Source organism: Camellia sinensis, chromosome 2 (assembly GCF_055761805.1).
Source record: "Camellia sinensis isolate YWXY chromosome 2, ASM5576180v1, whole genome shotgun sequence".
NCBI lineage: Eukaryota > Viridiplantae > Streptophyta > Magnoliopsida > Ericales > Theaceae > Camellia > Camellia sinensis.
In genome coordinates this window covers 21,393,908-21,465,996 of record NC_138962.1, presented here as the reverse complement: position 1 = coordinate 21,465,996, position 72,089 = coordinate 21,393,908, and the positions used below count along the sequence as shown (strand labels likewise).

The 72,089-nt window shown below is 37.1% G+C and overlaps 1 protein-coding gene and 1 long non-coding RNA gene across 3 annotated transcripts; one reads left to right on the top strand and one right to left on the bottom strand.

Annotated features, from left to right (window-relative positions):
• Nucleotides 1-39,429: 39,429 nt before the first annotated feature.
• Nucleotides 39,430-53,367, bottom strand: LOC114267371 (putative disease resistance RPP8-like protein 2). Its single transcript, XM_082907577.1, has 10 exons — nucleotides 53,332-53,367; nucleotides 52,075-52,170; nucleotides 51,857-51,966; nucleotides 51,487-51,706; nucleotides 51,135-51,294; nucleotides 48,713-48,829; nucleotides 47,793-48,639; nucleotides 42,805-45,112; nucleotides 40,678-41,612; nucleotides 39,430-40,511 (listed from the first exon to the last, which is right to left on the bottom strand). Exons 1-8 carry the CDS (start codon nucleotides 53,365-53,367, stop codon nucleotides 44,311-44,313), a joined length of 2,388 nt encoding a protein of 795 aa, XP_082763703.1. The 3' UTR covers nucleotides 39,430-40,511; nucleotides 40,678-41,612; nucleotides 42,805-44,310.
• A 214-nt stretch (nucleotides 53,368-53,581) lies between these two features.
• LOC114267372 (uncharacterized) lies at nucleotides 53,582-54,632 on the top strand. Of its 2 annotated transcripts, XR_014360255.1 has the most exons (4): nucleotides 53,582-53,676; nucleotides 53,772-53,841; nucleotides 53,979-54,043; nucleotides 54,500-54,632. It is a non-coding gene; the product is annotated as an uncharacterized LOC114267372 (long non-coding RNA). The 2 variants fall into 2 exon arrangements; XR_014360254.1 differs by lacking the exon at nucleotides 54,500-54,632 and having other exon boundaries at nucleotides 53,979-54,213.
• Nucleotides 54,633-72,089: the final 17,457 nt, after the last annotated feature.

The window sequence follows — 72,089 nt, the reverse complement described above, 5'->3', positions numbered from 1 at the left end:
GACGCTCCGTCAAAGTACATCGTCCAGGTCTCTTCTTCGACATGTAGAATAGCCTCGTCTGGGAACAGATACTCAACTGCTTCATCCCCTTCAACTGGGTGATCGGCTAGGAACTCCGCTATTGCTCTCCCTTTCATTGACTTACGCGTCATGTACTTCAAATCAAATTTGGAAAGCAGAAGCAACCAACGGGCTAGCCTACCCGTAAGTTTCGGTTTCTCAAAAAGATATTTGATGGGATCTAATCTTGAAACCAGTATTACAGAGTGAGCTAACAGGTAGTGCCTCAGCTTCCTAGTAGCCCACACCAAGGCCAAATAAGCCTTCTCTAGCGAAGTGTAGCGGGTCTCGTAATCCAGCATTTTCTTGCTCAGGTAGTAGATAGCCTTCTCCACTTTGTCCTCAGACTCTTGTGTAAGCATGCAGCCCATTGTAGTTTCAGTAGTTTCAGTCACTGAAAGGTACAGAATCAACGGTTTTTCCAGTTCAGGCGGTGACAACACAGGTGGGTTCTGTAAATATTGCTTGATCTATTCAAAAGCAGCTTAGCATCGGCTGTCCCATTGGAACTTCTTTCCTTTCTTTAGGAGACCAAAGAGTGGTTCACAAGTCAAGGTTAATTTTGTAATAAACCATCTTATGAACTGCACTTTACCTAGAAAGCCTTGCACCTCCTTTTCAGTCCTTAGTGGTGGCATTTCTAAGATGGCCTTGATTTTGGAAGGATCGACCTTGATACCTCTCTGTGTGATCAAGAACCCCAGCATTTTCCCTGCTGTAACACCAAATGTATATTTTTGAGAATTCAACTGCAACCGATACTCTTTGATCTGTTGAAGAATTCCTACAAGGCGGTGTAGTGGCCCTCTCTTTCCTTGGACTTGACAATCATGTCGTCCATGTACACCTCAACCTCTTTATGGATCATGTCGTGTAAAATTGTGGTTATAGCCCGTTGATATGTAGCCCCAGCATTCTTCAGTCAAAACGGCATTACCCTATAACAATAGGTTCCCCACGGGGTGGTGAAAGCAGTCTTCTTCCTGTCTTCGGGTGCCATCAAGATCTGATTGTAGCCTGAAAACCCATCCATGAATAAGAGCAGCGCATGCCCGCTAGTGAAGTCCACTAATTCGTCGATATGCGACAGAGGAAAGTCGTCCTTCGGACTGGCTTTGTTCAAATCCCTGAAGTTCACACATACTCGAATTCTACCGTCCTTATTCGGTACTGGAACTATGCTGGCCAACCAAGTTGGGTATTCAGATACCAGCAGGAACCCTGAGTCAATTTGTTTGGTGACCTCTTTTTTGATCTTAAGAGCCCAATCTGGGCAGATCCTTCTGAGCTTCTGCTTAACAGGTTGGGCCTCTGGGTCAAGAGGGATCCGGTGTTGTACAATCTCAGGATCAATTCTAGGCATGTTTTTGTAGGACTACGTGAAAACATGTGGCACCTCGGCTGGCACGTCAACGTCACCTTGGCCACGTGTTGGTACTCAAAAAATATATCCCCACAACTGCCTCCTAGGTTCTATTACCTCGGCATCCTGAGGTGATGGAACCTTTATCGTGAATGTCGGCAATCTTGCTGGACTGTACAATACATCGGCTTCACACAACCATATCCTGTCTTATCAAGGTTTTTAGAACCAATAACCTAGTTCATTTGAGTTTATTTAGCCGAGATATTCCTATAAGCCGAGGTCATTGCTTCATTTAAACCAAGAACTCCAAGAGTTTTATCACGCGTATGAGCTGTCACACAAAATAAATCAACTGTTTCTGCTACGTGACTTCTTCTCACTGGATCGTACTTGATACGCGCCTGTAAGTCGTATTGTGTTTGGGTGCACCGTTTGACAAGCACGTCACCCTAGATGTATTGATGGTATTTTGCCACCATTCTCCGCGTTTTGATCAAAATCAATTCTCTCTCTGTGTCTCTTCACTTTTTGCATTATCGTTTCTGAAGTATCCAACTTTTTCTCTCTCCCTAATCTGCCTTTGTTTAAGCTTTTCTAGCTCTGCAACTTGCTCCGTTCACCCCCTCTGGCGTGATTTTCACCGCTTCGTCGTTATCGTCTGACTTCGGTGATCCTCATACCGACCTCACTTTTTTTGGTAAGCCACTGTTCCTCCTGGTTTTAGTTCTTAATTTACCTTGAACTCTGTCATTTTTTGCGAACTTCCTCATGTCTTCGATCATTTTAATCTGTATCTTAATTTTCACCATGTGTTTGAGTATGCTTGCTTCGTGATTCTGTTTTTTCCCAATCTTTTCTTGAATATTCATACACTGCTTACAAATTTGTTCACTTTTGCCACTATTCTTAGCTTTGTACCCTTGCACACACTCTGTCACAGTGTTCTTGATGATTCACCACTATTATTGATTCTGAATCATTACTCTTGTTTGTGTTTTCTGTATTCTCTCCAGATTCTTGCCTTCAATCTCCGTTTGCTTAGACTTAGGTTTGAGATTTACCCTAGAACATACGAATCTTAGGAAAAACTAAGACAAATTCCCCTCTGATCTTCATAAATTCTTACCCCAGCGTGAACTTTAGGTTTTGCTGAGGTCTTCTGAGCCTTTACAGAACACTTTATTTCCAATTTGTACTCCTTCCCCCTAAGCCGACGTCATGGGTATATGGAAGCATAGGGTAGACACCCCGACCAAATTAGAATACTTTAGGTGGGAGTTTTCCATCCCCATCAATGTCCATTTGAGGTTGGTTGGGGAGGATGACTCTATCATGCCCACAGCTGATTCCATGCCCTTCCCCGTTGTAGCCTTTATTGAGTGCAGACTTAGGCTCCCACTCGACATCCTCTTCCATGAGATAATCCAATGCAGCTTGCCATAAATTCCTACCTAGTCATTAATGGTATAATAGCCTTAGCCAAACGAGAGAATGCTAGGGTTACCTTAGCTGACATCCAATACTGCTACACCATGTGTGGCCTAAAAAATAATAAAGGCTATATTTACTACCTCAAACCGAGGTCCACGGAGTACAAAATTGTTGCCGACCTCCCAGACTCCAATAAGGGAGCTGGGGATGATTACTTCATTATCTCGGGAAACTGGGAGTTCGCTCCAGATGAGGACCTCCACCTCTACCCTCTTCCTCGAACAGTTTTTGTAGAGGGTAATGGTAAGAGCCCAGTGTTTATCTTTATTTGTTTTTTTTTTTTTTTTTTAAAGTCTTCAATACTTCGTTTGTCCTAATGTCTATTTTTCTTGCAGTTCTTCCCCAACCAGCAAAAGACTTCCACAAGTTTTTCTTCGTCAGCAAAAACTTAAAGAGGCTATTGAATTTGCTCGTCCACAAGCGGATAGCCCCTCTGCTTCTCAATTTTATTCCTACTTACAAGTCAGTTCTTTCCGACGTTCCAAAGAAGAAGAATAATAGTTAGTCTCCTCTGTCCACCATTACTCCTTCCATTACTTCAACATCTCGGCCAGATCAAGGATCGACCTCTGATCCAGCAGAGCAGCCGTCAACCTGGGCTCCATATCTGATCCTACCATCTCAACGCCAACACTGCCGAAGAACTGCAATTTTCGCCGAGATGGGTCGCAAGAAAGCTGTCGTTGACGATCTTCTAGCTGACATCCCTGACTCAGTTGATACTCAACCAGCACAAACCCAGCCTCAACTGAAGCCAAAGCCAAAACGTCTGAAGAAGCCTCAGCCCAAGGCAACGGTGACTCAGATTGACACTGAGGACACCTTGCCAATTTCCAAATCGGCCGAGAGTGATAAGACCCCTTCTACTGCCGAAAAGAGGCCCGCCGATGCCCAACCATCCGAATTCACTAGATCAAAGAGGCCGAGGTCGTCCTCTACGACAACCTCGGGGTCGTTAAAACATGATTCCCTATGGGCCCCGCCTATTACAATCGATGACAAGCCGGTTAAGGCTGATGATAGCGCCAACAACATAAAGGTCGGCGTTGCCCTTTCCACCGCCTTGTTGTTGCCCGAAGATCTTAATCGTAATGCTCAGATGAGTGAATACGAAAATTTTGCTCTGATGCTCCAGCATTCCGTCCAAGTAAGTTCTATACACTTGACATTTTTCTTTCTTTCTCTTTTCTATACTTAGAAAATTTTCTAATAACTTCTGCTTTTTCCATTTTTCGTCAGGCGATCTAGCATGCCCACTCCTTCTCAATGCAATCTTTTGAGACAAGGAAGGCATTGGCCGACAAGACTAGGGAGGTTGCTAGTCTGCAAAAGGCCATAAAAAGGGCCGAGACAAGAAATGAAGACTTTGGCAGACCAAGCCGAGGCTGCTGTCAAAGCTAAGGATGATGTCGAAGAAAAAGCAAATGCCGCTGAGGCCATCAACAAAGTTCTTGAGGCCCAGAAGAAAGAGGCCGAGGAAAAGATGGCCGAGGCCCAAAAAGAACTCCAACATGCCTTAGCCACAAAGGAGACCATGATCAAGGCCGCCGATGAGAAGGCATACGCAGAGGGGGCGGCCAATGTCAAGAAGGATTATAAAAAACAAGTGAAGCAGGCATGCAACAAGTGTTTCACCCTTGGTTGGATGGCCGCTCTAAAAAAACTTGACGTCCCCAAGGACTCCCCCCTCAAGAAAGCCGACATCCTACCCCTACCATTCCCCCCTACTCCAAGCCAATCCGAAGACGATTCTGAGTTTGAGGAGAAAGCTTTGGTGAGGAAGTCGAAGGAAGCTGCTGGGGCCAAGTCCCCTACTCTAAATGAGCAAGTCCTGGACTTGACTCAGGATGAGGAGGGTGAGGAGGTCTCCAAGGATGCTACTCTTGAGAAGGCAACACCGAACGTGCCCATCGCCGACAAGAGCCTTGACCAAACCCTTCAAGAGATAGATGCCGAGCTCGCGGCTGAGAAGGCCGCCGAGATGTCTTCTCAGCAGTCTCTCGAGCCCCAGACCCAACCAGCCGGAGGCGCTGAAGAACCTTAGCTTGACGTTTTTTGTCCTTTGTACTTTTTTCTTTCTTTGAAACAATGTAAGCTCTTTATGTGGCCAACATTCCATCTTTTGAATGTAAATACAACTTCTTCCTTTGAATGCTTGTATGACTTTTATACTTAGAATATTTTGTATATCTTCAATGTACACCTTAACTGTGTAATCTTCTCGGGGTGAAATACCTCGGTTATACTCACCAACGGTTTACATCGGCAAGTACATAAGTACTTCTTTTGGTGCATCATTGGTTTAACTTCAACTTGTAAATTTTTCTAACAAATTTCAACAAGTATTTAACCATGACCTCAGTTTAACTTCGACTTGTAAAATCAAGTTTCAACAAGTGTTAAACATAATCTTGGTTTAACTTCAACTTGCAAATTTTCTCAAATTTCAACAAGTGTTAAACATGATCTCGGTTTAACTTCAACTTGTAAATTTTTTCAAATTTCAACAAGTGTTAAACATGATCTCGGTTTAACTTCAACTTGTAAATTTTTCTCAAATTTCAACAAGTGTTAAACATAACCTCAGTTTAACTTCAACTTGTAAATTTTTTAAAATTTCAACAAGTATTAAACATGATCTCGGTTTTAACTTCAACTTGTAAATTTTTTAAAATTTCAACAAGTGTTAAACATGATCTCGATTTAACTTCAACTTGTAAATTTTTCTCAAATTTCAACAAGTGTTAAACATGATCTCGGTTTTAACTTCAACTTGTAAATTTTCTCAAATTTCAACAAGTGCTAAACATGGTCTTGGTTTAACTTCAACTTGTAAATTTTCTCAAATTTCAACAAGTGTTAAACATGATCTCGGTTTAACTTCAACTTGTAAATTTTTCTCAAATTTCAACAAGTGTTAAACATAACCTCAGTTTAACTTAAACTTGTAAATTTTCTCAAATTTCAACAATTGTTAAACATGATCTTGGTTTAACTTCAACTTGTAAATTTTTCTCAAATTTCAACAAGTGTTAAACATGATCTCAGTTTTAACTTCAACTTGTAAATTTTCTCAAATTTCAACAAGTGTTAAACATGATCTCGGTTTAACTTCAACTTGTAAGTTATATCTTCCAGGAACCATTTTCCAACTCTCTGCCCCCTCATGTGAACTTAAGTTCCACTTGGGTTCTCATTATGCATGTATTCCAGAAACATCGTCAAGTATCTTATCAGTCACAAGTGTAAAAAAATCAAGCTAAAATTTTATTTATTACTTCGGCTAATAATAAAGAACAAGATAGTCTAATGATAAAAAAATTTCAGATTGCAAGTATTCCAGGGCCTTGGCAGCTCTTTGCCTTCATTATCTTCAAGCCAATATGCCCCATTGCCCAATACCGAGATGATTCTATAGGGTCCTTCCCAATTCGGGCCAAGCTTGCCCTCTCCGGGATCCTTCTTATTGCTGACGAATTTTCTCATGACCAGGTCACCGACTTGAAACTCCCTTGGGTTAACCTTCTTATTATAAGCCCTAGCAAGCTGCTGCTGGTATGCCACCAGCTGAATTGCAGCTCCCTCCCTTCTTTCTTCTAGCAGATCTAGATCTCGAGCTAAGAGTACATCATTAGTTCCATTCTCCACTACTTGGGTTCTGATTCCTGGGATGCCGACTTCCAGGGGAATGACTGCTTCTGTGCCATAAGCCATGGCAAATGGGAATTCCCCAGTTAATCTTCTCGGCGTAGTCCGATATGCCCAGAGTACACTTGGCAGTTCATCCACCCACTTTTCCTTTGCTGCTTGCAGCCTCTTCTTAATCCCATCCAAGATGACTTTGTTTGATGCTTCTGCTTGTCCATTGCTTTGAGGAAAACTTGGGGTGGAAAAATAATTCTTGATTTTGAACTTTGTACAGAAGCTCTTGATTAGTGTACTGTCAAACTGGGTTCCATTGTCTGCAACCAGTGCTCTTAGGATCCCAAACCTGGTGATGATATTTTTCTATATAAAGTTCTTCACATCCATGTATCGGATCTTGGCAAGGGGTTCAGCTTCTATCCACTTAGTGAAGTAATCTGTTGCTACCAGCAGGTACTTCCTTTGCCCAATTGCTTGGGGCAGTCTTCCAACAAGATCCATGCCCCATTGGGCGAACGGCCAAGGACTGGATACTGGGTTCAGGTCTGCTGCTGGTTGGTGTATCAGATGTGCAAACCTTTGGCACTTTTCACACTTCTTGACATAGGCTTCTGCATCTTTCTGCATATAGGGCCACCAATGCCCCTGGGTAATGGCCCTATGAGCAAGTGATCTGCCCCCAGCGTTGCTTCCACATATTCCTTCATGTATTTCGTATAAAAAATCTTCAACTTGTGAAGGATGTATACACCTCAAAAGGGGCCCAGTGAAGGATCTTCTGTAGAGATGTCCCTCTACTGTCAAACTGAATCTTGCCGATTTCAATCTGATCTTGTGTGCTTCTTTGCGATCATCTGGCAGTTTTCTTTCTTTCAGGAATGCTACTATTGCATTCATCCAGCTTGGTCCCATGTCCATGCACATTGCTTCTCGCTCTGTGGTCAGTGGTTCGATGTTCGGGCTCGACAAGTAGTCGACCATTATCGTCCTTGCTTTTCCAGGTTGTATTGCACTAGCCAGGTTGGCCAGGGCATCGGCATAACTGTTATCATCTCGGCTAATCTATTGTAGTTGGAATTTTTGAAATAGGGCCATTGATCTGTTGACCTCCTTCACATAGGCCGACATCCTTTCGTCGCGGGCTGCGAACTCGCCTGTTGTCTGGTTGACTATAAACTGAGAGTCACAAAAGACTATCACCTCATCTGCTTCTACTGCTACTGCCAGTTTCAGTCCTGCAATCAGTGCTTCATACTCTGCTTCATTGTTTGAGGCCTTGAACCCCAAATGAATGAACTGTTCTAATATCTATCCTTCTAGAGATATCAGTACTACTCCGGCTCCCGCTCCTTGTCGATTTAAACTCCCATCAACAAACAATCGAAAGGAGTCGCCAATGTAAATGTTGTAGGGTCTAACTTTTTCCTTCTTCCTTTGTTCTGTTGCCCTCGGCTGGGCCCCTCCTTGTTCGCTTGGACATCGTTCACCTTGGCTCAACGGAGCCCGATGTATGATGGTTTCTGAAGTGATCTCGGCCACGAAGTTGGCCAAAACTTGGCCTTTGATTGCTGTTCTAGGTTTGAATTCCAGGTCATACTAGCCCAGGGCCATTGCCCATCTGGCTATTCTGCTTGTCAGATCTCCTTGCTGCAATAGGGACTTCAAAGGGTGTTCAGTTAACACCACAATTTTGTGGGTTTAAAAGTAAGGGTTCAGCTTCTTTGAAGCCATTACTAATGCCAGCACTAACTTGTTTAGGGGTAAATACCTGGTTTCTGCATCAACTAGGGTTTTGATTACATAGTAGACTGCCCTTTGTTCCCCTTTTTCTTCTCGGATTACCACTGCACTGACCGCATGTTCCGAAACTGCTAAGTACAGGAACAGCTCCTCTCCAAGTTCTGGATTTGAGAGAACTGGAGCCGTGGTTAAACACTTCTTTAAGTCGGCCAAGGCGGCTTCGCACTCCTAGGTCCATAAGAAGTCTGTGGCTTTCTTTACTAAGCTGAAGAAAGGTTTACACTTGTCTGAGCTTCTGCTTATGAACCTATTCAGGGCTACAGCCCTTCCAGTTAGCATCTGCACCTGTTTTGCCGACGTCGGGCTTTTCAACTCTAGGATGGCCTTAATCTGATCTGGCTGGCCTCAATGCCCCTTCTGGTCACCAGGTATCCCAAGAACTTACCATATCCAACTCCAAATGCACACTTCGATGCATTGAGTCGGAGCCGATATGTTTTAAGGATATAAAAGACTGCTTTTAGGTCGGCCAGATGACCTTCAGGTTCCTTGGTCTTCACGACCATGTCATCGATGTAAACTTCCACTGTTCGGCAAATCAGGTGCCTGAACATCTTGGTTACCAATCTTTGGTAAGTGGCTCCTACGTTTTTCAACCCAAAAGGCAATACTCTATAGCAATACAGCCCTTTTAGGGTGATAAACGCAGTCTTCTTCTCATCTGTGGGGTACATGGCTATCTGATGGTACCTCCTGTAGGCATCCAGAAAGCTCATCCTTCTATGCCCTGAAATGGCATCCACCAGTTGGTCAATCTTGGGTAGAGGAAAACTGTCTTTGGAACAGGCCTTGTTTAGGCTGGTAAAGTCCATGCAGACCCTCCATTTACCATTCTTTTTCTTCACTACCACTGTGTTTGACAGCCATGTCAGGTAATTCACCTCTCGAATGGCTCTGGCCTCCAGAAGTCTGTCCACTTCTTCTTTCACTGCCTCAACATGCATCAACGTCAGTCTCCTTGCCCGTTGGATTACAAGTTTGGCCGACCGGTCTACGTTCAATTTATGGCAAGTGACCTCAGGGTCAATACTTGGCATTTCGTAAGGCGTCCAGGCAAATACTTCAATGTTTGCTCTCAAGAAAGCCTCCAGTTCTTTTTCCTCTTCTTCGGCTAAGCCCTAGCCGAGAAAGAAGAAGCGTTTTTCGTCTCCCTACTGGATGAGGATTTTCTTTAGGGCTTTTTCACTCTTCTCGGCTGGCTCCTTGCCGACGTCTTCTAGGACCTCCACGCCCTCGTCTTTGATCTCTGTCCTTTCTGGTTCTCGTATGCTGTAAGTGGATTTCATTGCTGCCATGGAGCAGTTCTTTGTCTACAGCTGATCCCCTCTGATCTCCTCTATCCCATGCTCTATTGGGAACCACAATAGCTGGTGCAATGTTGAGTGAACAGCCCCCATTGCATGCAACCATGGCCTTCCCAGGATAGCATTGTAAGGGGAGGGTGTGTCAATTATGGTGAACTCTGTCTTTATCTTCTTGGTGCCAGCCTGCACCTCCAAGCTTGCTGCTCCCAGTGGCCACGTCGGCGTTCCATTGAACCCGATCATTGGGCCATTGGATTACTTCATATCATCTGCATGAAGGCCAAGCTCCTTGTAACACCTGACATACATGATGTCACAAGAGTTTCCTTGGTCGATTAGGATGCGCTTCACTTGACACTCTCCAACCTGGAGGGATACAACCAAGGCATCGTTGTGCAGATGTTGGACCATCTCCAGGTCGGCTTCAGTAAAGGACACCATTGGTCCCTAGCACTCCTCGGCCTGAGGTCTTTTCTGCTTGAACTGGTACACATGCTGCAAGTGCTTTACCTTCTGGGTCTCCTCCCAAATTTCGTTTTCGTTAACCTTCGAGTGAATTACATTAATTACCCGAGGTCCGCCTGCCTGTAGTTGTTGTACTGGGAGAGGTGGAGCCGCTGGTGCCTGAGGCAGTCTTGCCTTCTCTTCCCTTGTCCTGGCCTCATCTACAAGGTCCCTCAAATGGCCTTGCCTTACCAGGTCTTCTAGGTGTGACTTCAGGGCTCTGCAAACCAGAGTCAGATGTCCATCTTCATTATGGTAAGCACAATGCTTTCCAAGGCTTCTTCCCATAAACTCTCCTAGTACCCTTGCTGGTGCTCTGAAATAGGGTTGGGTTCGAATTTTATCCAGGACCTTGTGAATTGGGATTCAGAATACAGTTGTGACTGCCTGCGCGGTCCTTAGTCCTATCTCTTGTTTACTGGAACCGTTGTTACCTCGGCCTCACTTCGGCGGGCCGTTTCCTTTCTCTTGCTTTGTCGCCTTAATCCTTGGCGTGTCCTCCTCGGCTCTGGCGTATTTCTCAATTTTGGCCATGAGCTCCTCCATGCTTTTTGGCAATGTCTTCGCCAATGACCTTTGTAGTGCACAATCATCTTTTAGGCCGTTCTTAAAAGACACGACTGCCACCTCTTGGTTGCATTCGGGTATTCGGTTGAACACCTCATAATACCTTTTTGTGTAGGCCCTAAGGCCTTCATCCTCACTGATTCTCAGAGCCATCAGGGTGTCCACCCTTAATGGCTGTAGTTTGTTTGTCACGAACCTGGCCACAAATATCCCGGCCAGGCCTTCCCAGGTCTTCATACTCCCCTTCGGCAATTTGTGAAACCAATCCGATGCAATCTACCCGAAGGATGAGGGGAACACCTTGCAAAGCAACAGCTCGTTCCCAGTGTACAGTGCCATCGAGTTCAGGTATAATCCGACGTGAAAGTTGGGGTCCAACTTATCATCGTATATCTAGAACCTCGGCATACTAAATCTTTTTGGCGCCTCAAATTTGTCCAATTCCACTGAGAATGGTGTTCTCGGCTTAACAGGGGAAGTTACCTCGGCATTTTGTTGCTTCCTCTTGAGGTAATCTCTCAAGTCCTCGTTGGTCCGCCCAGGGGCTCAGCTATCTCCTGATTTCAATCTTTTTGGTGCACTACTTTCAGCTTCATTGTGAGCCCTTTTCGACCTTTCTCCATTAATTGTGTCGAAGCACAGCTCCTGCCTCTGAACATGCCGATGTTCTTTGGGGTCTGCTTTCTTGGTGCGATGTGTCCTTCGGGATTCTTCCCTTCTCGACTCTCCTCGCCCGACCTCCCTTGAAGGCCGGTGAGAGTGTTTTTTGCTCCTGGTGTGCTGGGGGGCTACAGGGATTATTTTCTGCCCTCCTTTCTGGGCATTGGCCGCTGGAATCGGCGTATCCTACAGTGGGAACGGTGGTTGCATGAAGTTGTTTTGCATCATGAACTTGACAACCAATTACAGGTCCGCCAACTTGTTTGCCATCTCTTTCACCTCTTCGTCCCTCCACAGGCATCTATCTTTCCATACCTGGAGATTATTCTCGTTGTAATACCCGCTTCGATCCGACTTCTTTTGTACGTCGCCCTCCTGGCTGACGTCCTTTCCTTCATGATTCTTATCACGAGTCTCTTCATTGCAGTTGTCTCCTTCGACGTCAAGGTCAATAGGTTTTCCATTCCCAGTAGGAGTGTCGTCCCCAACCTTTTCTTTATGTCTGTTGCTGGCCATCTATTCTCCTTTCTTTCCCACAGACGGCGCCAAATTGTGTGAGCGAATTTTCTGACCACACTGGCAACTCAGTATTCAACTGGAGAATACTGGCAGAATAGATGGCGCCTGAATGACCTGTAGAAAGAAGAGATTCTGGCGGTAGTTCATCCACCCGGGGGCACTCCGACGATCAAGTTAGTTAAATATCTCCCAAAGATAATCAAAGTACTTAACTCACTATTCAAAATATAAATTGCGTACCTTTGACCCATTGGGGGTGCCTCTCTTTTATAGCCAACTCAATCCTAGTCCAAATAGAAGGCTAGCTTCAATGAACTTCTACTTAGTGCTTATCTTGTACTAGGTGAGTAGATAAAGATAAACTCCCTAAGAGTTTTATCCTTATCCAGCCTAAGGTCCTTCTTCATTCTAAGACTCTTGTCCCTTATTTGCTTATCCCAGACTCCGATATTTTCGAAGATAACCTCGGCCTAGCCGAGATAACCTCGGCGTCACGATCAGGACACGTGGCACCTCGGCTGACACGTCGGCGTCACCTTGACCACGTGTTGATACTCAGAAAATATATCCCCACACAAAGGTAACTTATTCCATAAATTATCATAACTTTATACTCATAAATTTTTTAAATTGTGATTCACCATAATTTCTCATAAAAGAAATATAAAAGAAAAACCATAAAAAAATTACTAGGAGGTGAAGGGACAACTTTTTCTCATTGCGTTAAGATTATTTCTTCCACTTAAGTAGCCATACTCTAACGTCATTATAAAAACAAAAGAAAAGCAGAAAACAAAATCTTGGTTGGTTGCAAATTGTTTATAGCACATACCGTTGTACCAAAGAAGGAAAAATGAAGGACTTACTTGCGTCACAACTTGTTAATATATATATGAGTTAATTAAAACAACACACTGAATAATTTTTTCGCTCTTTTTTATTACCTTTCAACAGGTCAATTCAAATGTTTCAAATGATTGGGCAGACTTAAACTGATCATCTAATTCATCATATTTTATCATAGGCCGGTTTTAGTAGTGTCTAGGGGAATACATAACTAGTCATAAAAAATAAAAATAAAACTCTTGAAAATCAGTGTTTCAACAAGTGGACTTGTATTGCAGAGCACTCCCAGGCCCCAGCCACTCTGTGTCTCTTCTTGGTTTTCTTAAATTTCTTATTTATTATTTTTAGCAAAAGATTAATTTAAGTTTCCTCTGTCTAATTACTTGTTTTTGAACGCAAGCATAAGAGACACTTTAACACGATGAACAAAGAGCTACTATCATCCTTGTCGTACCCACTACCATCTTTGTCAGTGTAATAAACACATTAGGCTGTGTTTGGGGATGAAGAATCATTTTTAATTTTTTTTAAGAAGAATACATAACACGGAACTGTCTCAATAATTAAAAGAGACGGAGCTATTCGGGAACGGGTGAATCAAGCAAGCAACTAAAAAAATAAATAAATAAATAAAAATTGCTACAAGCCTGCAACTGAAGCGGCAAAATTAGTAAATAAAAGAGAAAAGGTGCCTCCCATTACTTTCCTTCCTTCTCAATTCAATGGAAACATCTTCGAATAGATGATTTAAAGTTCAATTGCGACACTGCTTTTGATAGAAATCTTGACTCCTCTTAGCCTCTGTAGTTGTCATGACTATATCAATAAGCGAAAGCTGGTATACGAAAAGGTCGAAAATTGACAAAATTTGGAATGTGTATTAATTTTTGCAACTCAAAATGAGTTCACAACAAGGCATTTCTGAAGTTTTGAACATGTTTATTATCAAATGAATACTGCTATATGCATCAATTAGTAGTGTACTAATTGATGATGAGGCATAATTTAAGAGGTTTTTAGTATTTGTAATGTGATTAATGAGTGGGGTCAATAATAATGTTATAACTAGTGTTGGTACACTAGTTAGTACATTAAGGCCATGTTTGTTTGGACGGACTGGATTAGTATTCCTGTGACTAATAGTCTTAGGAATATCAATCCGTTGGATTATGTATCCTATTTTAACTAATAGTCAAGTTTAAAATAATTAATCCGTACTTTAATTGTTTAACCAAACATCGGATTAATAATTTTATTAGATTATTAGTCTAATCCCAAGCTCATGTCCACCCAAACAAACATAACCTAATTGGTCTATGTAGCACCACCGTGTGTAGCGTGCTTGGAATGTACTTACATTTTGTTTTTCAACAATGACACATCCTTCTAAAACCAGAGCTCAAGGTGAAAAGCCCCTCCCAAAAAAAAATAATAAAAAATAAGGCCAAAGCATAACATTAGATGGGCCTTACATACACATTAGAGTTATTAGAGCTCACAAATTAAAATTCTGAAATATTTTTGTTTATTTTTTCAATTAACTCGATTCGATAATCATAATAATTTTATTTTATTTTATTTATTTCTGAAAAAATAAATAATAAATATATTTGTTTATTTATAAAATAGACCGCCCTATATTTCGGCAAACCTGGTTCAGCATTTGTGGACAACGAGGTTACAGTCCGCCCATGGGGTATGCAAGATTGTTGCAGTGGGTGCAAGAGGTGCAAAATAAAAAAAATTTAAAAATTAATAAACCTTTCTTTACTGTTGTTATACTTTAATCTAAATTATTTTATTATATTTTAATAAGTTTTATAAGTGATAGAGTTACTAAAATATTCCTAATAATAATAGGGTAAATTGCAAATTAATATTTACATTGATAGTGTAAATATTTCGTAGTGTGAACATTCTATCAAATATATTTAATTTAAACATTCTCTCAATATGAATATTCACACTATTAAATTTATTTATTTATTTATATTTTATAAAATTATATATTCAAGTAAGATTTTATTTGATAGATCTCATTAATTAGATTTCAAATATATTAATTTCATTAAAAAAATTATGTATAACAAAAATTGTGAATATTTAAAGTTTAATATATAAAAAAGTACAAAATAGTCCAAAATATTGTACAACAATTTGTTAAGGATTCACAAAATAATTGTAATGGTTAAAATTATCCATAAAATACTTTAAAATAAAAATGAAGGACAACTTGTTAAGGATGCACAAAAGAATCTTGGTTGGTTGCAAATTGTTTATAGCACACATTACCATTGTACCAAAGAAACAAAAATGAAGGACAACTTGGGCTGCAACTTGTTAATACATATATACAAATGAGTTAATTAAAATAGCATTGAATAATTATTTTCTTTTTTCTTCCCTTTCGACAGGTCAATTCAAGTGACGAGCTATGAATCAAAAAAAAAAAAAAAGTGACGAGCTGAGCACTCCCAGTTGCCACCACCCACCTCTCTGTCTCTTCTTGATTTTCTTATTATTTTCTTGTTTATTATTTTCAACAAAAGATTAAATTAAGTTTCATCTATTTAATTGCTTGCTTTTGAAAGCATGCATATTTTTTTTATTATATTAATTAATTAAGGTAATAATCATTCAATTAAAAAATTAATTATAGAGCATAAGAGATATTTAACATGATAAAAAAAAGAATTAAGTCACTGTTGTACCCTCCACCATCTTTGTCTGTAATAAACATGTTAGGTTGTATTTGGGGATGAATCAATTAGCGAGAGTTGTATCTTTTGGGTTTTGCTGCATCTCTTCTTTCGCCAGTAATGTTTGTTTTTGAGAATATTTTATGCTTTTTTGAGTTGTGAGGAGAGAAGTCATTGGTCCAGCGTAATGAAGTTAATTTCCCTGCAGTTTTCAAAAGATAAATTACAAATATTAGTTATTAAAATACAGATTGTCCGTAGTTTTAAAAATTATATAAATACTCTTTATCAAAACTTTTTATTTATTAGAATTAATTAAAAAAATAAAGATTGTGTTTGATAGAGCTTTCGAAAATTAATTCCATCTTTATATTTGAATGCTATGTTTGGTTTGAGTTTTAAAATTATGATTCCAAATAAATTTCAAAATACACTTTGAAAACATGTTTGGTGAAGCAGACAATTTTTGAATTTTTGATCTATCCGGTCGTCCGCCCCGACATCCTCCCGGATGTCCAGTCTGTTAATCGGAATAGTACAAATATATATATATATTTTTACAATTGTCAATCGCCACCTGTTATTTAGGGAAAAAAAATTTATGTTTCTTTTTGATGTTTTTCAAATATACAAATTATTTTTTCAACCAAAATGACAAATTATTTTTTTGAATTGAATTTTAAAAAGAGTTTGATTATAAATTTTAAATAGAATTTTTAATAAAGTTTTGAGTTGTGTGTTTAGTTATGAGTTATTAAGTTTTTGAATTAAGTTTTAAAAATTCTTTTCAAAACTCATAACCAAACAATTTTTCTTATTTCATGTCACATCAAAAATTCAAAACTTATAACCAAACAAATTTTCTCTTTTCAAATCATAATTTTAAAACTCACAAACTCAAAATACAACTTGTACGGGGGGCAAATATTCGTCGCTCTCCATGCTCCTCGTGTCCAAGCTTCGCTTTACTCCGAATGACCTAAGAACACAATGACAGTGAGCTACCTGGCGGGTGGTGGCCGAAATACTCCTCTAATGGTCAAGTTAGCACAATTTTAGAGAGAGAGAAGACAAAAGAGAGAGAGAGCGAGAGAGAGAGAGAGCTCTGATAACCAGAAGGTCTCAGTGTGTAAGGAATCCGGGGCTGTACATAGAAACGCCGCACCGTTTATATAGTTTCTGCGTGCATCTATCTGTCCGTCCTTTCTTGGATGCGTGGATATGCTCCCCTCTTGTGTTCTTCCACGTGTAAGTATAAATATTGCCAAACACTAAATGATGAAACTACCTAATGGTATTGATGCGTACAGATGGTGGAATCTTCTTCCTACAATCCAATCATGCCATGTAGCAATTCCTATTAGGGAAAATCGATGATTTCCCACAGGTAAATTAATCAATGGGAATAAAAACTAATATGGAAAAATTAAATTAACGACACAAGAATTTTTATGTGGTTCCTTCAATGTGAGGTACATCCACGGGATCGAAATCCGATTCCACTATCAACCAAAAAATTTCCAAACAATTACAAATGAGACACGAATGGTCTCACAAAACCACCCTTAGGTGAATTCCAAATAATCACAAATAAACTAGAAGAAAGACCTCACCAAATAGATAAACAAAAATCTTCGAAACAGAGTTATAGAAAACCCAAAAACTGAATCAAAATAAAACGTTGCAAAGTACAGTCGAGATAAACCTTTTGAATTTAACCTCCACCGAAGATGAAATTAATTGAAAAGTACTCACACAACAAGCTTCTAGCCCAAGAACAAAAGCCATCGAAAAAGGATCAATTTTTGAAGCAGCTGCATAACTTTAAGAAAAGCAACAAACAATATATACACATATATATATATATATATATTGTGTTAATTCTAGGGCTTTGATTCAAACCCTAACTGCTACTAAACTAAATATTAAATACCCATTGGACTTCCAAAAATTAGATATAATATATTAAAAATATATTATCACCAACACCAAACCAAACTAAATATTTTAATAAACCAATTGAGTCCCATACTCCAATAAGGCGGTATACCCAATAATTCTCTCCCTACCGCCTTAGGTGGAGACATCAATCATACCAGCCAAAATTCAATACTTCAAATGCTTGTCCCTCGACAAAGTCTTAGTCAACATATCCGAAATATTATTATCCGTGTTGTAACAACCTCGACTTGTGATTAGCGGACTAACCATGATTAATTATGTCTAATAAGTAATTAAAGAGAAATTCTGAGGAAATTGCATGTGTGTTGCATTATTTGTGCTCATATCTGTCTAATGTAGAAATATCTGTTAGGATTTCTGTTTTGTTCTGTGAATTGAAGGCCTTATCGGCATCTGATCGCAAAATTGATTTGAATTACATGTTAGCTGGAATTTTTAGAATATTATGGTAAGTTTAATTGAAATTCGATTCAGAACGAAATAATTAGATTAATTAATGCTCATTTGCTTAGTTTAAGCCAAAATTAATTAAGTCAATGTAATGGGCCTATTTAAGGCCACTTTCTATACCATATGCACATTTTTGCACTCTCAACCCCTCATCTTTGAAGACAAAAACGTGTGAGAGTGAGAGAGAAGGAAACTTGAGCTCAATTGTAGAGGGATTCCTAGAGACTTGGAGGAATTGGAAAGAACTTCAAAGATTACACTTCTATACTTGAGAATTCAAGCTTAAGGTAGGAATTCAACCTTTGGATTGTATAATTTTGATGCTTAAACCATGGATTCAAGAGAATTGAGTGAATTTCATGAGAAATTGAGCTAGAATAAAGAATATAGATCATATCGTTGCATGCATGTGCATATCATGAAGTTTTGAAGTTGTTTAAGCAAGAACCTTCGCATGCATGACCTTACCTGAGCTATGATTTCATCATTCAACTTGGTTTTGTACTAAACACTTAAATTGAACATTGTATGGATGGTTTAAGAGCATAACTTTGCATGCATGTCATGTTTTGAAAACATTAAGTTGGTTTTGAGCAATTCACATACTTTCGGGCTTTAGTTTCAAGGAACGATCTTTAATTCACTATGTTTTCTAAGTTTATATAAGTTTCCTCAAGTTTTTAACCCAAAAGACCTTGATTTATAGTCTTAAAATTGAGTTTTACACTGGGCAGAGCAATTTGGAAATTCCAGATTCTGCTTCTTCGCTCAAGTGACGGATTCTCCACTCAAACGACCACTCTATGATCTTACACTTCCGCTCAAATGACTTGAAGTTTGCTCGGGCGTGAAATGCAAGCTCCCAAAAGTTTCTTGTTTATGTAGATCGCTTGAGAGCCCATCGAGCGCCCGTCGAGCATGAAAATCATGCAACTAGTACTTTTTCAAAGTTTGCAGACCACTCGAGCGAAGAAAGTTACGCTCGAGTGGCCCCTCACATGTTTACATGTCCGCTCGAGCAAAAGAAGTTGTGCTCGAGTGGGTCCCCTGTTTTCAACAAGATTGGTTAAGTGTTTCCAGGTGCATTTTGGCATCCTCATTGTATCTTAGGCATTCTTAGGTCAAGATTAAGACACAATAATGAGAGTGAAGGCTAGAAAAACACTAAGAACAAAATAAAATGAGTTATGTACAATCCAAGCGGGTGTTTCAGTATATGTATCTGTTATGATTGGTGTAGGTCACGCGCCATGAGCGGTTGATCTATTAGTTTGCTACCAAGCTATCTGTGAAGCTATCTGTTAGTAATAACTTATTAAAGTTATGTTCGATATGAAATAGTTTCTGAACATTATGATATGATATGAACTGTTCTTGAATAATACAAAAGGCTATTATGTGATTACATGAATGATGATCCACTTCCTTGAAATGTAATTGTGGTATTCTTAGCAGAGGCCCTCACCCAGGGGACATAATACTGTTGTTTATGGTCATGAGGCCCTCACCCGGAGGAGACAATACCATGGCCCAGCCCCTCACCCAGGGGAAATAATACCATGGCTCATGTATGAGATATGTTACCCGGTACCAAAGGTTCCAATGTGGAACTCAATAAGCTTGATCAAAGAGATATGTTTGATGCTAACGGATACACTAATCATGATATGAATATGTTTATGATTCTATTTTTTATACGAATATGGCTATGCTTCTATTCAATAAGAGATTTGAAGTTATATTTGTGATGGACATCATTCATTTAAACCCTTTACTTTGTTATTATTCACTGGGTTTCCGCTCACTATTTATATTATATATGTAGGTGATCAGGCGCATGACCAGGCTTAGAATTGAGGACCTGGTGTATCAGGTTTGTCAGCCAGCCATTGTGCCTCCGAGGAGGTTCCCTTTTGTGAGCGAGTCAAGTTTAAATGGCTTGTGTGTTAGACCTTGTCTTCCTTTTGGTGTAGAACAAGTTTTCTGTTATCTATATTTTGGGCTAAGTTCTTTTTGGCTATATCTGTACTGAATATGAAGAAGACTACTACATTATGACATCATGTACATATGTATAAATTTTTAAAAAAATTTATGTCCCATATATGTCTTCACAGCTCAATAGACTACGTATGTTTCTATATTTGCTTCCATAGCCCCTACTTATAAGTTATTCTGTTCAGAGGTCTTTGGTAATCTAAGGATTACTGGCCGGTTATGACGCTAAACCCATAAGGACGAGTTCGGGTCGTGACACGTGTGAACCTTTTCGAGTTACAACAATTTCGAATCTAACACATCACGAATCCAATGGTATCTCACATCAATGTGCTTTGATCTCGAATGAAAAGTAGAATTTTTACTTAAATGAATAGCACTTTGACGATCACAATAAAGCACATACATTTCTTGCTTCAAACCCAATTCTTGCAAAAAAAATTTCAACCATAACTCTTCTTTGCAAGCTTTTATAATGGCAATAAATTCAGCTTCGGTAGTTGAGAGAGCAACACATTTTTGTAATTTAGATTGCCATGTCATAGCTCTCCCTACAAATGTCATCACATACCCCGAAGTAGATTTCCTAGATTCAACATCACCGGCCATGTTGGAATCTGTGAACCCATCAAGCATCGGCTTACTATCCCCAAAACATAAACACACCTTCAAAGTCCCTCGAAGATACCTTAGAATTCATTTTATCGCTACCCAATGTTTTTTACCCAGATTAGAGAGAAAATGACTCACCATACCAACAGCGTGAGCAATATCCGGCCTTGTACAAACCATGGCATACATCAAAAAACCAACCGCTGAAGCATAAGGAATTTTTAGCATCTCTTCCTTGTCTTTCTCACTTGTACGACATTGATTCGAACTAAACTTGAAGTGACTCGCAAGTGGACAACCATTTGGCTTTGCTTTATCCATGTTGAACCTCTCAAGAACTTTCTCAATGTAGCTTTCTTGAGACAACCAAATCAGCTCCTTTTTGCGATCACGAACAATTTTCATACCAAGTATTTGCTTTGCCAGTCCCAAACCTTTCATAGCAAAAGACTTGCTTAACTCCAATTTCAACCTGTTAATCATGGTAGAATCTTGACCCACAATTAACATGTTATCAACATAAAGCAAAAGAATAATAAATTTGCCATCCGAAAAAATTTTCACAAACACACAATGGTCCGAAGTGGTTTTAGAAAAACTGTTATTCATCATGAAATAGTCAAATTTTTTGTACCATTGCCGCAGGGCTTGCTTGAGGCCATACAAACTTTTCTTCAATTTGAATACAAATTTCTCTTTCCCTTTCTCTACAAAACCTTCCGGTTGCTCCATGTAAATTTCTTCTTTAAGGTCACCATGAAGAAATGCGATATTCACATCAAGTTACTCAACTTCAAGGTTCATACTTACAGCCATGCCAAATACAACCCGAATAGAAGACATCTTCACAACTGGCAAGAAACTCTCATCGAAGTCAATATCTTTTTTTTTGCCTAAAGCCTTTCACAACAAGACGTATCTTGTACCTTAGATTCTTTCCATCATTCTTCAATTTGAAGACCCACTTTTTTTTTTCAGAATTTTCCTCCCTTTAGGCAACTTTACTAAATCATAGGTATGATTTTCAAGTAAGGAATTCATCTCCTCTTCCATGGCCTTTTTCCAATTATCTTTCTTTGCATGATCAATTGCTTCTTGGTAGCTCTTGGGCTCCCTTTGATTAGAAATCAACACAAATTTATTGGGAGGATACTTTCTCGAAGGTTGTTGGTCCCTTGTAGATTTCCTCGACTCAAGTTGTGGTGGCTGTTTTTGAGTTGGATGCTCTTCCTCAATTTCTGGCTCAAGTTCATGAGGATTAGAATCATCCTCCACATCTTCAATAGGTGGCTGCATATCTCTCCCATTTTCATCCTTAACTAAAGATGAAGGAGATGGATCCATGTTAATGAGATCACTAGTTTTTGGCTCCGGTTGATCACTTTTGCCAAAGTCTTCAATTGTTTGGTCTTTAAGAAACACAATATCATGGCTTCGAATAACTTTCTTGTCGACTCGATCCCACACTTTATAACCAAATTCATTATGCCCATAGCCAAGAAAAATGCATTTTCTTGACTTGCTATCAAGCTTGGACCTATCATCCTTTGGAATGTGAACAAAAGCTCGGCAACCAAACACTCTCAAGTGCTCATAAGACACATCTTTGCCGGTACAAACTCTTTCTAGAACATCATCATTCAAAAGATAATAAGGAGACAAATTGATCACGTCAACTGCTGTCTTCATTGCCTCACTCCAAAATGATCTTGGCAATTTAGCATGTAAAAGCAGACACCTTGTTCTTTCCATAATGGTGCAGTTCATCCTCTCAGCAACGTCATTTTGTTGAGGAGTCTTCTTAACTATCTTTTGATGCCGAATACCTTGGCTGCGACAATACTCATCAAATGGCCCAATATATTCACCACCATTGTCTGATCAGATGCACTTCAATTTCTGTCCTGTTTCTCTTTCAACCATGGCCTGAAAATGCTTAAATACATCTAGAATTTGATCTTTAGTTTTTAGTATAAAGGCCCAAACTTTCCTTAAATAATTATCAATAAAAGTAACAAAATAAAGTGCACCACTATGTGCTCTAACTTTCAAAGGACCACAAACATCCGAATGAATCAACTCCAAAACATTTTCTTTTCTAGAAGCAACATTTTTATGAAAAGAAACTCTATGTTGTTTACCCGCCAAACAATGAACACAAGTTTTAAAATGTGTACCTTTCAAACTGGGTAGAAGCTCTTTCTTGAACAAAACTTGTAGCCCCTTTTCACTCATATGGCCAAGCCGTTTGTGCCACAATTCGGTAGAAGTATCATCTTCAAGTGCATTGACAACACCTTTATAAATTTTTCCTCGCATCGAATAAAGTGTATGAGTCTTCTTGCACTTAGCCACCACCAAAGAACGCTTTGTGAGCTTCCATATTCCATCACCAAATCTGTTGTTGAAGCCTTCATCATCTAGCTTCCTAGTAGAGATCAAATTGAGGCGAATGTCAGGAACATGCCTCACATCTTTAAATAACAACTTGCAGCCCAAATTTATTTCCAAGCAAACATCACCCATACCAATAATCTTGGACAAACCTTCATTACCCATTCAAACATAACCATAATCTCTTTTGGTGTAGGTAGCGAAGAAATCAACTCAAAAAGTCACATGAAAAGAAGCACCGGAATCAATCACCCAATTGCTCTCTTGACCCACAAAATTGATACAATCATCTTCACAAACGACCATGAGATCATCGGTAGTAACTGCCGTTGTGTCTTCTTGCTTCTTATCCACACTTTTGTCACGCATTTTCTCCTTGTTCTTAAGCTTTCGGCATTCCCGCTTCATGTGCCATTTCTCATGGTAGTAATAAGACTCAATATCTTTCTTTGAAAAAGAATCATCTCTTGATTTGTCATGGCTTTGATCACGACCATGAGGAGTCTTACTTCTCCCCCTTGTTTTGCTTCGGCCTCTCACAACAAATGCCTCTAAAGAAGAACCCACTGATTTTCTTTTAGTTTCTTCATTCAACAAGCTACTAGTGACTTGGCTCATTGCGACAACTTTATCAGGCATTGAATTACTAACTGTCACAACCAAAGTCTTCCAACTTTCGGGCAAAGAACTAAGTAGCATCAAAGCCTACAACTCATCATCAAAAACAATTTTCATAGAAGCAATGATTAACAATACTTTTTATTTCATTCAAATGTTCCAGAATAGGGCTGCCCTCTTTATATTTTAAATTAACCAACTTACGGAACAGAAAAGCTTTATTTGTGGCTGATTTCCTGTCATAAAGGCTTTCTAATTTTTTTCATAAATCATGTGCTGAAGTTTCAGTAGCAACATGATAAAACACACTATCATCAATCCATTAACAGATAAGACCAACGACTTTTCGATTAAAGTCGCTTCTATTCATCATCTTGCATACCCTCAGGTTTGCCACTGTCACCCTCAATAGGCCCATACAAATCTTTAGAAAATAATAGATCCTTCATTTTAGTTTTTCAAGTTACACAATTGCTTCCATTGAAGCTAGACATACGACCCACATTTCCCTCCATTGATTTACACAAATAAACAAACCCAAATAAACCGTAAGCTCTGATACCAATTGTTAGGGACAATCAATGATTTCTCACAAGTAAATGAATCAATGGGAATAAAAACTAATGCAGAAATATTAAATCAACGGCGATACAAGAATTTTTACGTATTTCCCTCAATGTGAAGTACGTCCACGAGATCGAAATCTGATTCCACTATCAACCAAAAAATTTCCAAACGATTACAAACGAGACACGAATGGTCTCACAAAACCACCCTTTAGTAAATTCTAAATAATCACAAATAAACTAGAGGAAAGATCTCACCAAATAAACGAACACAAATGTTCAAAACAGAGTTGTAGAAGACCCAAAAACTGAATCAAAATAACTTCCACTAATGCTGCAAAGTACAGCCGAAATAAACCTTTCAAATTTAACCTCCACCGAAGATGAAATTAATTGAAAAGTACTCACACAGCAAGCTTCTAGCCCAAGAACAAAAGACACCGAAAAAGGATCAATTTTTGGAGCAGCCGCATAACTTCGGGAAGAGCAACAAACAATATATATCTATTATTAATTCTAGGGCTTTTATTTAAACCCTAACTGCTACCAAACTAAATATTAAATACCTATTGGGCTTCCAATTGTTAGGTATAATATATTAAAAATATATTATAACCAACACCAAACCAAACTAAATATTTTAATGAACCAATTGGGTCCCATACCGTACTATATTTAGTACGGCGCTACAATCTGCCCTTAAGACCGTGCTACCAGCCCGGTCCTGACAGAACTCCGAATATCGGCTCAACTGAGCTCACCAGTTCACAACGAGCTCATGCTCGGTTGAACCTGGTCTATCAAGGACAACTTCCGCCTAATATTTGATCAAATAATTCCATTAGTCGACTGGATTAGGGCTTCAATCTGGATTATCTTCGATGGTCGAGCTAATCAACCAGTTTGGTCTTCCTCATTAATTCCATCTTCATCTATCGAGGTGCTTCCCGCTTGATCTCGGTGCATGGAAAAACGACCTAGCTCGGTTTAAGATATTATCGAAGATACCTTGGTTCAATATCTGAGCTCAACAACTAGATCGGTCTAAGCCCCAAACCTTGGTCCAGCCTAATTGAACCAATTCGGAACTTCGGCCCAATCCACACTTAACTGATACAACCTGGTCGCATGACCCAAAGATGTGTTGAGTCGTGACTAGCTCGGCCCGCTTGTTTGGTGCATACTCCTCTCACACAACTCTATTCTCAAATCATAATTCTAAGACTCTACCAAACATACCAAAATTTTTAACTACTATCTTTTACAATAATAAAATTAATTAAATTATTGATTGAAATATATTTCTGATATTATTAAAAATTATTAATTGATTTAATAATTTATTAATAAAAATATTCATTTGTTATATGATTCAAAACTTGATGAGAGGAAATATAATTTTCAATATTTAAAAAGAAAAAAGAAAAAAAAATTGCAACTAACACAAAAGAAACCCAGATAGACTCAGACAAGAACAAAGAGAAAAGACTATCAGAAAGAGAAGAGCGCAAGAGTGATCTCAATAATCAATAATTGGGTTTGAATTACATCAATTTATTGGGTATATATAGAACTCATAGATTAACAATGAGAGTCAACATTTGTAAGAGAGACTTGTAATTTGCAATCAATTATCCATCAAACAGACAATTTGAAATCAAAATCACAAAAATGGGGCATTGTACACTTACTGAGGTAGCTTCCCCATATCAAAAAATTGCCAAACTTGAAAAACCTCTGAATACAAATCACACAAAAGCCATTCCTATTCAAAAACTACTTCAATCAATTTCATGGCTCAACGCTTCTTCGTCCTCCTCAATACGGCTGATCAGACAGAGATTACGCAATCGGATTTGTCGCTGTCGTAAAGGCAAATGAAGAGGGCAGTGAAGTAAGAGGAGAGCTTGGCGTTTGTGCCGTCAAAAAAAGATATTTTTTGGGATTAGGGTTATAGTGTGAAAGAGGGAGAGAAGGTCAAAGATAGGGATGTAAAATGGCTCGCAGGTCGGGATGGGCCTGGCTCGGGCCTGAGCCCAAGCTGGGATCTTAGGCCTGGGCCGTCATTTTGAAGCCCGACGCGACCCGTTGCCCGGCCCATCGAACCTACTTAAGCCCGGCCCACCCGAGGCCCAGTGACATTTTTGGTGGAAAAGAAAAAAATTATGGTGAAAAAAATAGAAAAAAATAATAAAAAATGCTTAGGCCTGCTGGCCTGGCCCGAGACCCGAATATCCCCTGGGCTTGGGTCTAATTTTCTGGCCCGGTCTGGCCCAAATTTTGGTGAGAGCCCATACAACCCAACATGGGCCTGGATGGGCTGGGCAAGGCCAAATTTACACCCTTAGTCGAAGAGTCTCTAGTGATATTTTCCATTTTCTTTTTTTAATTTACTATAGTAAAACGACGTCGTATTCCTAACACAAAAAATGACATGGCTTGGGCACGTTCAGGAAAGCAGGCTTTAGTAGTTGGAAACATTGATCTCATTTAAATTTTTTTATTTTATATGCAAAATATTAAATATGTATTGATAAAAGAATTCATCTATCTTGTCATTATTATATCTTTTGAAAGAATCTTGAAAATTTGTGTAACATAAAAAAAAAAAAAAAAAAATTATTTGACAACTTATTTAATTAAAAAGGTTCAATTTTTTTTGATGAATGATATCAAATTATAATCTTAAAAACTAACTTATAAATGATATCAAACAAAACCAAAGTGGTTGGGAGAGATACAAAACTTATATGAATATGATTAATATATAGTCTATAATACTAATGTATGAGAACTAATTATAGAAAGAAAGTGATTTGTAAATAGAAAATTTATGCAAAAAGTCCTATAAAAATAATGTAGTAATGACATTTTGAAAATTATAAATCACTTTAAAAGGTTTTGTAAGTTAAAATGAATAGACATAAGTTTTCCATGTTATCCGGTACGATTTTTTTATACTAATTTTATGTTTATATATCATTACTCATTATAGAATCAATTACTGAGGTCATAAACAACTATTTGTTATTGGTCATCTTTTCTTGTGTTTGATATAAGTATTTTATGTGTATCATAATTTCACCCCCAAAAAAAATTAGGGAAAATTGGTTTAGGGTCCTTTCCCCACTTTTCGTAATGGAAGAGATCCACAAAATTATTTTTTGATGTCTAAGGTCCCTAAACATATATCAGATAAATTTGTCTCTCTTCCTCGCACACCAGAAACCCCTCTCTCATTCTCACCCAAAAATGGCGTCAGACATTCTCGTGAGAAGATTAATCGTTGCCATTACAAAACAAAATCAAAATATACAGAGAGAGAGAGAGAGAGAGAGAGAGAGAGAAAGAGAGAGAGAGGGGTTTTGTAGCAGTTTTTGTGGTTGATTATGAAAAGGAACACAAGAGGAGGCGGAGCTATATATATATATATATGTGTGTGTGTATGTGGCAAAGGCGCAAAGCTTAGATCCTGTGCAAAGGCGCAAAGCTATGGATCTAGATCCTTCAACGAAGTTAACTTAGATCCTTCAACGAAGTTATGGATCTAGATCTTAGCAGAGGCGCAAAGCTTCAATGATGGAGTGTTCTTGGAGGATAAGAGGTAAGAAGCTTCACTGTACAAAGGTAGAAAAAAGTGATGAAAACAGGAGAGATGAAAAATATATATATATATATATATATAAATATATCTTCAAACCACAAGTTTATCTATCTATGTTTATTTTCTCTCTGTGTTTTGGGAAAATTGGTTCTTTGGCTGTAAGTTCGGTTTGTAAAATTGTTCCGGCACTCTCGATATATCCCCAGAGAAATTCTCTGGGTTTGAACTAAAATTTCTCTGGATTGAACTAAATATATATGTTGTCCAGGAGTACTTGATAATATGTAATCGTGAAAGGTCCAATTTTTAGCTCTGTATGTAATTGCATTTGTTTTAAATTATTTTGATTTTCTTTCTGGATTTTGAACTCTACTTTACTTGTGTGATGCATCATTGTAGTGAAAATGCAACATGAAATTGTTTTGCATCTGTTTTGTACTAGCCTTAATAATGTAATAAATTTTGTGCTGATGCAAAGAGGTTGATTGGTAGGAGGTTCACTGATGCCTCGGTACAGAGTGACATGAAGTTGTGGCCTTTCAAGGTCATTGCTGGCCCTGGTGACAAACCCATGATCGGTGTCAACTACAAGGGTGAGGAGAAGCTCTTTGCAGCTGAGGAGATCTCCTCCATGGTTCTAATTAAGATGCGTGAAATTGCCGAGGCATACCTTGGTTCCACTGTGAAGAATGTTGTGGTCACTATTGAATCCAGAGAATTTCTCTGGTTTCAACCCAGAGAAAATTTAGTTTTCTTTTACCTAGAGACTGTAAATTTGATCTTGAAGTTTCAATTCTGTGCATAAATGTAAAATAAATGGTATTTTTCTTCAGGTAGTAACTCTATGGCTCACCGTGTTGCTTGAAAGGGCTTCCATAAAAAATGGCACACTTTCTTCTGGGGGATTGGACTCCAGCATAACATAGGAATTTCCATCACTATCACAGTTCTGTCTCCAAAATTCCAGAAGTGGAGTGTGTTCCCAGTGGAAATCACAAGAAGCCATCAGCATCTATTTGCTGGTGAAACCAAGCTTCATCACCTGCATCAAACTTCAATTTGAGAGTAAGAAATTTGAAAATTTCTTTGACTCCACAGACCTTCCCACAAAATTACCACTCCAGAGAAATTTGAAAATTTCTCTGACTTCGCAGGCCTTCTCACAAAATTACCACTCTAGAGAAATTTGAAAATTTCTTTGACTTCACAGGCCTTCCCACAAAATTACCACTCTAGAGAAATTTGAAAATTTCTCTACAACCTCCTTCACTTGTGCATGTGTTAAGCATCGGACCAATCGACCTGCCAAAACCTGGGGCATAGACATATATGAATGAGAAAGTATGCAAACGGGACACCAACAAAATTGCAGCATAAATACAAGGATGGGTGTGGGTTCTACACCACTCTGTTCTGTGAATTTTTACTGTATCCGTAGCAAAAATTGTTGAGAGATTATCCTTAATTATGTTGAGAATAAAAGTGTAATCCAGAAGATCATTACATTTTTTAGAAATCTATTATCAATAATTCTGTATCATGGAATCCACCTACTAAACTCCAACACTAGCATGTGTTGAATTATGTAATGTCAGAACATTGATTCTATGTTGGTCTGGCATTGCTTGAAAAATGTTGCTCTTCAAAAAAATTTCTTTTTAATTAAAAAAATTCAGATATTTGTAACCCAAAGCTGTAGAAGATGCAAAAAACAGAGTAAAGAGTCATAAAAGACCAAAATGCAAGTATGAATCATCTGAACAATAATCTAGAAGAAAGACATTGAGATTGTGTCTGTTGAAAATACAAAACTAAAAGATCTATTGGAACTGTAGCTGTAACTACATTTGTGTACAAACATCTCAAGTTTTTTATCGTTAACATTACAAGAAATTGGAATCATTTGATTTCCATTAACCAAAGGTATTTTCCAGTCTCTGACAAGCCAGAGAAATACTCAGATTTTTCCAGAATTTCTCTGGTGCTGGTAAGTTGCCATTGTTATCCAATTCTAATGTTGCTTACATATTACAATGTGGAATTTTTCTAGTTGAATTTAGTTGAACAATGTTGCTTACCTAATGAATCACAATGATTTGGATGTGAATGAGAAGAAAAGTAAGGAAACTCATCTAGAGAAATTTGGTCCAGAGAAATTTCTCTGGGCCAGAATTTCTCTGACCAATTTTCTCTGCACTGAAATTTCTCTGGACTGAAATTTCTCTGGGCCAAATTTCTCTGGACCAATTTTCTCTGGACTGAAATTTCTCTGGATCAAGGTTGAGGGACCTTAGACATTATGAAAATATTATTGAGGGACCTTAGACATTATGAAAATATTTGGTGTCCTTTATGCTATAAAATCATAATACTAGGGACCTTAAAAAAAAAACCCCAAAAAATTATTCAGCTATAATGTAATTACTTTTTCACTGTTCCACTTAATTGCAATTTCTCCAAAATATTGAACCTACAAAATATTTAAATAAACTTAAATTCATAAATGGATACATTGCAAACTATTCACACAGTTAGTGAAACTCATGACACATTAATTATAGGAAAACAAAATCAACAAAACAAAACAATTTTCCAAAGTCCAAACCCAAAAGCATAAATCAAATCGATAACACAACATAAATAATTTTATTTATATTATTAGGGAAATGATTTGTAGCCCTAAAAACATCCCCCTAATCCCCCTAATTTCCAATTTGGGCAACTTTTTCCTTTTTTTTTTTTTTTTTTTTTAACTTGATATGGAAATTAGGGGGATTAGGGGGGATGTTTTTAGGGGATGTAGCATGACCCTTTAACTTTATACCATAAATGGATGCATTGCAAATTTCATAGCAGAAATTAATCAGGCAGTTGAATAGTTTATTATTTTTTAAATTGTAAAAATAGTGACATGACTATACCCAATCAAAAAATATTGCTAGACATGGCCACTACAGATTCATAATATATAGAGGGTCAGAGATATAGTTTTCTATTCTAGAATGCCACATAATAAGAAATAATTCACTTCTGCAAAAACTTGAAAATAGATATATAAATAAAGGCAAAGAAAAATCAGTAACCACTTTGTTTATATTCCAATGAATTAAGAAGAAAAACACATACATAAGCATACGTGTATATACATAAAAAGAGAGAGTGAAAGTATAAAATGATACTTTTGTTTCAAATTAGATCTTCTTAATCTTGTTGGTGATGAAATGGAATTAACAGAACCTACTGCAAGTATGGCATTTTAAAAGTTAGTCATCACATTGTACTATTTTTTCAAGCTAAAAACTCAATGCTAATGAATAGGATTATAATTACAATGGGAAATAACTTGATTGATTGTAAAATATTTATAATATTAAAAATGTCACTTAAAATACAAATGAAAAAAAAAAAAAAAAATCACACTCATATTCTTCTCTCACATGTTTTACTTTGTCATCCATTCAAACATAATAGTTAGAAAATAGAATAGTTTATTTTCATTGATTGTAAAATATTTATAATATTAAGAATGTCACTTAAAATACAATAGAAAAAATAAATAAATAAAAAAAAAAAAAAAAAAAATCACACTCATATCCCTCTCTCACATCATGTGACCATCCTACCCCAAACCGGACCCGTGACCATCCCTACTCACATGCTTTCATTTGTCATCCATCCAAACATGATAGTTAGAAAACACAATTATTTATTTTCTTTTTTAACCTAAATGAGAAACTACATATATTTTTTTTTTCTCACTGTCTGATCCAAACAGCGTGTAAATCTTCATTTTTTTATTGTTAAAAGTAGAAGTTATTACTGTAGCAAAACATTCAACACCTACAATAAGAAATTAAAAATTATTTTTAGATGAGTTTCTGTTTATATTTTAATCAATTCTTTGTAGTTTTTAAATGCATGTAATCAATTTGCATCTAAGAAATAAAATAAATTGACTCAAATATCAATAATACTACTAGCCAGTGTGCACTGCAAGCTCTCGAATTTGGATTTCAAATTCTTTCAAATCTCTAAAAGTTTGGTGAATGGACAATGACATTGAAAATAAAACGTATAGATATGTGGACAATTTGAGCAGAGATTTTCTCATGAAGTCTATGGAATCCTGAACCAAGTGATGAAATCATCACTATTTCCTGAAAAACTACAGCTATTGTCTTCCCCTTTGATGTTCCCAGGACTAACAGGCAAAGCAAGCCGAAATTCATCATTTTGCATATTCAAACTACAAACGAGGACTGGTCAACAGATTAACTACAGTAGAATTCAGGTCATTTTGATGATAGTTTGAGAATTTTCTTGCACTAAAGTCACTGGAAAGCTAAAGCAAGCCAAAGGTGGGATTTTCTAGTGGTAAATTCATTGGACTAGGTCAATTGTGACACTGCTTTTGATAGAAATCTCAACTCCAATAGCCTGTGCATTTGTTACTGTTACAATAAGTGAAAGTTGTTAAATATGTCTTGACTTGTGCAAATCATAATCAGTCCACTAGCTTCTCTGCATTTTGAAGATTGTTACAAAATCAAGTTTCCAAGCGGGATCTTATGCATCGATGAGTAGTAGGTTGATGATTGAAAAGGAATAGGTGACTGTTAGCAAGATTGACATAGTGGGTGGGAGAGATGGAAAATAAAAAATTCAAGAAAGATTAATAGTTCTGATTATATATCAAGATATTATATATAGTTTGTAATACTAATGTCGGAGAACTAATTATAAAATAAATTACCGGGGCCATACACGGCTGTCTTATGGGTTTTGCTGCATCTCTTCCTTCCCCAGTAGTGTTTGTCTTTAGAATATTTTATGCTATTGAGTTGTTAAGAAGTCTTTGAGCATAACTGTGGCCTAGTTAGTACCTGGTTGTATTGTCTGGTAGTGTGGCCAACAAACTTACACTTTGATTGAATTGAGTTATTTGGAGAGGAAAGGAAAAAAATTGATTTCTCACTATCTATGTTGACAATTTAGCACAAAAACCAATTGTGTGTTTTGTCTAATAGTGTGGCTAACAACTTACAGTGCATTTGGAATGAGTTATTTGGAGAGCAGGAAGGGAAAAAATCGCTTTCTCACTATCCGTGTTGACAATTTAGCACAAAAACCAATTGTGTTTTGTCTAATGTGGCCAGCAACTTACACTTTGTTTGAATTGAGTTATTTGGATAGGAAAGGAAAAAAAAAATCAATTTCTCACTATCCGTGTTGACAATCTAGCACAAAAACCAATTGTGTGCCTTTCTTGTGGTGCGAAAACCAGCCCATTGTTTTTAAACTCTTTAACCACTTGCCTGGTATGTGTAATTAAAAAAATTTATTAAATCTTTTTATAAAGTCTAGATGGAGTGTTACGTCCGAATCTTCAATTGGTACTCACAAAATTATTAGTGCATTGCGACCTCTATCCAACTACAACCAACATCTTTCACCAACCTTCTTCTTTTTCCATTTTTTTAATCAGCTCCGTCAATTGCCTGGTATGAACCCCTCCATCAACATTTCTTTGTGCACACAAGGACCGGTATTTTTCCATAAAATTACAAGGAAAATATATAAAATGAATTAAATAGAAATGACAAAACAATTATTATTATCATTTTTTATTATTATTAAAGAATGAAATACAGAATAAATGACACAACTAAATACAGAAATAACTTAGATTACATTACTAAAAGAACAATTTATTAACATGGATACCTAAAGAGTAAAACTCGTCAAGGTAAACTAAATTCTGAAAAATTAAAGAACAAATAATAAGAAAAGAAGCAAATCGAAACGTGTGTGATACCATAGTTTTCTTAAAATAGATTCACCGCCTCTCGATGGATGCTGGAGTTACGCCGGCATCTGTCTCCCAGGATATGACGGTTGAAACCAGCTAATGCCAAAACATCTTCTGAATAGCTTCGGCGAACTTGATAATGGCTGCACTCTCTCTAACATAAACCAAAGAAGAAGATAACAAAATAAGATAGGAAAAAATTTTCTTTGGTGTAAAAAATTATCTCCAACTTTTTATTTCAAAACACCATCTCATTTTCCATCACAAAATCTCTCTTAAACAACCTACTAAATTGGAAGGCCTTATTCAGGAAGGCTAACATCCATGGAGTCATCAAATGTCATCAACTCTAGCCATTAGGGCTAGATTTACAAATGTTCAAAACTCCAAAACCATTATATAAATCATAATGTGTATATAATGTATAAATTTTGAGAATTAAACTAGATGGGTTGCAAAATAGACATGGGTGTTGGGTCACAACCCAATCCAAGTCCAATCTCAAACACATGCACAAACTAAACCCAACACAACTAAGCCCAAAGCTCAAGATTAGGTCCAAGTCCAAGTCTAAGACCAAACCCAATAGAAGCACAAGTACAAGTCTAGACCCAGTCCAAACCAAGACTAAGTTCAAATTTAAACCCAACTTTATTGATGCCCACTTTATGAGACAATTTTCATTCACAACTCAATTCCGCTCATTATTTTTGTATTGCAATCTTCTCACTTAAGATAATACAAAACCACTCAGACCCGTAGCCTGCAACTTTCATCAATGAGCAGATCTTCTTCGACTTGCTTTGCATGTCTTCAAATCAAGGCTGGTGTATGCTATTGGAATCGCAAATTGAATTTAACATTACTTACAAAGTCACACTTCAGAACATTTCATGTGTCTGGGCATCTTGCTGATGATCATAACATATGTTTAATGTACTGACTGTTTAGATTGAAAGACTAAATAGTAGGGACTTATCATGATGAATACAACTCATACATTCATACATTTGTTGAGCAGCCCATAATGTGGCTGTGTTAAAGATTTAATCAACACATTGGCAAAAGTGTTAGGCGTGTTATGACCCCATCAAGCATAGGATTGCACTTTATTTTTATTTTTTTAATAGCATAAGAAATGATACATATAAAAAGTAACTCATTTGAGGAAACAATAACGAATTACATGAAGAAGCCTCAACAAAAACTGAAGCCAAAAAAAAAAAAAAAAAAACACAAAAAACACAAAAAAGAAAAAGGACCACCAGTGGTAACATGTAGACCTTAATTGAGATGTGAAAGCTAACAGTAGGTTGATGCTGTCTGGTAGGATCATTCGGAGGAAAGTAGGCCTCTCCATGAGAAGAAGAAGAGATACATGAATGAAAGGAGTTCATGTATTCTTTAATCATGATGCTAATAAACATTAGCAAAATATACACAAGTTTAAGAATTCTTTAATCATTTTTTGGTGAATGGGCTGAAATGTTAATGCCTTAAAGTAGCTTAAGTCCTAGTTGCAGTACACCAGTTGGTTCATTATAGACCATACTAAAAATTTATGTTGTATTGATGTGGGATATCACAATATCCAAAATGAATTGGAATGTGAACACCAATGGGCTAGGATAACTTTCTTCTTATGAATGAACGAGTATATTAAACAAAATATCAACCAATCAACTAATGCATTGTTGGGCTATTATAACAGATGCTTAATTAAGAGCTTTTGCAATTCTTCAAATTGGATGACTGTAGTCACATTGATTCTGAATCTAGCATATTTTGGTTTCTGAGTGTCCTGCTATTATGGTTTACTTTGTCGACTAAACATCAATGATGATAATCCATAGTTTTCTGCAGTTAATGGGAAGAAAATGAAGGAATTCGATTAAGCCCTGAAGTTGCTAGTTTTAGAGGTGTTCCTTCTAGAAAATTACCTCAATTTTGTCTAATATGAAAAATTACATTCTTGACTGCAATATAGAAAAGGCATCTCCGAGGGAGTAGCATTTACTGTCACATGCCAATCTGCCATGTTTTCAGTTCAATAAACACTAAAGTAAGTTATGAAACAAATTACTCAGATTAAAATAAAAAAATATATAAAAAAAAAAAAGAAAAGAAAAAGAAATTCTATTCCTCACTCTCATATAGTGAAGCTTTTTACTTTTGCTCTCTCTATATTTTAATGCACCAGATAAAAAAAATTAAAAAGAAGAGGAAGATAAGATGTACAGGAGTTTGTTCTGTACTTGTTTACAAAATTTTTCAGATAGAATTGTCTTTGCTGGATTGAGGGCCAAATGTTTTTTCGTTTATTTTCTGGATTAGTCTATAAGCTCAACCATCATAAATTAGATTTCCAAATGTGCTCTGCGATTCTACCTCTGTCAAAGGCCATGCCAAAATGGTATGACAATTGTTTTAAATTAAATTATTGTGGTCCTTGCTCCATAAAAATTTATGTCTCCACAATTGGCAGAATCGACTCAAATGAGAAGTGAGATCAATCAACGTGTCACCCAAGCAAGAATGTGAAACTGCCCATCAGATGATCATGCTGCCTATTCTCTACTTTACTTTGTTTCGTTAGGGTCATGTCCAACGAAAACTGACAAGTAGGAATACTGAACAATCAAAACTTACCCAATCACTATGATTCATTCCATATAGTGTAGGCTTGATCCGTTAGTCAATCTGAAATTTATGAGTTTGATAAATAAATCAATGATTTTATACCTGCCGGTCACAGCAATAGTCCTGAAGTTCTTAGTTTTATAGGTTTTATAGGCATTCCATTTTAGAAACTGAAGTTGATACAGATTGAGAGTTCAAAAGAGACTAGGTTTATATAGAAAAACAGATTGAGGGTCCAAAACTCAGATCTAAGTTGTATCTGAAGGAAAAGTTGTGAATTGAACATGATCATACATATCTATTTTCTTCTTTTTTTTTTTTTTTTTTTTTTTTTGTTTTTCTATTTTTTTAGTAAAAGAAAGGATAGAAGGGCGCGACCATCACACTTGATCATATGTAACAATCAACAAAACTTGATCGCATGATCTCATTAGGGTATTGCACAAGCAGCATTTTCTCCCCTGCTTAAAGCTGATGGAATTTCTAAAACTTCCTTTGCAAACCAAGAAAAGTGGGATGCTAAAAAAGCTACTCTGTTTCTTTCAACGACACAATCCAATATTCTTTGGATGCAATCCAAGTTCCCTCAAGCAACAACACACATTAGTTCAATGTTCGCACAGTCCTTTTAAAGCAAGGAGACTTTTGAGTGCATCTTGGAAATGCATTCCATCAAACATGAAATCCTTGGCATAAAAAATTAGTGACCTACTTAATTCCATTCAGTTCAGATAGAATCACAGAGCTGTCATAAAATGTTCCAACATTGCATCAACAATGTGCAGTTTCTTGCTTTCATTCCACAAAAAATCACCATGAAGTTGAAGTCGTAGAAAGTCCAATCCAAGAGAGGGAAATAGGAGCGCTTGTGCAGGTTGTTATTCTACTTCTATCAGAAGCCATGTCCAATTTTGAGACAGACCAAAGTTGAATTTTTGTAAAAATCGTATTTTTAAGTTAAACCATATTGATCTTTGCTTTACAAAATTCTCTATTTTATTTTATTTTTTTGATAACTCAGGGTGTCCGAGCCAGCATGCGCGCATCTCGACTAATCCCACCATCCACTAACGGGGGCCCATTTAAAGCTAGAGTAAAGCTCCGTATAGATTGGCCCAACACAAAGATTGATAGCACGTAAGAGGTTTTAAACCTGAGACTTAAAGAGGAGCAAACTCCTAAGTCCCAAGCCTACACTAGACCAACACTTGGGGGTTAAAATTCTCTGTTTTATTAGCTTACATGATCTATTCAGAAGCCTTCATCTCGACTAGCTTTAGCTTGTCATGTTGCTCATTAACTATGAATTTGCAGAAAGACATGTTGCCGGACCAAATGTCGATTTGCGCTAAGGAGTCGACGCTGGTGGCCAAGGAGGGGAAATGGGGGTTTTTGTTCTGTTGCATTGTGTTACGGTTTTTTTTTTTTTTTTTTCTTGGGTAAATTTTAAATACACTTTGAAATTTATTTAAAATATGAATTATAACCAATAGTTTTAGAAATTATATTTTGTCCTTTCAAATTATTAATTACATAATAAATGATTATTTTTATTAATAATCCTTAAATCAATTATCACTTTTTAATGATGTTATAACAATATTTTAAGCAACAATTTAGATAATTTTATTGTTATATATGAGAGTAATTAGAAATTTCTTATTTTCTGTTAGTTCTGTTAAATGAAAAATTTCGATGAGAATTATCAAAAATCACAACAAATAATTTATATTTTAAACAAATCTTAAGGAGTATATTTGTAATTTAATTTTTTCTTTTATTCTTTTTTTATTCAAATCAAAACGAAATCATTTTGGAACTACTATAAGGTCCCGTTTGTTTTAAGAGATAGGATGGATGAGACTGCTGGAGATTGCTAGTAAGGGAATTGTTGATGAAGAGACTATTAGTGTGGGGATTATTAGTAAGCAGATTAAGGAAAATTGTATTTGTTTTTATGGTAGTTATTAGCATGGGAATTATTAAATTATTTTTATATAAACAAAAGCAAATTATGTGCCATTGATGGGGTGCAAAAACCAGCCCATTGTTTTTTGACTCTTTAACCACTTGCCTGGTATGTGTTATTTGATAAAGTCAACCCACAATTTAGCCTTCACCATAAATTAACCCAACAAAAGAGCAATTGCACATACTGTGTTTATTATAACAAGAATTTCATCGAACACTTATGCTACATCATTGACAAGCAACATTTTTGCATACAAATCAATTAGATCACTCCCCACAAAAGGAAAAATGAAAATGAGATGACCAATCCGATTTGATAACATGAGAATCCAACAGCTTACCAAATTCAACAGTTTTGGTTTCGGAGGAGAGGAGGCTGTTAAGGAGCTACTACACAAAGCGTATGAATCTATAGGAACCCCCGTTGCATGTGCTTGAAAGCCAAGATCTGATATCAATGTATTAAAGGGTAATGGTTTTGTTGGATTGATGCAATTGAACAAGTTGTTGGTCAGAGTTTGAAGGTGGGTTTTGTGAATATAAGTTTGGTGTGAATAAGGTGAAGAGAGGGTAAGCCTGTTCCAAGTTTGTGAACACAGATTTAAGAAGAAATGAGAGAGGGATTCGAAGTTCGGGTGTCGGACCTCAGTTCTGTTTTTAGTAGGCTTTCGGCCTATGCAGCCCAAGGGAAAAGGCCCACCAACTCTGGTACATAAATGTGAAGTGGGACTGTCAAGATGGACCTGTGTGGCCGATTACGAATGTCGTTCGAATTATTTATTTTGTAAATTTGCATGTGTAGATTGTTGCATTTGTCCTGTTAAAAAAAATTCAAAATCATTTCTACCATCTATTTTTTGGAATAAAAATATCTACTTACAATAACTGAATTAATTTAATTTTTCTCATGCACAATCTACCTGTTACAACTTATAAATGAATGTATTGAATCATTATAGCTCCACCAACCCAATTGGATTGTTTAGTTTACAAATGTTGTTCTGTTTTCTCAACAAATGAGGGATTTACATAAAGTTTTTAAAAAGTTTTATAAAATATTGTACAATTTCATATTGGGAAAAAATGTGAAAGTTGTTCTGTAAATAATTTAATTCCTAATTTTTATTTTGAAATATGCATTATTAGTTAGTTATCTTCTATTGTTTAGATAATTAAAATATAAAAGTATTTAAATATAATATTTTGATAGGTTTAGTTTGTATTCGTATAAAAAAAATTCAAAATCGAATTAGGTTGCACATTATGAAAAACACATCGAAAATTGAAATTCTGTTGATTTTGAGCTATCGTTTCTTTCGATTTACCATGCCTCACAATATAAAATGGAAAAAGTGGATGTTCACTTGAATTTGATGACTTTACACAAAATGCTCCTGCACCACTACAATTGCCTTAGAGATATACATAGCATTTTCTTTTTCACAATCCATGAAAACAACAAAGGATCAGTGTACTTACCCAAAAAAGCAAAGGATCAGTGAAACAAATTCACACTATAGAAAAAAAAAAAAAAAAAAAACGCGATTCTACTACTTATTCCCCCACACAGTAAGGCTTTTCTCTTTTCCCTTCCAAAATTTGTATTTGCAAAGAGAAAAAACAAAAAGAACAAGGATGTACATATGGTGGATTGTTTCTGGCTTACAAAGTTGTCTTTGATGATCACCCGTGGGATGAGTAAATCCGAGTTCTTCTTTAACTTAATGCCGCAAGTCTTGAAATAAAGTTCGGTTCAAGTATGATAATGGCACCAAAAATCTCTTCTTCTGTGTCTCTCCAACATTAACTGCTAAGTATCCCTTTGGGACATCTACAACCTTGGATGCAGCTTGTGTTGGTTAAGCCTAATACATAAATACATATAGAAGAAAAAAAATGGCCATAGGGTCTCCTAATGAAATTGTGGTGGTTAGAATTGTAGATGAGTGTGGTGAAAAAAGCTTGGTTAGAGACATAATTCACAATGGATCACATGGCTGTGTATAGAATGTGTTCCGTTTGGAATACTCCTTACCCCACAACTTGGACATAAGCAATGAATTGAATGATGTGAAAATCTCATGCTTGTTTGGTCATGTACTAAATGATGTTTAGGTTAGGGATAAACTAGAGATCTCTAACTTCATGGATAAACAAATCCGGCAAACATAAACAAGCATTTTGGTAAGCAATTTATGAACTCACACATTCAAGTAACATCAGTGCGTTACTCTTCTGTCAAAGTAACAACCACACATAGGTCCAACGGAGGTAGAATGACATAGCATCTGTTAATGTCCCAACATTGCATCTTCAATGTCCAGATTCTACACTGAGCTGTGCAATAATGTCCTGATAGTTGAGTTTAAAAAGATTGGCAGAAATTTTGCTGATTGGATGTGTACCCATTAAATTTACACATGTACCTATGCATTATAAAATGAAATGGTAGATTGCAAATCAGTCAAATTATGAACTGGTGAAAAGAAAACACATTTCTGTAATTTCAGTTTAACAAATTCCTAGAAACACAGAATAAACTTTAACATTCAATTTTCAGCAAGTTCAGAAAGGCAAAACTGATCACAGTACCTTTGAGTCTTTAACTGTTGCATCACTCTTCTGTACACAATTTGCAGATTCTATAAATCATCAGAGAGTCACCGAATGGGCACTTAACAGAGTAAAAGGAAGGAGGACCCCTATGCCAATGGAGATGCGGCTTGAGGATGGCCACATAGTTACGTTTTACATATATTTTTGTGGATTAGTCTATAAGCTCAACCATCAGAGATTAGATGTCTTACAATGTTCTGAAATTCTACCTGTCAAAAGATGTGGCAAAATTTCAGATTACCACCAAATTGAAATGCTATGAAAAGTGTTTTTGAGTTTTTCCACAATTGACAGATTCCAGTCAAATGAGAAGTGAGATCAATTAAGATGTCACATTAGCAAAAATGTGGAATTGCCTATCATATAGATGATTATCATGCCTATTCTCTACTTTTAAGGGTTTGAAAAAACAAATAAAAAAAAAAAAAATTGATTCACATCCACATACCACATTAATAGTCCTGAAATCCCTAGTATTACAGGTGTTCCCTTTGGAAAGTTACTTCAATATTATTCAATGGGGGAAAAACTACATTCAACGGAAAATTGCTATTAGTGAAACAGAAGAGGCTCCAAATCAGTGGAATGACAATTGTCCATTCCTTCTTTGAAATCCAGCACACCATCCTCTATTTCACTAATAAGTCATCTAAGGATGCAACATTTTCTCTCACAAATAATATTTTAAAAAAAAGTACAGAACGGTAACTAATAAATGAGAATGCAATATTGCAAATTCACAGACACAGACTCAAGAATGCCATGAAATTAGTATAACAAGTAAAATTTTATAGTTTAAGGGAGAAATGGTGTACATTCACAGGTCAGAGGAGTTTTTAGCCATTGATGCTGCCCATCTATTACACTCAACTGACTCTACTTCCTGACCCGAGAGCAATATGGGCTTGCACCTATCACATTGGAAAAATAGAGTCAAAAAATCAGTTTATTGACACCGTAAAAATTGAAACAATTGTCTCTATCTCAAATATCAGAGTTTTCAGCTTTGAGACTACATATTAGACAACCAGTTGCCCAAAAGCTTAAGCTATTGGGGAATGGGTTGAATATTGTACATCAAACTCTCTGCACTTGAGCTCCGTTTATTTCAATGAGAAATAAAGCCTTTTTTTTGTATTAAAAAATAAATAAAATAAAAATAAAAAAATACTGTCAAATAATGTGTGTATACCTATAATGAGATGATTGTGCCTTAATAAAGTATTTAGACAGTTTGCAATGATAAATAGTGCATAATGAACCACATCAAGGAATTCCAAAACTAACATGTAAGCAACACACCAATTGTTTCGTACAAATCATAAACTTTCTCCTCTGTGAAGGAAAAATTATTAGAACCATGCCTAAAACCATGTTTCCTCCCAAACCAACTATAGCCTTAATGTGATCACAAAATTAATAAATGAATCACCACATGTACATTCTTAAGCAAAATTCACAGACTTGCCCTCAAAATTCACTCAGACTCACAGACTTGCCCTCAAAATTCAACTTGTGAAGTTGTGACCTCTATCCATCCAACTATAGCCAACATCTTTCTAGTGTTGGAATAACTTACCCAACAACTTGGACATCAGGCAATGGCTTGAATGGTTAAAAAATCTCATTCAAATTTGATCACAGAACCAACTAATGCTTAGATTATGGACAAACTTCAGACTTCTTCTGTCAAGTATACAGAAATCTAGCAAACATAAATTGTACTAACCAAATTGCAATTTAATATTACTGCAAACAGCAGCACTTCAGAACATTTCATCTGTCTCTGGGCATCAATGTACTACTGACTGTTTGGATTGAATACCAAATAGTAAGGACTTATCGTGATGAATACAACTCCTATATTCATTGAGCAGCCCATAACGTGGCTGTGTTACATATTTAATTGTTGAGAACCGAGATAAAACAGACACAATGGCAAAAGTGTTAGGTGTGTTATGACACGCACCAAAGATAGGATTCCACAGTATTGTATTTTTTTTATTTTTGGCACAAGAAAAGAACATCATTCATTAATACATACAAAAAATAACATAGTTCTAGGAAACAACAACCAACACAACATGAATACGTGTTACAAACCTCAAGCAAAAACAAAAAACACCACCAAGGTAACATAATTGACGCGAAGCTAACAGTAGATTGACTAGAGGCTGCCACGTAGGATCGTTCAGTATCAGAAGGAAAGTAGGCCCCTCCATGAGAAGAAGAGATGCAAGAAAATGCTGCAAACCGGGCTAAGGAAAATGCTGCTGTGAGCAAACTCCGTGGCTGTAAAGATAATTGGCATGAATGAAAAGATTGTGCGAGATAACAAAAATCCAAAAACCATGTAGCTGCCACCACCTGGATATCTTTACTGCCCTCCATCTACTAAATGGAGTCTCAGAGTTAGTAACAATATTAATATGCAAAAAATTGTCCTTCTGAACCCATTTAGGATCAGAAACAGATGCAGCTAGTGGAGCACAAGGCCTGTACACAGCAAGATCATGAAATTTGGATTTCAAATTCGTTCAGATCTCCAAAAGTTAGGCGAACAATGCCATTAAAATAACAATATCTAGATATGTAGACTATTTGAACACAGGTTTTCTCATGAAGTCTATGAAATGCTGAACCAAGTGATCAAGTCATCATCTTCCTGCAAAACTACAACACAGATTTTGCATATCAATTGAGCCATGAGATTGCAATAGTGGCAACTCTAAGAACATCATAAGATTAGAGAGCATATCTTGAGACATACATATATGCATGTGTGTGTTCTCTATTATTTGACATGAAATTTGAAAGGTAGTTATACTTCTTTTGCAAAATAAAAACATAGATAAAGTGTTGCTCAATTTGTTCTATTTCAGGAAGCAAAGGAATGCACTGGGCTAAAAAGTTAGAACTTTCGAACCTAGTAACCCTAATAATCTGAAATTTTTGTTTTGACATGGTTTCAGATCATTGAAGTCATAAATATCACCATTTTTTTTTTTTTACTTCATTCTTAAACTATCATTTTCGTCTATTCAGTTCCTAAATTTTTGAACTTATGTTTATGTAGTTCAATTGGAGACAATTATACAAATTAATAATTGTTAAAACTTAATTTGATTAAAAAAAGTTATTTGAGAATTTGAACATCTTAAATCACACAAAAAACACTCATTTTTCTTACTAACCAAACCAAACCAAACGAAGCCTTAAGTCCCATCAAATGGGGTCGGCTACATGAATCCTTCTTCTCCACGCGGCCCTATCGAAGGCCATTTTGAATAAATTACAAGGCACGACCAACTTAATAGGTGTTTGAGTGTATGATAATTTGTTTAAATTATAAAATTACCTTTTTTTTTCCCCTCAATTTAGGTTTTAATGGTTACTAATTTGTACAATTGTCCCTAATTGGACCATATGAATAAAAATAAATTTTTTAAGGAATAGACGAAATTGATAGTTTAGAGGAAATAAATAAAATGTTGATAGTTTAGGGAATACGAGTGAAATTAACCCTTTAAAAAACAAAGGAAAGAGAGGGGAAAGAAACAGAGCATGGACCAACCAACCTGATTTAAATGTTGTAAGATCGAAGACAACTCAATGAATTTCAATAGAAGGCACGTGCTTGACTTTGTCGAAGTCCTCTCCTCCTTCTCTAACCCTGTCTCTGAGTGCTTCAGATACCCTTGTGATCTCCAATTCCCGGAGGGTGGTAATGAACCTCAATCCGTCCGGAATCTCCTTCAATTTTTTGCAATTGAAAATATCTAAACGGAAGAGACAGGGCATGGCTCCTTGTTCCACCCTCCACTCCTGCAAGTTTCGACTATTCACGAGCGCTAAAGATTTGAGTTTCGGAAAACCTCCACTATCACAGCCGCCGTAGCCCCCTCCTCCTCCACCACCGCTGATGCTGGATGGTCCAGAAGAACAAACCATCTCATTCCCAATGTAGGAATTAAAACCTAAGGAGAGACTCCTTAAGTTGGGCAACTTCTCCAATGTTGGCATTGGGTCCTCATCTAGTTTAGTATCCCACAACCTTAACTTGGTGAGATTTGGAGGGAATTGGTCTGGCAATTTATTAGCCCGATTAAAGGACCCATCTAGAAATAATTTGCGAAGATGGTGGCATCCTAAAAGCTGCCTTAAAAGGCTTTGTTCTTCTTCCGTTTTGAATTCTCCAACAATCGAGAAGGATAAAGATGGTAGAAGAAGGCTGTTTGAATTGTTGAGGAGGATTGGAGATTTAAGGATCACTGCCAAGTCTTTGTGGTCTTCCGAAAGAACTTCAACTTGTCGAAGATTTGTCAGGTTGGGAAAGCATCTGACGTCACAATACTCTGTAACAAAGGCTTTTAGCGTCTCCAATTTGCTCAAACCATCCAATCGCAACTTACTTGTACCAGTCAGCTTGATAACATAGGGAAGATATTGTCACGACCCGAACCCGTCCTTATGGGTTAAGGACATGACCGGCCAGTAATCCTGTGATTATGTACGGCCTCAGACCGATACAGACGTAACTTGTCAGAGTAAAGGGGCCAAACAGAAGCAAAAATTTAAAAACTTTGTCCATAGAGCCGTGCTTATATGCACATCAAACAAACCATGCTCAGATACGTTAATAACCCACGTCAAAAATACAGTTACACAAAATTCATTACAGACAGGATCATCTAAACTGAGTCAACCCATATCACATTTACATACCGATATACACAAGATCCTTGCCAACAAGACAAAATGGAAATACATAATAGAATGGCAAGGTTGAGTCTCGTGCGTGAGACACAAGGCTGACTCTCCAAACTCATGTTATTCCTGACAGACTTCATTGGGGCTGGGTTTGGACTTCTCTTGGCTCACCTACAAAGACATGAATGAGCGTGAGCGATAGCCCAGTGAATAATATCAAATATGACAGTTACATCACAATATGTAGAACAACATGCTCCAAACGGCCTTGGGCCCAATTCATACTTCTAATTAGCAAATATATATGACTATACGAAATGCAAATCAAGTAACTGTAGTTCCAACATTCTGGCCTTTGGCCCATTTGGGTTTCCATTCATGGCAAAACGGCCTTCGGCCCATTCACTTATGTCGAAATGGCCTTCGGCCCATTCATTTATGTCAAAACGGCCTTTGGCCCACTCGTTCATGTCAAAACGGCCTTCGGCCTACTCATTCATGTCAAAACGGCTTTCGGCCTACTCATTCATGTCAAAACGGCCTTCGGCCCACTCACATGTGTCAAAACGACCTTTGGTCCATTCATTTACATCAGGACGACCTTTGGTCCATTCATTTACATCAAAACGACCTTTGGTCCATTCATTCACATCAAAACGACCTTTGGTCCATTCATTTATTTCAAAACGACCTTTGGTCCATTCATTCACATCAAAATGACCTTTGGTCCATTCATTCATTTCAAAACGACCTTTGGTCCATTCATTCACATCAAAACGACCTTTGGTCCATTCATGCATTCATATCAGACTTACGTCCACAATCCCAATTAGCAATTCATAAAGCTTAAAAGGGAGTAAACAATTGGACATTCGCAAGCATTCAAATATTGATATTACTCACAGTGATCGGCTTGTGGATTCGCCCTGGAGCTTGACCCTACACATTCCATGCACACAAAAGGGTCATTAACAATTCAATCCGTCCCTTAATTCACATATTCCTCTTTAGGCTTTATTCTTATCTCATTAACTCATTTATAATGTTTAACATACGCCTAAGAGTGATTACAAGTGAAAGAGAACGGAAAACGAAACACAGAACGCATGAACAAAATTCCAAAAATTAGGGTCCCCGCTCGAGCGTCAATTTACCCGCTCGAGCGGACCCTCAAGGCCTGCAAAAGTACTGGTTGCATGAAAAATACGCTCGAGCGTTAAATAGGGTGCTCGAGCGGAAGGCCTGTCAAAATAGCTCCCACGCTCGAGCGTCGACTTCCATGCTCGAGCGGGAACCATGTCTGCAGAAAATGCTGGGAGCTCGATTTCTTCGCTCGAGCGTCACTTAACCCGCTCGAGCGGACATCAAAAATCTGGGTTTTCCAGATTGAGTTCTTGAGCTTCATCTCGACATTCAAAGGCTCTAAATGCATGATTTCGGCCCAAACTTCACATAATCATATACTAACATGGTACAAACATAGAATTACAACATATTGAAGCTCAATTTCATAATTTATTTACATGCATGGCTCATTTTCCACCGACTCATTACCAATGTAACCATTTCATGCATTCAAAGCTCATATCTTCTCAATTTGTACATGCATGTGATGGATTAGCCACATTCTCAACTTAGATAACACAAATGGTGATCAAGACATGAGTTTCCTTTAATATTTCACATGGGTTACACACATTTGTGCTCAAACATGCAAATTTCAAAGTATTTCTTACATGCATGCACATATTAAGCTTCAATTCAACAAACACAACTCAACTTCATTACAATCTTGTTCTTGATCACCAAGATAGCTTGGACATGCACAAAATTACAATTATAATCCAAGAATCACTCACCTAGGAGCTTGATCCTCACAATCTATGATCAAATCTTGAATTAGACTTCCAATCTCCAAGTTTCAAGACCAAAGTTGCATAATCCCTCTTTCTCCCTCCCTATAGACGGCTCTCCCTCTCAAATTGAGTTCAAGAATCAGCCAAAATAAGCTAAGGGAGAGAAATAAGGTGTAGTGCTCAAATATATTAAGTCCCACTAAGTCAATATAATAATATAAAATAATGGGGTACTTAATTTATCATTTCAATCAGTTTAAATTGACCAGAATCAATTTTCAATTAAATTTCACCGTAGGCTCTAAAAATTATGCCAACCACAATGGCGTAATCGATTTCGGGTTCTGTGGCCGATAAGGCCCTCAATTAAATTTCCAAAGCTGATTATTCAAACAGATATTCCTACGGTGAACAGATAGAACTTCAAACCACATATTTTCACATAGTGGAACACAAAATCATATCAAAATACATAATCACATCATGTTAAGGACCAATTAACATATTACGGAATAGGGGTATTACAGATATAGATGTCTCAATTGTTCCAACGTACACAGGACATTGGGTATTTCTATTGTAACTTCATCTGCATATACCCTTAGATCTAGGGTTTGGAGGAATCTCAAGTTGCCTATAGAAGAAGGCACACTTTCAATCCAAGACACGTTTATATTTAAATATCTCAAGTGAAAGAGGTTTCCTATGTCTCTTGGCAACTTCCTTTTCCCTTTTACTCCGATATAAATTCTTTCCACATCTAAAATTCTAAGCAACTTGAAGCCCTTGAAAAGTGATTTTATCTGTTTCCAACAAGAGATTTCCAAATCGTTTCCAAAGAAGTAAAATTGGCATGACCGCAGATGGTGGTGATTAGTTAATTCTTTGAGATTAATATATTCTCGCCTTATATTATTCGCATCATGATCACCAAAATAGTACACAGCAAGCCTATGAATTTTAGTCCATGGTGACGATGAAGATGAAGAGGCAGAGTTCTCCCACTTGAGCTGTTGATTATCAAAGGCTTCAACGCGAACAACCTTGAGAAAATTCTCCTCTTGGGCTTTCAACAAGCATAAGTCCCGCATGAGATATTGGAGGCGACAAAGTTTAATCCTTCTGCTGAATTGGACTTGAACCATGCATCTCTGTGCTAGTTCACTTAAATAACTCATTCCAACATCCAGCATTGTGTCTTCTACCTTCATTTCTCCTACTTGTGCTGGTGGTACTGATGATGATGACACGATGCCTTCAGCCATCCACATTTGAACTAATTTTTCTGCACGTATTTCATAATCTTCAGGAAGATGGCTCAAACACAAAAAGCATGCCTTGATATGGTACGGCAAGTCTTGGTAACTTAAAGCTAAAATGTCTCAAACTCTTTCATGGCTGCCTTCACCCTTCGTGTTTAAGTAATAATTGATGTTTCTGCTCACCATCTTCCACTCCTCCATCTTGTGTTTGTTTGCTAGAAGTCCTCCTAAACGGTAGACCTCCACAGTGTTTCACCATTTCCTTCCCTAACTCCATCATTTCAGTGCTCGACTCAAATTCTACAAAATTAAAATGTTACATACACACACAAAAAGTGAGTCATCTATGAGTAGGTTTGCGAATTAAGAAGTAAAATAACCTATATATATTAATTATTGATATATATAAAATAGAAACGAATGTAGCATGGGTAACCTAGTACCTGTGTTTATCAAATGTACAATAAGCCATTTGAAGAAGACAGCCCAAAATTAGCCACCTCCAAATTTTGGACAAATTACGGTGGAAGTCCCTATACTTTGTACTTAGATTGTTTTTTACCTTAACTTTATAATTTTGTCCCAATTTAATTTAATTGATTATAACTCTTAGCAATATTTTTTTTTTTTTGGAAAAATACACGCATAAGAGCATCTCCAACGGTGCATTTCTTTTTTCATCAAATCTGAGTAAAAAATGACCCATTTTACCAAATCTGATATCACTCGCTCCAACGGTGAACTTTCATCAAATTTGCGCCGGGACAACCGGTTGGTCGACCGGTTAGGCGAATTTTTTTTTTTTTTTTTGAACTTTTTGAACCTTTTAGTGGTCGACCGGTTGGTCAACCGGCTGGTCGACCGGTAAGGCAAAAAATTATTATTATTATTTTTTTTTTTTACTGTTTGAACCTTTTCTTGGAACTGTTTGAACCTCTTGGTGGTCGACCGGTTGGTCAACCGGCCGGGCAACTGGTTGGTTGACCGGCTGGTCTCTCCCAACAGTCACAAACAATGTTTTGATGAAATCAATATTCTGTCCTCATTTTGATGAATTGTTTGGTGAAATCTCATTTTGATATTGATTTGGTGCAACCGTTGGAGCACCAAACAGTAACTTTTTCACCAAATTTTAAATTTGATGTCAACTTTGATGAACCGTTGGAGATGGTCTAAGTGTCACTTGCCATATTTTTAAGGACAAAATTATAGTTAGTTAATCTCAACTAATTTAGTGATAATTTTTCTCAAAAAATACTAATGATATTATTAATTGAACCAAATTGAAACAAAATCTAAAATTAAAGGTCAAAATTGAACCAATTGAAAGTAGGAATCAAAATGACATAAGGAGTAAAGTATAGAGACAGATGGTGTAATTTGCCTCCAAATTTTTCTACTTCATCGAAACTTATCGTTTCTCTCAAAATACTAACAAGTCCTGTAAACTTTATTTTAGGTTAATAAATAAAACTTTTTAAGACCTATGTCCAATTAAGTACTAATTCAATAAACATGGTTTTATCTACCTTGAAAAATAATATGCATCTATCGATTTGGAAAATAGTATTTTAAAAGGTAGACTTGCGGAAGATGGTTAAATATTTTTTTGTTTGTTTTGAATAAGAATTCTCATATCTAAGTTCCCAAATAGGAGAATGCTTTGCACATCATATGCAACTTATGCAAAAAATATAATTTCTCTCCCAAAATGTATAATTTTTGTCACAAAAATTTAACTTATTATCTTCACAAAAAATACAATTTTTTGCTTTTCAAAATATGTATAACTTCTCTCATAAAAAGTATAATTTTAGTTTACATGACTTTCAAGTGCACATCAAAACTTCAAAATTCATAATTTTCATCACAAAAATTGTAACTTTCATCTTACAAAATGTATAACTTCTCTCATGAAAAATATAACTTTTCCTACGGTATGCAAGTACGCATTGTAACCTCTCCCTAGAAAGTAATAAAATGTTGCTGAATTAAATTTATTGAATTAAATTAAATTGGATTTTTTTTTTAAACTCTTTTGCAAATTAGTGAAATAGTATTTTTCAATTAAAATACTAGAATTAATAAAGTTGTATAGTTTTCTTTAAATCCAAAAAGGGTTTATTACACTTTATATCCTTAAACTATCGTCAAATTGTCTATTTAGTTCCTGAAATATTGATTGAGTCTACTAAATTTCTAAAATATATATAAGTCAAAGTCTATTTAGTACCTAAATTATCGATTGAATCTATTAAATCTCTAAAATATTTAATTTCTAACCTATTTAAGAATTACAAAAGTAAAATATAAACTCATAAGTATTATAAATTGGTGCAACTTATCATGTCATGTGAGAAGTCATATAAGCAATAAAAAAAATTGATAAAATATTCAGGTAATATATAGCAGCCTTCTTAATTTTATGCCTTCTTTATCACAGCATGGAGAAAAATTGCCATTTTTGTATTACTCCTTATAAAAATTGTGTAGCTTACTCCTATCATAATCAAAAGACAAGACAGATGAAAGAAATATCTCAATTTGAAATTTAAAATTTTGAGCATTACTTTCATTGTGTGGGGTGGATGACGTTAATAATTACCTGTAACATTTCTCCTCGAGAATGCTTTCTTTCCAAACAGTTCCCAACTCTCAAGTTCAGTTAAATGCCTCAGTTCGTGGCGTTGATCATCGTACGAAGCCACTACTTGTATGCGAGTAGTAAGCAGTATTTTGCTACCTGCAATTTTACTCCGGGAAGGCTAGACTCAAAATTTTCCAATCTTCATCCTTCAAAATGTCATCGATAACCACCAAACATTTCTTCTCACTTTGAACTCGACAAAGTTCCACAACTAGCTCGCCATGACTCATTGTTTTGATTTTTGTCCTCTCTTCATGTGATGGAGAGGTAAGTTCGATTAGAATCCCTTCCAAAACTTCTCTAGTATTACATTGTTGAGATATAAAGCCCAGGCAAAACAATCAAAATGACGCCTAACATCAATGTAATTGTAAACCTTTTTTGCAAGGGTGGTCTTGCCAAGACCGCCCATTCCCCAAATGGAAACAACTCGACACTGTCTCTCTTCCTTCACCAAATGTTCCGCTATTGTTTTTATGTCATCATCTAAGCCAACAATATCCTCCTCCACGATATGAGGATAAGACCGCCTTAGCAGTCATTGCTTCTCAAATCTCGAACTTTCTTCTTCACTTATTGCCCTTACGCCGTAAGTATCTAAACTTGTCATGATTTTAGAGATGTTGGCTTTAATAGACTCGATCTCCACCCCGACCTTGAACTTGATGACACAACAATACCTCATGAGGACATTGAGGATACTACCTGTTTTCCTCCTGAATGCAACTTTGATGATGTATGTGTCAATTATAGCCTCAGCATCATAAGTAGCTTCTCTGATCTCGGCGACCTAGTTGTGGACTCTCTCATCTCCTTCTTCTCGCTTTCCGGCTGCATCTTTCAAGAAGCATTTCATTCGATTCAACTCCCTTTGCATTTCCTCAACTTAGCCGCTAACCCCATGCAATAAATTCTTTTTTTGGATGAGTACATCTCCCAACCTTTCTACCACAAAGGCTACAAAAGACCCAGCTATCACCACAGGAAAAATGGTCTACAGCAATGTTTTTTTTGTGGCGTTTAGGGAAATGCCACTATAAATTAACAAAACACAACGTTTTCAAAAAACGTTGTGTCTGATCTCAGTGAAACGGCGTCGTATTGGGTCAATGTATTGATCGTCAAAACCTCTGTCTCTTTCAACTCAGTCTCTCTTTCTCAGTCTCTACCACAACTCAGTTTCCCTCTCTTCCAAAACCCTCGATTTGAAGCTCTCACTCTCTCTCGCTCTGTTTCAAACACACTCTCGCTCGCTCAGTTTCTCATTCTCAACCCTTGATTTGCTCGATTGCAAATCCAAAACCCTCAATGGTTTGCGCTTCATCGATCTCTGTCGCTCGCAATCGAACTCTCTAGCTATTCGTCATCGATCTCTATTGCTCGAGGGCTTTGCTCTAGCTGTTCTTCATCGAACTCGAACTCGATCTGTTCTTCATCAAATCGATCCATTCTATTCTTCATCAAATCGATATGTTCTTCATCAAATCGCAGATCCAAAATCCAAAATCGATCTGTTCTAGCATATCTCTCTTGCTCTTATATCAGGTATATTTTTCATTCTCTACTTTCTCATTGTCAAATCTGCTGATCTGTTATACTTTCTCTGTAATTTTTTCGTTCTTTAGTTTAAAAAATTTGGAATTCTATTTACTTAAAATGTTTGTAATTGCCGAAGTCTTAGTGGATTCTATTTACTTAAAATGTTTGTTTGTTTGTAATTTTAATTTGGATGTAGGAGACAATAGGTCACTTGATCAAATCCTATTGCTTGCAAAGATGCAGTAGCAATTTTGTTTATGTTTGATCTTACTAGCCGGTGTACTCTAAATAGGTATGTTAATTATTTCATCATTAAATCAATACTCCTTTTAATAGTGATACATACATAGTTTTAAGTTTAAAGAACCACTAATTTGATATAATTTATAATATCAAATAGGGTGACATAACAGTAGTCAACATTATTGATTGATGCCAAGCATGTGTAACATTATGATTTTGAATTCCTAATGTTTATCACAATTTTACTATGAAAGTTAATAAAATCCATTGAACTATGTATACATTTTATCAAGCTACTCAGGATTGAATTTGGAACTCAGAATTTAGACTGGACAAGGTGTGTAAGCAAGGTGTGGAAAAATATTGTGCTTACCTTTAGTTTGTAATTACATGGAAGCACATCTCTCATTTGTGCACTCTTAGCCTTACAGGTTATTATTAGTTTGAAATATGTTGATGAATATATGACATGTATCTGATTTCTCTTTAAAAAAAATTCTTTACTATGCGAGATGAAAGTTTAGTATCTCTTTTTTGTACTATTGTAAACTTGTATGCTAAAACATTTTATCTTTGTTTCTTTCTTCTTTCTTCTTTTTTTTTTTAAAAAAAAAAACATTTTTAGGTTGGGAATGTGTTTTACCCTTGTTCCTTCGTGGTTTTGGATTCTCCTAATATGGATTTCCTTTTTGGGCTGGATATGCTTCGTAAGCACCAGGTAACATGGTTATTCTTTCAAGCTGTTTAAATTTATGACTTTCTCCAAAATCCAGAGTGGTTAAATAGTTAGTTCTAAATAGCTACTGGTTGCAGTGCATAATTGATTTGAAGGAGAATGTCTTGAGAGTTGGTGGAGAAGAGGCTTCAGTACCCTTTTTGCAAGGTTGTTTTGTGTTTCCCACACTATCTGCACTACTTGCGTTATTTACTTTTTCACTAGTGGTTAATTTCCATTGAATTGATTTGTTTGTCTGTGATTTCTGAATTTTTTGAAAAGCTTAAATTTTGAATTTATTTCAGAAAAAGACATTCCAACTAATTTTCTGGATGAAGTTGCAAAGCAAGCCTCAAGCTCTGGAGCACAGGTAGGGATATTCCTGACCATGTGCTTTCACTAAACGGATTATACTCTGATAATTGCACTGTGTGATGGTTTGTTGAGAAGATACATAAAAATGATGTGGAAAACAGGCAGGGAAAACAACAAAGGAAAATTTGTTGAGAAGTTCATTTTTAAGGGGTATATAGCATTCAGTCAGAAACTTCTCTTAAGGTTTTTATTGATGATGTTTACATTTTTTTTTCATTATCTTTGTCAGTCAGAAACTACTATTCTAAAAGTAGTGTGCCTTTAATCTTAGTTATTATCTTTGTTTCCATTTAACTGTCGGGATCCCATTTTGTATCGGAACTCTGTATCAAAATTTTGTGTGTTGATTATACTATCGTAGACTAAAAAAAAAACGATTTAGATTATTAAGATAACTTATAATGAATTACATGGGCATAAATAGCACAATTCATTCCATAGATATGTGCAGGAGATTGAAGGATGTTACAAGTGATTGGCTTTTCCCATTTTTTGCGGTTATATCAGCCATTTGCTTGGTGGATTTAGACAACTGTGACATGTTGCTCCCCTTTTTTCATGGTTGTTGGTGCAGAGGACACGCACCATCGCAGTGAACTATTGTAATTACGAATTTGACGCTTCTTCCTAAATGACGTCATTGTGACGTCACACGTTAATTTGGGACGGAGGATGAGACGGTCGTCAAAGATTTTACGCGACGTTTTTTAAACGTTGGGTAGCTATTGCGGCGGCCCTACCAGCGGCGAAAATTTTACACGTCACTATAAGATATTATGGCGTTTTTCAGGCTTTTCACGGCGTTTTAAAAACGCCGCTAAAGAACGAATTTCCTGTAGTGTATAGTTTCTGCCATGGTTACAGGGTCTTCTTCTTTCACAAATTCTACAAAGACAGCAGTTTTTTTTATGGCAAAGCAAAATGCTACCACGGTGGTGATATGGAAAATGGAATCAACGCCCATCTGTTTCGATTTTATGAATAACTTAAATGTGTGTATTTGTCAAAGCTCAGATGGCTATACAGTAAAAGAATGGCTCCATCAACGAACACACCTTTACTACAGTGGTGGGAAATCTTAGGCTCCCTTTGCTAATCCTTTCAAATTATAGTTTCACCTATTGATTTGAGTATTGTGTTTGTTTTGAGTTTTTAAATCATAATTCTACACTTATTTCTCAAAACTTAATTCAAAACATAATCATTACTTTTCAAAATTCATAACCAAACACATAATTCAAAACTCAATTCAAATCAATATTTTAATTTTTTAAATATTTTAAAAATATTTTAATTTTGTTAAGATTTTAAATATTTTAATATTTAAATATGTTACGATTTTTTTAATTTTTTGAATATTTTTAAATATTACGATTTTAATTTTTTAAATTTTAAAATATTTTATAAAAATAAATTCAAACTCTATTTTATAAAAATATTTTTAAATATTTTAATTTTTTTGTTATGTATTTAGTTACAATTTGAGTGTAGAGTTGTGAAAGTAGTATGGAGTTTCGAATTATGTGTTTGGTTATGAGTTTTAAAAATAATTTCTTAATTGAGTTTTGTTTTATGTGTTTGGTTACGATTTGAGTGTAAAGTTGTTTTTAAATTTAAAATATTAAAATTTTAAATTATTTAAATTTTTTGAATATTTAAATTATTTAAATTTTAAAGGTTTAAATTTTTTGAATATTTATTTTAATTTTTTACTTATTAAATTTTTTAGATTATTTAAATATTTATGATTTAAATTTTTTGAATATTTATTTTTAAAAAAAAAATTTCCTTTGTAGTATTTTCAATTAAAAAATTGATTAATGCTATTTTCTATTAATAATAATATTTTTTAATTGAATTTTAAAAAGAGTTTGGTTATGAGTGTTGAGCAGAATTTTCAATAGTGTGAAATTAGTGTGTTTTGTTATGAGTTATAACAATTTGAATTAAGTTTTGAAAACTCTTTTCAAAATTCATAACTAAACAAATTTTCTCACTTCACATGTCAAAGCAAACTTTCAAAACTCAATTCTACATATAATTCAAAACTCAATTCAACACTCTATTCAAAAACCGTAACCAAATAAATTTTCTACACTCAAATCATAATTTCACAACTCACAAACTCAAAATACAACTCATTTTCTCAAATCATATTTACAAAATTCTACCAAACGCAACCTTAGATTTTTCTCAACAATACTTCTTCAATCAATCGTTCAAGAGAAGTTAATTTTAAAAAGCAAACACAGGGGACTAGGGGTCCACAATCCCCATTGGCATACCAACTATCCTTTTCTTGAACTTCAATAGATTGATTCCAATTCCTTAAGTTTCTTTTATTTGCTTTTAGAAAACTAAGTTGATACAGATTGAGACTTCAAAACATGAGCAATAAGTTGTATTTGCATCAAGGAAAAGTTGTTCAAGTTGCACATAACCATACATCTGTGTGGCAATCTTCCTTTGCCAACCTGGTAGGCAAAGACTAATAAATCAAATCAAACCAAGCCTTAAGTTCCATCAAATGGAGTCAGTTACATGAATTCTTCTTCTCTACGCGGTCCTATCAAAGGCCATTTCATTAGTCAACTTAAGTAGATTCATATCTCTATTTATAACGCTAGTCAACGTTAATCTAGGCCTACCCCGTCCCCTAACACTTTCATCTACTGTTACAGCATCGCATCTCTTCACTACTGCCTCTGTTGGTCTCCGTTGAATATGACCAAACCATCTCAAACGATTCTCTCTCAGCTTATTTTCTATCGATGCTACTCCTACCCATTCCCGAATACACTCATTCCTAATCCTGTCTTGTCTAGTCTTACCACATATCCACCTTAGCATCTTCATCTCAGCCACACTCATCTTATCTACATGTTGTTTCTTGGTTGCCTAACATTCCGTCCCGTACAACATAGCTGGTCTAATAGCTGTTCTATAAAACTTACCTTTTAGTCTAATGGGTATTCGTTTATCGCACAATACCCCAGACGCACTTCTCCACTTACACCATCCCGCCTTAATCCTATGGACCACATCTGCATCAATCTCTCCCGCTGTTGTGATAATCGACCCTAAATAACGAAAATGTTCACTCTTAGGTAGTTCTTGGTTCTCAATCTTCATTTCTCCTCTGCTTTCATTGTTACTGTTACTAAATTTACACTCCATGCACTCTGTCTTAGTTCTGTTTATCCGGAATCCTTTAGATTCAAGAACTTTTCTCCAAATCTCCAACTTTGTGTTAACTCCTTCTCTAGTCTTATCTACTAACACAATATCGTCTGCAAAAAGTATACACCATGGCACGTCATTCTGAATATTTATCGTTAACTCGTCCATAACTAAAGCAAAAAGATAAGGACTTAAGGTAGATCCTTGGTGTAACCCTACAGTGATAAGAAATTCATTTGTCTCTCCAGCTGGCAATCTAATAGCGGTCACCACCCCTTCATACATGTCCCTAATCACGTCAATGTAGCCTTTTGTCACCCCTTTCTTCTCTAACACCCACCATATTATATCTCAAGGCACTTTGTCATATGCTTTCTCAAGGTCGATAAATACCATATGAATGTCTCTTTTCTTTTCTTTATACTTTTCTATTACTCTCCTCAAAAGATAGATCGCTTCCATTGTTGACCTACCAGGCATAAACCCAAATTGATTCTCTGACACCTGTGTTATGTCTTGCAATCGATGTTCCATCACCCTCTCCCACACTTTCATTATATGACACATTAGCTTGATTCCTCTATAGTTTTTACAATTCTGGATATCACCTTTATTCTTATAGATTGGCACTAAAATACTCTTCCTCCACTTATCTGACATGTTCCTAGTCAACAAAATTTTGCTAAACAACCTAGTCAACCAAGTAACTCCCTTTTTACTCAAACACTTCCAAGCTTCAATAGGGATATCATCAGGTCCTAAAGCCTTATTTGATTTCATCTTCTTAAGTGCAATCTCCACTTCAAAGTTCCTAGTCCTGCGACAGAACCTATAGTCTTGGTTTATCGTATTACTGACTATTTATTCCCCTATTGTCATACTTTCATGTTCCTCATTTAACAGTTTCTCAAAATAATTCTTCCATCTTTTCTTAATCTCATCATCCTTCACTAATACCTTAGAATCCTCACTCTTGATGCACTTTACTTTATTAAAATCTTTTGTTTTCCTCTCCCGTATCTTAGCAAGTTTGTATACCCTCTTCTCTCCCTCCTTACTATCCAGTCTAGTGTATAGGTCATCATAAGCTTTCAACTTAGTTTCTCTCACTACTTTCTTGACCTCCTTATTAGCCAATCTATAGCCCTTAATGTTTTTCTCAGTTCTATCCTTCTGCCACTTTTTAAAGCACTCTTTTTTTGCCTTAACTATCATTTGAACCTCTTCCCTCCACCACCAAGTTTCCCTAGAGCTGGGTCCCGTTCCTTTCGACTCTCCAAGCACTTCCCTTGAGATTCTCCTCATACAATTGGTCATTGAATTTCACATAGTGTTAGCATCACCTTCTAAGTCCCAAGTGCATTCCTTATCCATTCAATTCTTAAATATTTCTCGTTTATCCCCTTTTAGGTCCCACTATCTCGTCCTACAATGCCCACCATCCTTCCTAGCTTGGTATTGCCCTCTAAAACATAAATTTAGTACCAAAATCCTATGTTGAGAGACCAAACTCTCTCCAGGAATCACCTTACAATCATTGCATTTTAGGCAATCCACTTTTCTCACTAAGAAGTAATCTATTTGGCTCTTAACTAATCTACTCTTAAAGGTTATCAAATGCTCCTCCCTCTTCTTATACATAATATTGGCCACCACCAGGTCAGAAGCCAACGCAAAATCTAAGATTCTCTCTCCAGTTTCATTTCTGTCACCAAAATCGTATCCACCATGCACCATTTCATAACCTAGTTTATCTATGCCCACATGGCCATTAAAATCTCCATATATAACTAGGTTCTCTCCTACGGGTATCTCCTGTAAGATCTCATCCATTTGCTCCCAAAAATCCCTCTTAGTCTGATCATTTAACCCTACTTGAGGGACGTAAGCGCTAATAATATTCACTATGTTCCCTCCAATAACTAGTTTAACTAGTATAATCATATCTCCTTTCCTAGTGACCGCCACCACACTTTCCACAAGACCCTTGGCAATCATGATTCCTATCCTATTCCTGCGTCTATCCTTACCACTATAATAAAGTTTAAAACCAATATCCTCAATTTCCCTAGCTTTCTCTCCCTTCCACTTAGTTTCTTGTATGCAAGCTATGCACTTTCTTAAGTTTTCGTTATTTTCTTTTAGAAACTTAAGTTGATACATAATAGAGATTGAGGGTTCAAAACTTGAGACGTAAGTTTTATTTGAAGGGAAAGTTATGTGGATTGAACATGATCGTACATCTATATAGCAATCAACAAAACTTGATCTCATGATCTCTTTAGAGTATTGCACTAACAGCATTTTCTCCTCTGTGTTAGGGAAAATCGCTGTGATTCCCCACAAGTAAATCAATCAATGGGAATAAAAACTAATGCGGAAAAATTAAATCAAAGGCAACACAAGAATTTTACGTGATTCCCTCAATGTGAGGTACGTCCACGGGATCGAAATCTGATTCCACTATCAACCAAATAAGTTCCAAACGATTACAAACGAGACACCAATGGTCTCACAAAACCACCCTTAGGTGAATTCCAAATAATCACAAACAAATAAAGAGGAAAGACCTCACCAAATAGATGAACCAAAATCTTCAGAACTAGAGTTGTAGAAAAACCCAAAATAACGAACCAAATCAACTCCAAAACTGAGACTGCAACAGCATCAAAATTACTTACAAAGAACCCACAAAAGTTTGATCAAAACCTGCTGCTCTATCCACCAAAACCAAACTCACCGAATAATTAAATATGTTGTAGCCACCACATGTGTCTTGGGAAAAACAATACCCAATAAATATATTGTCGATCTAGGGTTTATAATCAAACCTTAGTTGTTTCCAAATTAGATTAGGTCTCCACAAAATTAAATATAATATATAAAAATATATTATACCTAAACCAAACCAAATTAAAACTCTTTTAATAAATCAATTGGGTCCCACACTCCAATAAGGAGGTATACCCAACAATTCTCCCCCCTACCAACTTAGGTGGAGACATCAACCATACTCGCCAAAGTTCGACACTTCAAATGTTTGTCCCTCGACAAAGTCTTAGTCAACATATCCGAAATATTATTATTTGTGTGAACATTTTCGAGTTGTAACAACTTCGAATCTAACACATCACGAATCCAATGGTATTTCACATCAATGTGTTTCGATCTCGAATGAAAAGTAGAATTTTTACTCAAGTGAATAGCACTTTGACGATCACAATAAAGTACATACTTTTCTTGCTTTAAACCCAACTCTTGCAAAAATTTCTTCAACCATAACTCTTCTTTGCAAGCTTCTGTAATAACAATAAATTCAACTTCGGTAGTTGAGAGAGCAACACATTTTTGTAATTTAGATTGCCATGCCACAGCTCCCCCTGCAAAAATTATCAAATACCCCGAAGTAGATTTTCTAGAATCAATATCACCGGCCATGTCAGAATCCGTGAACCCATCAAGCGTCGGTTTACCATCCCCAAAACACAAACACACCTTCGAAGTCCCTCGAAGATATTTTAGAATCCATTTTACCGCTGCCCAATGTTCCTTACCCGGATTAGAGAGAAAACGACTCACCACACCAACTGCGTGAGCAATATCCGGCCTTGTACAAACCATGGCGTACATCAAAGAACCAACTGCTGAAGCATAAGGAACTTTCAACATCTCTTCCTTGCCTTTCTCACTTGTAGGATATTGATTCGAACTAAGCTTGAAGTGACCTGCAAGTGGACAACCAACCGGTTTTGCTTTATTCATGTTGAACCTCTCAAGAACTTTCTCAATGTAGCTTTCTTGAGATAACCAAATCAGCCCCTCTTTGCGATCACGAACAATTTTCATACCAAGAATTTGCTTTGCCGGTCCCAAATCTTTCATAGCAAAAGACTTGCTCAAATCCAATTTCAACCTGTTTATCATGGTATAATCTTGACCCACAATTAACATGTCATCAACATAAAGCAAAAGAATAATAAATTTACCATTTGGGAAATTTTTTACAAACACACAATGATCCGAAGTGGTTTTAGAAAAGCCATTATTCATCACGAAAGAGTCAAATTTTTTGTACCATTGTCGCGGGGCTTGCTTGAGACCATACAAACTTTTCTTCAATTTGCAAACAAATTTCTCTTTCCCTTTTTCCACAAAACCTTCCGGTTGCTCCATGTAAATTTCTTCTTCAAGATCACCGTGAAGAAATGCGGTCTTCACATCAAGTTGTTCAACTTCAAGGTTCATACTTGTAGCCATACCAAGTACAACCCGAATAGAAGACATCTTTACAACCGGTGAGAAAATCTCGTCAAAGTCAATACCTTTCTTTTGCCCAAAGCCTTTCACAACAAGACGTGCCTTGTACCTCAGATTCATGCCATCATTCTTCAATTGGAAGACCCACTTATTTTTCAGAATTTTCCTCCCCTTAGGCAACTTCACTAAATCATAAGTGTAATTTTCAACTAAATAATTCATCTCCTCTTCCATGGCCTTTTTCCAATCACCTTTCTTTGCATGCTCAATTGCTTCTTGGTAGCTCTCAGGCTCCCCTTGATCAGAAATCAACACAAACTCATTGGGAGGATACTTTCTTGAAGGTTGCCGGTCCCTTGTAGATTTTCTTAACTCAAGTTGTGGTGGCGGTTCTTGAGTTGGATGCTCTTCCTCAATTTCTGGCTCAACTTCATTAGGATTAGCATCATCCTCCACATCTTCAATAGGTGGCTGCACATCTCCCCCGTTTTCATCATCAACTGAAGATGAAGGAGATGGATCCATGTCAATGAGATCACTAGTTTTTGGCTCCAGTTGGTCACCTTTGCTAAAGTCTTCAATTGTTTGGTCTTCAAGAAACACAACATCACGGCTTCGAATGACTTTCTTGTCGACCGGATCCCATAATCTATACCCAAATTCATCACACCCATAGCCAAGAAAAATTCATTGTCTTGACTTACTATCAAGCTTGGACCTCTCATCTTTTGGAATGTGAACAAAAGCTCAACAACCAAACACTTTCAAGTGCTCATAAGATACATCTTTACTGGTCCAAACTCTTTCTGGAACATCACCATTCAAAGGATAGGAAGGAGACAAATTGATCACGTCAACCGCTGTCTTCAATGCCTCACCCCAAAAGGATCTTGGCAATTTAGCTTGTGAAAGCAGACACCTTGTTCTTTCCACAATGGTGCGGTTCATCCTCTCGGCAACTCCATTTTGTTGAGGAGTCTTCTTAACTGTCTTTTGGTGCCGAATACCTTGGCTGTGACAATACTCATCAAATGGCCCAATGTATTCACCACCATTGTCTAATCGGATGCACTTCACTTTCTGCCCTGTTTCTTTTTCAACCATGGCCTGAAAATGCTTAAATACTTCTAGAACTTGATCTTTAGTTTTTAGTAGAAAAGCCCAAACTTTCCTTGAATAATCATCAATGAAAGTAACAAAATAAAGTGCACCACCATGTGTTCTAACTTTTAAAGGACCACAAACATCCGAATGAATCAACTCCAAAACATTTTCTTTTCTAGAAGCAACATTTTTGTGAAAAGAAACTCTATGTTGTTTACCCGCCAAACAATGAACACAAGTTTTGAGATGTGTACCTTTCAAACCGGGTAGAAGCTCTTTCTTGAACAAAACTTGTAGCCTCTTTTCACTCATGTGGCCAAGTCGCTTGTGCCACAATTCGGTAGAAGTATCATCTTGAAGTGCACTGACAACACCTTTACAATTTTTCCTTGCATCGAATAAAGTGTATGAGTCTTCTTACACTTAGCCACCACCAAGGAACCCTTTGTGAGCTTCCATATTCCATCACCAAATTTGTTGTTGAAGCCTGCATCATCTAGCTTCCCAGTAGAGATCAAATTGAGCCGAATGTCGGGAACATACCTCACATCTTTAAGCAACAACTTGCAGCCCAAATTTGTTTCCAAGCAAACATCACCCATGCCAATAATCTTGGACAAACCTTCATTACCCATTCGAACAAAACCATAATCTCCTTCGGTGTAGGTAGTGAAGAAATCAACTCGAGAAGTCACATGAAAAGAAGCACCGGAATCAATCACCCAATTGCTCTCTTGGCCCACAAAATTGATACAATCATCTTCACAAACGACCATGAGATCATTGGTAGTAACTGCCGTTGTGTCTTCTTGCTTCTTATCCACACTTTTGTCACGCCTTTTCTCCTTGTTCTTGAGCTTTCGGCATTCTCGCTTCATGTGCCCTTTCTCATGACAATAATAGCACTCAATATCTTTCTTTGAAAAAGAACCATCTTTTGATTTGTCATGGCTTTGATCATGACCATGAGGAGTCTTACTCCTCCCCCTTGATTTGCTTCAGCCTCTCACGACAAATGCTTCCGAATGAGAGGAACCCGCTGATTTTCTTCTGGTTTCTTCATTCAACAGGCTACTAGTGACTTGGCCCATTGTAACAACTCCATCGGGCGCCAAATTACTAACCGTCACAACCAAAGTCTCCCAACTTTCAGGTAAAGAACTAAGTAGCATCAAAGCCTGCAACTCATCATCAAAAACAATTTTCATAGAAGCAAGTTGGTTAACAATACTCTTTAGTTCATTCAGATGTTCCGGAATAGGGCTGCCCTCTTTATATTTTAAATTAACCAACTTACGAAACAAAAAGGCTTTATTTGTGGCTGATTTTCTATCATAAAGGCTCTCTAATTTTTTCCATAAATCATGTGCTGAAGTTTCAGTAGCAACATGATGAAACACACTATCATCAATCCATTGACGGATAACACCAACGACTTTTCGATTAAGCCTATTCCATTCATCATCTTTCATACCCTCGGGTTTGCCAGAATCACCCTCAATGGGTCCATATAAATCTTTACAAAATAATAGGTCCTCCATTTTAGTTTTCCAAGTTACCCAATTGCTTCCATTGAAGCTAGACATACGACCCACATTCCCCTCCATTGATTTACACAAATAAATAAACCAAATAAACCGTAAGCTCTGATACCAGTTGTTAGGGAAAATCGATGTGATTCCCCACAAGTAAATCAATCAATGGGAATAAAAACTAATGCGGAAAAATTAAATCAAAGGCAACACGAGAATTTTACGTGGTTCCCTCAATGTGAGATATGTCCACGGGATCAAAATCCGATTCCACTATCAACCAAATAAGTTCCAAACGATTACAAACGAGACACCAATGGTCTCACAAAATCACCCTTAGGTGAATTCCAAATAATCACAAACAAACAAAGAGGAAAGACCTCACCAAATAGATGAACCAAAATCTTCAGAACTAGAGTTGTAGAAAAACTCAAAATAACGAACCAAATCAACTCCAAAACCGAGACTGCAACAGCATCAAAATTACTTACAAAGAACCCACAAAAGTTTGATTAAAACCTGCTGCTCTATCCACCAAAACTAAACTCACCGAATAATTAAATATGTTGTAGACGCCACATGTGTCTTGGGAAAAACAATACCCAATAAATATATTGTGGATCTAGGGTTTATAATCAAACCTTAGTTGTTTCCAAATTGGATTAGGTCTCCACAAAATTAAATATAATATATAAAAATATATTATACCTAAACCAAACCAAATTAAAACTCTTTTAATAAATCAATTGGGTCTCATACTCCAATAAGGAGGTATAACCAACACTCTGCTTAAAGCTGATGGAATTCCAATATCACAACATCAAAAATGAATTTGAATGTGAACACCAATGGACTAGGATAACTTTTTTTATGAATGAACAAGTATATTAAACAAAATATCAACCAATTAACTTATGCATTGTTAGGCTATTATAACGGCTGCTTAATTAACAGCTTTTGCGATTCTTCAAATTAGATGGCTGTAGTCACATTGATTTTAAATCCAGCATATTTTGGTTTCTGACTATCCTATTATTGTGGTTTATTTTGTTCACTAAACATGAATGAAAATAATTCATAGTTTTCTGCAATTAATGGGAAGAAAATGCAGGAATTCAGTTAAGCCCCGAAGTTGCTAGTTTTAGAGGTGTGCCTTCTAGAAAACTACCTCAATTTTGTCTAATATGAAAAACTACATTCTTGAGAGCAATATAGAAAAGACATCTCCAAGGGAGTAGCATTACTGTCACATGCCAATCTGCCATGTCTTCAGTTTACTACACAATAAAGTAAGTTATGAAACAAATTACTCAGATAAAGAAGAAAAAAAAACAGGAAATTCCATTTCTCACTCTCATATAGAAAAGCTTTTACTTTTCTGTCTCTACATTTTATACACCAAATATAAAAAAATATAAAATAATAAAATAATAAAAAAATTAAAAAGAAAAAGAATAAAAGATGTACAGGAGCTTGTTTGTTCCGTCCTTGTTTACAAAATTTGTCAGAGAGAATTTTCTTTGCTGGATTGAGGGCCAAATGTTTTTATGTTTATTTTCTGGATTAGTCTATAAGCTCAACCATCAAAGATTAGATTTCCAAATGTGCTCTGCGATTCTACCTCAGTTAAAGGCCATGCCAAAATGGTATGACAATTGTTCAAATCAAATTATTGTGGTCTTTGCTGTACAACAATTTCTGTCTCCACAATTGGAAGAAGAATCAATTCAAATAAGAAGTGAGATCAATCATGTTGCCTATTCTCTACTTTCTTTACTTTGTTTCCATAGGGTCCCATCCAACAAAAACTGACTAGTAGGAATACTGAACAATCAAAACTTGCCCAATCACTATTGTGTGGGTAATTTTCCGACCACACTGCCCACCTAGTAATCAGCTGGAGAGCACCGGCAGAATAGATGGCTTTAGTAGACCTGTAACAGAAAGAAAGGCTCCGGCGGTGGCTCTTCCACCCGGGGGCACTCTGACGATCAAGTCAGTAAATCTCTCAAAAATAATCAAGTGCTAAACTCACAAGCTTGAGTATAAAACTGCGTACCTTAGACCCACGGGGGTACCTCTCTTTTATAGTTTACCCAATCCAAGTCCTACTAGAAGCCTGACTTCTATGGACTCCAATTTAGTACTTACTTTGGATTCCTCAAGAGATAAAGATAAACTCCCTAAGAGCTTTATCCTTATCTTAGCAAAGTCTTCTCTTTTCTCTAGGACTCTTGTCCCTTATCCGCTTATCTCGGATTCCGATATCTTCGGAGATAACCTCAGCCTAGCCAAGATAACCTCAGCACAACTACCACGACACGTGGCACCTCGGCTGACACGTCGGCGTCACCATGCCACGTGTTGGTATTGTGAAAATACATCCCCACAACTGCCCCCTAGGTTCTATTACCTCGGCATTCTGAGGTGATGGAACCTATATCTGTATTTTCTTCTAGTACCTCGGCGTAAGAACTTTTTGGCCGAGATCATTCATTTTAGGCCGACATGCCTTTATCAAAGAACAAGAACTCAAACGAACTCCTCCACGCGCATGAGTTGTCATGCACATTTTCTCAACCGTTCCCCTCACGTGCTTTATCCTCATTGGCCCGTGTCTGTGACGCGCCTGAAAGCTGTATTTCTCCCATCTGCGCCGCCTGTCGTGTGCGTTGCTCCAGGCGTAATAAATGCCCTACATTTGCCGCCGTTTCAAGTTTTTTTTTTTTTACAAAACTTTTTCCCCCTTTTTCCTCTCTTTACTTTTGTTTTCGATTTTCTGGCCTTCTCTCTCTCTTAAACCTTCTCAAATCCGCCATTGCCCTAGCTCCAAGCTCTGCAACCGTCTTCATTCTCCCTTTGAAGCTTTCGTCGTTCCGTCGTGTCTGGAACCATTGCCTTACCTCGGCGACCTTTTATTCTGGCTTCATTTGTTCTGGTAAGCCTTTGTTCCTCTTATTCCAAATTTCTTCTATGTGCTTTTGTTTACTTGCTGCCATTGTTGCTTTGTTTCAAACCTTTGATTTTGCTGAACTGTTCATCTGGACGCGTTTATTCCATGATTTTACTCATGTCTTGAACACTTGTACTGTTTCAATACTTTTCTGCCTTTGTTCTTGAGCCTGTATTTCTTGTTTTTTATGCTTTTGAGAACCATAACTCTGTTCTTGATTCTGAAACGTCATTCTTTGTTTCTTGTTTCCTGTGTTGTTTTCCAGATCTCAGCCTTTAATTCTTGCTTTCAATTTTTTCCTTCATAGATTTAGGTTTGGGTTTTGTCTGTAGAACCTTCAATTTTTAGGAAAAACTGAAACAAGCCTTATCAGTCCTTACCTAGGGTTTTGCCGAGGTCCCAATAACCCCTTAAGAGCACCTTCTTTCTGAAATCTAGCCCTTTGATTTTAGGCCGACGTATGGGTATGTAGAGACATAGGGTAGATACCCCGACCAAACTTGAGTACTTTAGGCGGGAGTTCTCTATTCCTGCCGATGTCCATCTGAGGCTAGCTGAAGATAATGACTCTATCATGCCCACAGATGATTCAATGCCCTTTGCCATAGTAGCTTTTACTGAGTGCGGACTCCGGCTCCCACTTAACATTTTTTTTCGCGAAATTCTTCACTTTTACAAGTTGAACCCTATGCAACTTTCCATAAACTCTTATCGAGTGATCAATGGTATCATAGCCCTAGCTAGGCAGGAAAATGTTAGGATCACTCTTGCCGATGTACAATATTATTATACCATGTGCCCCCTTAACCTGAAGGAAAAAGGTTACGTCTACTACCTCAAGCCGAGGTCTACTGAATTCAAAATTGTAGCCGACCTCCCAGACTCCAACAAGGGAGCCGGGGATGACTTTGTCATTGCTTCGGGAAATTGGGAATTTGGTCCAGTCAAAGATGTTCACCTCTACCCTCTTCCTCGAACAGTTAAAGAGGGCAAGGGTAAGAGCCCAGCGTCAATACTTTAGTTATTTCTTTTCCAAGTCTTCAAAACTTTGTCTGTTTCTAATGTCTATTTGTTTGTCCTGCAGATCTTCATCAGCCACCAAAAAACTTTCGCTAATCTTTCTTCCCAGGAAAAGATTTAAAGAAGCTCCTAGATCTTCCAATCCATAAGCGCAAGGCTCCCCTGTTACTGAATTTTATTCCGACATACAAATCCACACTGCCCGACGTCCCAAAAAAAAAGAAGAAGAGCCTATCTCCTCCCTCTGCTACCACTCTACAAACAGCATCAACATCTCGGGCTGACCAAGGGTCAACCTCTGATCCAGCCGACCAACCATCAACTTCAGCCCCATACTTAATCCCAATACCAGAAAGAAAACGTCGGCGACGACTCGTCAAAACTGCTGAGATGGGTCGCCCGAAGCCTGTTGCCCAAGATCTCCTAGCCAACCTTCCCACGGATGTTGACGCTCAACCGGCGCAAACCATGCCCCCACCAAAGCCGAAGAGAATTAAAAAGGCTCAGCCCAAGGCCAAAGCCACTGAGATTGAGGCTGAGGATGCTCTGCCTATCTCACAATTGGCTGAGAGTAAAAAAACTGCTTCTACTTCTACAAAAAGGTTTGCTGAGGCCCAGCCATCAGAATCCACCCAATCGAAGAAGCCGAGGTCATCGTCTGCGACGACCTCGAGTTCCAGAATACCAAAAGTCCCTTGGCGACCAGAGATTACTATGGAAGATAAGCCAGTCCTAGCCAACGACAGTGCTGATGACATAAACGTTGGCGTGGCCCTAAGTACTGCTCTACTCCTCCCAGGCGATCTTGAGCGAAATGCCAAGATAAGTGAGTATGAGAACTACGCCTTTATGCTGCAACACTCTGTCCAAGTAAGTGCCTTTGTGTTGAAATCTGTTTTCTCTCTTAATTTGTAAAATTTTGTAACAATTTGTGTCTTGTGTTCTTTCAGGCCATCCAACATGCCCACTCCCTCTCCATGCAAGCTTTTGAAACAAGGGAGAGGTTGGCCGACATGAAGAGGGAGGTTTCTGCTCTTAAAAAGGAGAGCAGAACTCTTCAGTTAAAAATGAAAAAACTGGAAGACCAAGCTGAAGCTGCCACCAAAGCCCAAACCCTAGCCGAAGAAAAGGCCGAGTCTGCTGAGGCCATCAAAAAAGTTGTCGAGGCCGAGAAAAAAGAGGCCGAAGTAAAAAAGGCTCAAGTCGAAAAAGAGCTTCAGAAGGCTCTGGCCACCAAAAAAGGCGAAATCAAGGATGCTGATGAGAAGGCTTACGCCCAGGGCATGGCCGACGTCACTGAGGAATATAAACTTCAAGTCAGGCAGGCAGGCATGCAACAGGGGCTTCTCTCTTGGTTGGATGGCCCTTGCCAAGAAACTTAACATTCCTGATGATTCGTCACTGCGCAAAGCCGACGCTATTCTTCTTCCATTTCCTCCACCTCCAAGCCAAGCTGAAGATGAATCTGAGTCTGAATCTGAGGATGAGGATAAGGATGATGATGAAGCTTTGGTAAGGAAGCCCAAGGATACCAGTGAGACCAAGTCTCCTCCTCAGGAGGATCAAGTCCTAGACTTGACTCATGAGGAGGATGAGGAGGTTATCAAGGAGACCACTCCTGAGCAAGCATCATCTGATGTTCCTCAAATCGGCAAGAGCGTTGATGAAACCATTGCTGAGATCGATGCTGAGATTACTGCAGATAAAGAAGCTGAGGTATCTCTTCAGGAGACTTCTGAGGTTCAGATCCAGCCAGATGCTGATGCAGAGAAGTCTTAACTTTCATGTTTTTTCTTTTGCACCCTTGTGCTTTGTTTTATTTTCTGGACAATGTAAGCTTCTTTTCATGGCCGATGTGCCTTTCTTTGTTACTTCAAAACAGTTTACTTCTGGTAGGCCATAGTGCCTTCTTTTGTATACAATTGCAACTGTTTTTCTATGGATGCTTCAATCTTTTAATTTCTCTTGATTTGCTTCTGTGTGGTTCTATGCTTAGAATATCTTGCATGCCTTTCATATCTTGCCAACTTTGTGCCATCTTCTCGGGGTCACATATGTCGGGTTTAATAACTACAAGTTTTACTTCGGCAAGATACTGACCTGTAAACTTTTCATAAGTTTCAACAAGTGTAAAACATATACTATTCAATGTCAATTTTGCAAACTTTTTTCCAAGTTTCAACAAGTATTTAAACAGTGATCTCGGTCTAATCCTACTTGTAAATTGCTGCAAATTTCAACAAGGGTTAACATATACTATAATTTTTTCTCAAGTTATAACAATGATCTACTTGTAAATTGCTACAAGTTTCAACAAGTGTTTAAACAATATACTTAGCTTTTACCTTAACCTGTAAATTGCTGCAAATTTCAACAGATGATCACATGTCGGCTTAACATTATCTTGTACATTGCTACAAATTTCAACAAGTGTTAGGCATCTTCTTTGGTTGGACCAACCTGTAGATTGCTATAAGTGTGTAAACTATAACCTCAGTTTCACTTCGACTTGTAAATTGCTATAAATTTCAACAAGTGAAGAGAACCAGTAATATCGGCTTAATTTTGACTTGTAAATTGCTACAAATTTCAACAAGTGAAGATAAGGAATCAGCTTAATTCAAACTTGTAAATTGCTACAAATTTCAACAAGTGAATTAAGGAATAATCTCGGCTTAACTTCGACTTGTAAATTGCTACAAATTTCAACAAGTGAAGATAAGGAATCAACTTAATTCCAACTTGTAAATTGCTACAAATTTCAACAAGTGAATTAAGGAATAATCTCGGCTTAACTTCGACTTGTAAATTGCTACAAATTTCAACAAGTGAAGATAAGGAATCAGCTTAATTCCAACTTGTAAATTGCTACAAATTTCAACAAGTGAATTAAGGAATAATCTCGGCTTAATTTCGACTTGTAAATTGCTACAAATTTCAACAAGTGAAGATAAGGAATCAGCTTAATTCTAACTTGTAAATTGCTACAATTTTCAACAAGTGAATTAAGTGTCTCTGTCTTCTTTCTGCCCCCAATGTGAACCTGAGTTTCTACTTGGGTTCTCATTATTCATGTCTCAAAAACACCGATATGTAACTTTATCAAATATATGTGTTTTAAGAAAAGGGACAAGATTTTATTGATGACATCGGCCAAAAATACTGCACATCTAATAATAGAGGAATTTTAAATTACAAGTGTTCCAAGGTCTTGGTAGTGCTTTGCCCTCGTTATCTTTTAGCCGATAAGCTCCATTGCCTAATACTGAAGTAATTCTGTAGGGTCCTTCCCAGTTTGGGCCAAGCTTGCCCTCTTTGGGATCCTTCTTGTTGCCGACGACTTTTCTCAGGACTAGGTCGCCGACTTGAAAATCTCTTGGATTAACCTTCTTGTTGTAAGCTCTAGCAAGCTGTTGCTGGTATACTGCGAGCTGAATTGCAGCTTTTTCTCTTCATTCTTCCAAAAGATCCAGATCTCGGGCTAAGAGTATGTCATTGGTGCCATTCTCTACTCCCTGGGTCCTGATCCCTGGGATTCCGATCTCTAATGGAATGATAGCTTCTGTGCCATAAGCCATGGCAAAGGGGGATTCCCCTGTTGATCTTCTCGGCGTAGTCTGATATGCCCAAAGCACGTTGGGCAACTCATCTACCCACTTTCCTTTTGCTGCCTGCAGCCTCTTCTTTATTCCATCCAAAATTACTTTGTTGGATGCTTCTGCTTGCCCATTACTTTAGGGAAAACTTGGTGTCGAAAAGTAATTCTTGATCTTGAATTTCGTACAAAAGTTCTTGATGAGTTTGCTGTCAAACTGTGTTCCGTTGTCGGCAACTATTGCTCTTCGAATCCCAAATCTGGTGATGATGTTTCTCCATATAAAGTTCTTGACGTCCACATCTCGGATTTTGGCAGGAGGTTCTGCCTCTATCCATTTTGTAAAGTAATCTGTTGCCACCAGCAAGTGTTTTCTCTGCCCAGTTGCCTGGGGAAGTTT

Bases quoted from the DNA above. Each gene is read 5' to 3' on its own strand.
- LOC114267371 (XM_082907577.1), bottom strand. From the start codon at position 53,367: ATGAGAGATGTGCTTCCATGTAATTACAAACTAAAG. The intron at 51,967-52,074 runs GTTAGCGGCTAA...GTCCACAACTAG, and splicing joins AAAAGAATTTATTGCATGGG to GTCGCCGAGATCAGAGAAGC. The intron at 45,113-47,792 runs GTAATACCCCTA...GACTGGTACAAG, and splicing joins CAATTGAGACATCTATATCT to TAAGTTGCGATTGGATGGTT.